This window comes from Panicum virgatum, chromosome 3K (assembly GCF_016808335.1).
Source record: "Panicum virgatum strain AP13 chromosome 3K, P.virgatum_v5, whole genome shotgun sequence".
NCBI classification, from domain to species: Eukaryota; Viridiplantae; Streptophyta; class Magnoliopsida; order Poales; family Poaceae; genus Panicum; species Panicum virgatum.
The window spans coordinates 45,125,463-45,196,779 of record NC_053138.1 but is presented as its reverse complement, the minus strand read 5'-3'; the positions used below and the strand labels follow the sequence as shown (position 1 = coordinate 45,196,779).

At 50.5% G+C, this 71,317-nt stretch overlaps 3 protein-coding genes and 2 long non-coding RNA genes across 7 annotated transcripts; 2 read left to right on the top strand and 3 right to left on the bottom strand.

Moving 5' to 3' along the window:
- Positions 1–16,576: 16,576 nt before the first annotated feature.
- On the bottom strand, positions 16,577–18,454 carry LOC120699326. The gene is made up of 2 exons (XR_005685371.1): positions 16,995–18,454; positions 16,577–16,745 (listed from the first exon to the last, which is right to left on the bottom strand). It is a non-coding gene; the product is annotated as an uncharacterized LOC120699326 (long non-coding RNA).
- A 7,274-nt stretch (positions 18,455–25,728) lies between these two features.
- On the top strand, positions 25,729–28,145 carry LOC120699325. 3 transcript variants are annotated; one of them, XR_005685369.1, is made up of 6 exons: positions 25,729–26,102; positions 26,142–26,387; positions 26,603–26,697; positions 26,816–26,922; positions 27,105–27,178; positions 27,864–28,145. It is a non-coding gene; the product is annotated as an uncharacterized LOC120699325 (long non-coding RNA). The 3 variants fall into 3 exon arrangements; XR_005685368.1 differs by having other exon boundaries at positions 25,730–26,387; XR_005685370.1 differs by having other exon boundaries at positions 25,730–26,410.
- Positions 28,146–34,440: 6,295 nt separating this feature from the next.
- LOC120700947 (putative cyclin-dependent kinase F-2) lies at positions 34,441–34,998 on the bottom strand. The gene has a single exon (XM_039985139.1). The coding sequence runs from the start codon at positions 34,996–34,998 to the stop codon at positions 34,441–34,443; it is 558 nt and encodes a 185-aa protein (XP_039841073.1).
- A 21,521-nt stretch (positions 34,999–56,519) lies between these two features.
- Positions 56,520–57,188, top strand: LOC120700946 (F-box/kelch-repeat protein At1g57790-like). Its single transcript, XM_039985138.1, has one exon. It carries the CDS (start codon positions 56,520–56,522, stop codon positions 57,186–57,188), a length of 669 nt encoding a protein of 222 aa, XP_039841072.1.
- Positions 57,189–59,231: 2,043 nt separating this feature from the next.
- Positions 59,232–60,507, bottom strand: LOC120699324 (putative cyclin-dependent kinase F-2). The gene has a single exon (XM_039983287.1). It carries the CDS (start codon positions 60,418–60,420, stop codon positions 59,419–59,421), a length of 1,002 nt encoding a protein of 333 aa, XP_039839221.1. The 5' UTR covers positions 60,421–60,507; the 3' UTR covers positions 59,232–59,418.
- Positions 60,508–71,317: the final 10,810 nt, after the last annotated feature.

Genomic DNA, 71,317 nt, shown 5'->3' with positions numbered 1-71,317 from the left:
GTAAAACTGAATGCATAAATAAAATTGCACGATCCAACAAAAAACAAAGACTCTTTTTATTTTGTATTCATGACTCAACACTAATTTAAGACTCACTCTCACACATGCGAAAAATAAAGGACACAACGCTAGACAATGACTCTCACACAAACGAAATTAAAGACATGCACACGACGAACTTTCGACTAAACAAAGACTAACAAAATTCAATCTACGAGCCGTCACACCTCTCCCCCCATGCTTAGATTATGCGGCGTCCTCGTCACAATGATATAAAAGACGGGTGTGACGCTCGTCGGTGTTCTCAACGGCACTTAGGGCAATTGAATCTAGGGTGCCCTCCTCCTTGCTTTTGTAGATCTCCGACCATCCCGAATAACTTCCTTATGTTGCGGAGAAGGAAGTTGTAATCTCCTTCGACCAAGCGCTCGATGTCGTCCATCCTTCGATCCATTGCCACGATTCGATCGTGACACCTATCGATGGTGGCGTGGAGATCTGCGATTTCATTGCGGCACTTGAAACAGCACCCGAAGTGATGGCCGCCATGGTTGGGGTCGTCGTCCTCGGGCTCGTCGTCGTCCTTCTTGTTCTCCTTGCCTCTGTCACCTCCGGAGGGGTCGTCTTCCTCCCTTCTCTCCTCTTCGGCCCACCCCGGCCAATCATCATCGTAGTCACGACCGGTGGCGCCCCATGAACCGGGGCTCATGTAGCTCTCCCAATTGCTGTCCCCCGCATAGTCCTTCGGCTCTGGGGTGTGCTCGATGTAGTTTTTCCTTTTAACTCTGAGAAGGCGCAAGGAACGCCTAGGTGTGGGTGGCTCTTTGTCTTGTCGCTTCTCACCCTCGTCTTCATCGCTGATGATGACGACCTCCCTTTGGGCTTGAGCTAGCTTCTTCTTGCACCACAGAAGGCCCTTCCCTCCGACGTTGATCTGTGCTTGGGTGTTAAATTTCTTCGGAGGGGCCTTCGCTTCACATTGCTTTGCTTCGACAAGGAGGGGCGGTGCACCGATTGCCGAGATGGGGCTAGGCATCTGCTGGTTTGGCGTGGGGGTGTCGGGTGCCATGCCCCTCTCCTTGATCTCCACTGCTGCAATAATGGCTCTTGCGCTCGCTGGAACGACCATTGTTGATGTCTCTCACGAGGTGGTGGTGTAGATTGAAAAGTATGAGAGATTAGATCCAAACCGCGCCTCTATTTAAGTCCTGAAAAGACTTGGACGAGAAGTCCAATATCTCTGCGTCTTTGGCATGTGAAATCTATAAGACAAGGGTTTAAAATTTCCTTATCTCGTACCTACCAAAAATCGAGATCGAAATGCGCATGAGGAGGCTCAGGCCGGCCGGCATAGGGGTGTTGGGCCGGCCGGCCCAAGGGGTTTTTCGGCCCCCTGGACTCCAACTTTTTCCGAGGTGCCCACCAACAAATTATGAGCCTATGTTTTACTCAAAGTTCATCCAGAATAAAAATAAAACAATGAAAATAAAATCTAAAAGAGAATATTTACAAACTTACCTTGCTTAACGTCGTTAGGCTTGACGTTCTGGTTCCTCATCCATGGTATATATGTCGATGTAATGAACGGCCACGACGTCGGGCTCCAAGAATACCTTTAGTCGCTGTCCGTTCACCACATATTGGTCGCCTTTCACATCCATGATTGTCACCGCCCCCATGGGGGAAACCGAGTGTACGACGTATGGTCCATCCCATTTGCTTTGCAATTTTCCTTTTCCAAAGAGTTTGAATCTTGAATTGTAGAGTAGGACCTTGTCTCCTTCTTTGAATTCCTTATTATATAATCGCTTGTCGTACCATCTCTTCATCCTTTCTTTGTAAATTGTTGCACTATTGTATGCTTTCAATCTTAACTCCTCCAATTCGCTTATTTGGATTCTCTTTATAATTCCAGCGGCTTCCGCATCAAAGTTCATCTCCTTCATTGCCCAATACGCCTTATGTTCTAGCTCAACCGGCAAGTGGCATGTTTTTCCATAAACAAATTGATAAAGAGTCATACCAATCGAGGTTTTGTGTGACGTACGATATGCACATAGTGCATCATCTAGTCTCTTCGACCAATCTTTTCCTCCTTTTATCACGGTCTTCTTTAAAATATCCTTCAATTGCTTGTTCGAAGTTTCCGCTTGTCCGTTTGTTTGGGGGCGATAAGCCGTGGACACTCTATGTTCAATTCCCAATTTCTTCAACCATTTACCAAAGTCTTTGCCCGTGAAGTGTGTTCCTCCATCGCTTATCAAGATTCTTGGGACGCCATATCGAGGGAAGATAACCGATTTAATCATGTGTGTGGACTCCTCCGTTGATGCCTTCCGACATGGCATAGCTTCAACCCACTTTGAAACATAGTCCACCATCACCAATATATGCTCAAACCCATGTGAGTTCACGAATGGTCCCATGAAACCGATTCCCCAGACATCAAATAGATCTATTTGCAAGTTGTAGTTCAACGGCATGCCATTCCTTTGCGAGATATTCTCCGTCCTTTGGCATTCCGGACAAGTCGAAACAAATCTTTTCGCGTCTTCATGCATCTCGGGCCAATAGAATCCACTAGCCCATACCTTAGCTTGAGTTCTAAAGTGCCCATAATGTCCTCCATATCCCGACGAGTGACACTTTCTTAGAACTTCTTCACATTCCTCCCTCGGTATGCATCTTCTTAGGACTCCATCTTCTCCATATCTATATGTTGACGCTTCTTAAAGCCAATTTACGTACCGCAAGCGCACGGATCGTGTAGCTTTTCCCTTAGAGTATTCCCCCAAGGTTTATCAATCCACGGAACAAGTGTATTACTATGCTTAACTAAGTACTAATGATGTTGGTAAAAGATCTATATGGAATGATTGAGTGTGAAATAGATCTAATCTAACCAATCTAATCTAATCTAGACTTGTGAGCAATGATAGATGTGTGCACAAGATATGAAGAGCATTTGTCCATAGGGTCTAGGATCACTAGAGATGTAATCGCCAAGCAATGAAGAACGGATCTAATCTACCAAAGGTGTGTTCCAAGATCAAAACCTTTCCCTCCCACATACTGTCACTACACGAGGATAATTGGTAACGAATCAACAAGAACATGATAGTTAATGTAATCTAAGTAAACCATGCAAGAGCAAAGCAAACCCAAAGCCAAGTCGCGAACTATTAGGCATCAAAGCATCATCAACAAGAATCATGATAGATCAATCTCATAAAGGATTCGGCAATTACAACTCAAGATCTCCTTACAACCCCATGAACAAACGAGGACTTTACCCATGAAGCTAAGCGAAGCGTAGTCGATCATGGTGATGAAATCTCCGGCAAGGGATGGATCCCTTGTTGTCCTCCAACTTGCAGCGGCGCCGAAGGACGATGAGGCCTCCGGTGTCGCCTTTCTTTTGTGTCTAACTCGAATGGATCTCTGAAACTTGTCTCTGGAATCTCTGTGATCTCCCTGGATGCTCCCCCTTTGACGGCGGCTTCGGGGTATTTATAGGCAGATATGGTCGGTGGTTTTGGTAAAACATAGATTAGGGTTGACGCATACTTCGTGCTGAAGAAAACTGAGACCGATTGGGCTCCGAAAAGGGCTAGGCCGGCCGGCCCAAGGACTCCAGGCCGGCCGGCCTGGGCCTTTTCTGCCCCTTTCGTTCCCATCTTTCGCGTGTTGAATCTTACTCTTATTCCTCATCTTAGCCCAGTTGTAACCATGCGTCAAAACATCTCCGAAAATGTCCAATTTCCTGTCAAAATGCAACATGCTCCAAAATCCAGGACAAAATCGAAAACGGTCAAGTTCGAGTGCCAAGTGGCGGGTTAGTACATGAATCATCCCGAAGAATTTACCAAAACAACTCCTAATCATATAGTAAAATGGGTACTTAAGGAGCGCCAACATTCCCCCCATGCTTAGCTTTTGCTCATCCTCGAGCAAATCAAATCATCAAATCCTTCCATGGGTTGCTCAAGAGTTCTCGAACTGCAAAATTTACTTATGCAAACAAGTCTAACAATATTTCTTCAAACAAAGGTCAGAGGAGCAGCGAGGATAATCATATCATGGGCGTTTAAAAACTCATCCAATATTACTCCACAACTCTTACCTTTAGCCGGCAACTCGAATATCGACAACACTTGCTTTTCTTGCCATCCTTGGAGGTTTTTCTCTTTTTTTATTTAAGAAACAAAATACCCTGCAACAAAGGTTAGACCAAAAGTTCTTGCACAAGTCCTTTCATGTCTCTCAATATAAGTGGCTATCCTATTTTTATTTTGCAAGCTCTCATCTCCCAAAAGTCTCTCAAGTATAAAGTGGGGCTATAAGTGAGGCTTAGCAAAGTATATACATATATTGTCAAATTAAGAAAACCTTCTAATGATTGCTTACCTTCCGATCCAATGATCATGAGAGTTTCTCCATAATGTAAAGGGTTCAAGGATAAGAAGATTTAGAATGGTGGACATGTGCAAAGGCATACAAAAAGATTGACTTCAAGGCACAAGCATCGTCCTCGTTGTCGGATTGCACATGGTTGGAATTGAGGATATTGTTCTCAAACAACAAGGTGATATCTCTTTGCACTTCTCTAACCATAGAATCCCTTCTTTTATTTTTTTTCTTTTTCTTCTCTTCTCATTCATTTTTTTCTTTTTCTCTATTTTTTCTCTCCCGAATTTCTCTCTCTGTTCCGAACCTTTTCATAGGACACTTTCTATAAAACATGGATAGGCAAATCTCCTAAGGCGAGCTCCAACGGCTCACCGTAAACCGCCCCCCACCCTACGTAGGGGGGCTTTGGGGGAGCGAGCGCTCCAACGGCTCCCCCCACAGCGCCCCCTACGCAGGGGGAGAGATGAATCTCCCCCCACGTATGGGGGGAGTTTCAACTCCCCCTATATCTCTAATCACACCGTTTCTTCGCGATATTAATCCCGTTTGAGCCCCGTAACACGATGATAATGTGTATTATGGCAGTACAAATACTGTATGATTTTTTTAAATTCAAAAACGTTAATTAAATAGTTAGTTAATGAGTGATAGTATATAGGGGGAATAGATATGGAAGGAATGGTTGGAGAGAAGGAGTTATAGGGGGAGGAATCTTTTAGAGGGATGTAGTAAAATATAGTAAATAGTACGTTTGGGGGGAGTTGGATGGGGGGAATGGTTGGAGAAAGCCTAAGTGTCTCCCTGAATTTTTGGAGCCCGAACCGAGACCAGAGAGGCCTAGGCCGGCCCGCTCAGGAGGTGTAGGCCGGCCGGCCTGGGGCTTTCCCAGGTCGGATTCGGTCCATCTTTTGAATACTCCTTCCTTTCTTCATCCCAAAGTTATGTTTTATACAAATCATGCGCAGAAACAGAACGTATCCTCACAATTGGGTTGTGGTCAAGGAAGACGATAATAAATAAGATAATCTCAGGTTCGGGTTTTGGAATCCGGTAGATTTCATGAGTTGTTCCAATGAGGAATTCTCATTACCGAATATTGACGTGGCTAGCAATTCAGAGATGAAAAATACGGACATGATCATTGCTCGAAATTAAAACTCCCAAGAGAAAGAAATCCTAACTCAACTCAATGTACATCCAATATTTATGGTGGAACAAATAAAGCTTTTGGATGATAGGATTTTTACTCTCGACTTGTCAAGAACTTGATCAACCTTATGTTTGTAGGGGTTTTATTATTTTTATGAAATTAAAGTCCTCCAAATCATGCCTTACTCGCAAGCGTAATCAAAACCAAGCGCTAGATCAAAGCTCAAGTGTGGGTATTAACATGGACGAATAATCTACTAAGCTCCACAAATACGAAATAATTTTCATGACAACGCTCATGAACAATTGCTTTTAAAGAAAATAAAGTAAAACTAAATGCATAAATAAAATTGCACGATCCAACAAAAACAAAGACTCTTTTTATTTTGTTTTCATGACTCAACGCTAATTTAAGACTCATTCTCACACATGCGAAAAATAAAGCACACAACGCTAGACTATGACTCTCACACATGCGAAAAATAAAGCACACTCACACGACGAACTTTCCAGTAAACAAAGACCAAAATTCAATCTACGAGTCGTCACACCTTCTCCCCCCCATGCATAGATTATGCGGTGTCCTCGTCGCAATGATATAAAAGACGGGTGTGACGCTCGTCGGTGTTCTCAATGGCACCTCTGGCAATTGCATCTTGGACGCCCTCCTCCTTGCTTTTGTAGATCTCCGACCATCCCGAATAACTTCCTTATGTTGCGGAGAAGGAAGTTGTAATCTCTTTCGGCCAAGCTCTCGATGTCGTCCAACCTTCTATCCATTGCCATGATTCGATCGTGGCACCTATCAATGGTGGCATGGAGGTCCGCGATGTCATTGCGGCACTTGTCACAGCACCCAAAGTGATGCCCGCTGCAGTTAGGGCTGTCGTCTTCGGGCTCGTCGTCGTCCTTCTCCTTCTTGCCACTATCGCCTCCGGAGGGTTCATCTTCTTCTTTTCTCTCCTCTTCGGCCCACACCGGCCAATCATCATCGTAGTCATGACCAGTGGCACCCCATAAACCAGGGCTCATGATGCTCTCCCAATCGCTGTCCCCCGCATAATCCTTCGGTTCCGGGGTGTGCTCGATGTAGTTCTTTCTTTTGACTCCGAGGAGGCGCAAGGAACGCCTAGGCGCGGGTGGCTTTTTGTCTTGTCGCTTCTCGCCTTCGTCTTCGTTGCTGCTGATGACGACGACCACCCTTCGGGCTTTAGCTAGCTTCTTGTTGTACCATTGAAGGCCCTTCCCTCCGACGCTCATCCTTGCTTGAGTATTGAATTTCTTCGGAGGGGCTTTCGCTTCACATCGCTTTGCTTTGACAAGGAGGGGCTGCGCACCGGTTGCCGAGATGGGGCTAGGCGTCTTTGGCGTGGAGGTGTCGAGCGTCCAACCTCTCTCCTCGATCTCCATTGCTGCAATCATGGCTCTTGCGCTCGCTGGACCGGCCATTGTCGACGTCTCTCACGAGGTGGTGGTGTAGATTGAAAAGTATGAGAGAATAGATCTAACCCGCGCCTCTATTTATATCCCGAAAAGACTTGGACGAGAAGTCCAAAATCTCTTTGGTTTTGGCATGCGAAATCTATAAGGCACGGGTTTGAAATTTCCTTATCTCGCACCTACCAAAAATCGAGACCGAAACACACATGAAGTGGCTTAGGCCGGCCGGCCTAAGGGTGTTGGGCCGGCCGGCCCAGGGGGTTTTTCAGCCCACTGGACTCCAACTTTTTCCGAGGTGCACACTAATAAATTAGAAGCCTATGTTTTACTCAAAGTTCGTCCAGAATAGAAATAAAACTATGAAAATAAAATCTAAAAGAGAATATTTACAAACTTACCTTGCTTAACATCGTTAGGCTTGACGTTCCGGTTCCTCATCCATGGTGTATATGTAGATGTAATGAAGGGGCACGACATCGGGCTCCAAGAATACCTTTAATCGCTGTCCATTCACCACATATTGGTTGCCTTTCGCATCCATGATTGTCACCGCTCCCGTGGGTGAAACCGAGTGTACGACGTATGGTCCATCCCATTTGCTTTGTAATTTTCCTTTGCCAAAGAGTTTGAATCTTGAATTGTAGAGTAGGACCTTGTCTCCTTCTTTGAATTCCTTGTTTTGTAATCGTTTGTCGTACCACCTCTTCATCCTTTCTTTGTAAATTGATGCACTATTGTACGCTTTCAATCTTAACTCCTCCAATTCGCTTATTTGGATTCTCCTTTTAATCCCAGTGGCTTCCGCATCAAAGTTCATTTCCTTCATTGCCCAATACGCCTTATGTTCTAGCTCAACCGGCAAGTGGCATGTTTTTCCATAAACAAATTGATAAGGAGTCATACCAATCGGGGTTTTGTGTGCCGTACGATATGCCCATAGTGCATCATCTAGTCTCTTCGACCAATCTTTTCCTCCTTTTATCACGGTCTTCTTTAAAATATCCTTCAATTGCTTGTTCGAAGTTTCCGCTTGTCCGTTTGTTTGGGGGCGATAAGCCGTGGACACTCTATGTTCAATTCCCAATTTCTTCAACCATTTACCAAAGTCTTTGCCCGTGAAGTGTGTTCCTCCATTGCTTATCAAGATTCTCGGGACGCCATATCGAGGGAAGATTACCGATTTAATCATGTGTGTGGACTCCTCCGTTGATGCCTTCCGACACGGCATAGCTTCAACCCACTTAGAAACATAGTCCACCATCACCAATATATGCTCAAACCCATGTGAGTTCACAAATGGTCCCATGAAATCGATTCCCCAGACATCAAATAGATCTATTTGCAAGTTGTAGTTTAACGGTATGGCATTCCTTTGCGAGATATTCCCCGTACTTTGGCATTCCGGACAAGTCGAAACAAATTTTTTCGCATCTTCATGCATCTCGGGCCAATAGAATCCACTAGCCCATACCTTAGCTTGAGTTCTAAAGTGCCCATAATGTCCTCCATATCCCGACGAGTGACACTTCCTTAGAACTTCTTCACGTTCCTCCCTTGGTATGCATCTTCTTAGGACTCCATCTTCTCCATATCTATATAAGTATGGTGGATCCCAATAGTATTTTCTTCTTTCCGTGATCACTCTTCTCTTTGCATTCTTGTCCAAGTGATCCAAGGGCAACCCTTTTATTGCCCTTATTATTTCATTCATCCAACTATATTTGTCGAGAATTCTATATAGGTGATCATCTCTCATTTGATCCTCGATCGGTTCTTTTCCATCATCTCCATGGTTCATCCTTGATACGTGGTCGTCCACAACATTTTCTGCCCCTTTCTTGTCCCTTATCTCCACATCGAATTCTTGTAGCAATAGGATCCATCGAATCAAGCATGGTTTAGCATCTTTCTTGGACAAGAGATACTTGATTGCTACATGGTCGGTATAAACTATCACCTTTGAATTTACTATGTATGATCTGAATTTTTCAAAGGCGAATACCACGGCAAGCAATTCTTTCTTCGTTGTTGCATAATTAAATTGGGCTTCATTGAGAGTCTTGCTTGCGTAGTAGATAGCATTTACCTTCCCCTCTTTCCTTTGTCCAAGAACGGCTCCTACGGCGTAGTCGCTTGCATCACACATGATTTCAAAAGGTAGATTCCAATCCAGAGGTTGCATGATAGGAGAACTTATGAGGGATTGCTTGAGTGTTCGAAATGCGTGAAGACAATCACTATCGAAGATGTATTCCACATCTTTTTGGAGAAGTTGTGTCAATGGCTTGGTGATTTTTGAAAAATCCTTTATGAACCTTCTATAGAATCCGGCATGACCGAGGAAGCTCCTCAAAGACTTGATGTCCGTAGGTGGTGGCAACTTCTCCTCGGTTTCTATTTTTGCTCTATCCACCTCTATCCCTCTATCGGAGATAACATGACCGAGAACAATTCCTTCTTTCACCATGAAATGACACTTCTCCCAATTAAGCACAAGATCAACCTCTCCACATCTTTTAAGAACTTTCTCCAAATTTGCCAAGCAATTATCAAAGCTAGTACCATGCACCGAGAAATCATCCATGAATACCTCCAAAATCTCTTCTATGAAATCTGAAAATATAGCCATCATGCACCTTTGAAAAGAAGCGGGTGCATTGCACAATCCAAAAGGCATCCTCCGATATGCAAAAGTTCCATACGGGCAAGTAAATGTGGTCTTATGTTGATCATCTGGATGAATAGGTATTTGGAAGAATCCCGAGTATCCATCAAGGTAACAAAAGTGTGAATGCTTTGCCAACCTTTCTAGCATCTCGTCAATGAATGGTAGTGAAAAATGATCCTTCCTCATTGCCTTATTCAATTTTCTAGCATCTCGTCGGCATCTTCATTGTACTTGTGCGGGACATGATTGAGTTCTAGGCCGTCAAACTTGTCTTCGAGGCAGTGTACTGCATTGCAGTATGCCTCCATCTTCGGGTCGTGACAGCTAGACTCCTTCATCACTTGGTCGATGACGAGCTGAGAGTCACCGCGTACGTCGAGGCGCTTGACACCAAGCTCGATGACGATGCGAAGGCCACTGAGGAGGGCCTCGTACTCCGCCATGTTGTTAGACGCAGGGAAGTGCAGGCATATTACGTAGCGCATGTGATCTCCGAGGGGTGAGATGAAGAGGAGGTCAGCGCCGGCACCGGTTTTCGTCACCGACCTGTCGAAGTACATGGTCCAGCATTCAGCTTGGATTTGTGGTGTGGGTAGCTGAGTGTCCGTCCACTCAGCGACAAAGTCGGCCAAGACTTGGGACTTGATCACCTTGCGAGGGGCGTAGGTGAGAGTTTCTCCCATCAGCTCCACGGACCACTTGGCAATTCTACCCTCGGCTTCCCTGTTGCAGACTATCTCTCCCAGAGGGAAAGACGAGACCACGGTGACGGGATGGGCCTCAAAGTAGTGGCGCAGCTTGCGCCGAGCCAAAACCACTGCGTATAGCAGCTTCTGAATTTGCGGATAGCGTGTCTTGGTCTCAGACAACACCTCGCTGATGTAGTACACCGGCCATTGGATAGGCAGAGCATGGCCCTCCTCTTGTCTTTCGACAACGACCACCGCGCTGACCACTTGGGTTGCCGCAGCTATGTACAGATAGAGGGGCTCGCCATCTATGGGTGGTGTGAGAATGGGGGGATGAGTGAGCAATGCCTTCATCCTGTCGAGGGCTTCTTGAGCCTCGGGGGTCCACGTGAAGCGCTCGGTTTTCCTCAGGAGTCGATACAGGGGCAAGCCTTTCTCCCCGAGACGCGAGATGAATCGGCTGAGGGACGCTAGGCATCCCATGACCCTCTATACCCCCTTTAGGTCTCGGATCGGTCCCATCCGAGTGATGGCCGAGACTTTCTCAGGGTTGGGTTCGATGCCCCGCTGGGAGACAATGAAGCCCAAGAGCATGTCTCGAGGAACTCCGAGCACGCACTTCTTGAGGTTGAGTTTTACCCCTTTGGCCCTTAGGCAATCGAATGCGATCCTGAGATCGGCTACCAGGTTGTCTGCCTTCCTAGATTTTACGACGATGTCGTCGACATATGCTTCTACGTTCCGCCGAGACGGTCCCCGAATACATGGAGCATACACCACTGATATGTAGCTCCAGCGTTTCTGAGGCCAAAGGGCATCGTGACGTAGCAGTACATGCCGAAAGGTGTGATAAAAGAGGTCGCGAGCTGGTCGGACTCTTTCATCTTGATTTGGTGGAAACCGGAATAAGCATCAAGAAAGGACAAAAGTTCACATCCCGCAGTTGAATCTACGATTTGATCAATGCACGGCAAAGGAAAGGGAACCTTGAAGGTTTTAAAAACGCTAGACGCTAGTGAACGCTAGCCTATGGTTTAGAGTTTTTTGTGATTAAACGTAGATTAAACGTCATTTGTGATTAAACGACACTGTGATTAAACGCAACGCTAGGCCAAAGTTTAGAGTTTAATCAAGATTAAATGTAGTTTTAAAATGTTTTTTAAAACAGGGGAACCTTCGGACATGCTTTATTTAAACTAGTGTAGTCGACGCACATCCTCCAACTCCCATTCTTTTTCTTCACTAATACAGGATTAGCTAGCCACTCGGGATGGAATACTTCCTTGATGAATCCGGCCGCCAGAAGTTTCTGCAGCTCCTCGCCGATCGCCCGGCGCTTGAGCTCGTCGAAGCATCGCAGGTGCTGCTTCACCGGCTTGGAGTTGGGTCGGATATCAAGGGAGTGCTCGGCGACCTCCCTCGGTATGCCAGGCATGTCCGAGGGGCTCCACGCAAAGATGTCTGCGTGCCTGTGCATGGAGTCCAAGGCCTCGCTTGCCATCCTGTCGAGAGTGGCTGCGAGGGCCTCGTCCTCCGCTTGAGCCTCTGCGTGCTCAATGCACTCGACGTCGCACTCGTAGGCGTGCTCGAACGAGGAGCCGACAGTGATGACACCCTTTGGACCCGGCATCTTCAGCTTGAGGTAGGTGTATTTGGGGATGGACATGAACTTGGCGTAGCAGGGACGGCCAAGGATGGCATGGTAGGCTCCCCGCAACCCCACCACCTCGAAGGTGAGCACTTCCTTGCGGAAGTTAGCTGCCGTGCCAAAACAAATGAGTAGGTCGATCTGGCCGAGGGGTTCGACTCGCTTCCCCGGTGCAACGCCATGGAATGGTGACTTGCTGGGGCGGAGCTTGTTCAATCTGATCCCCATGAGCTCCAAGGTGTGGGCGTACATGATGTTGAGGCTGCTGCCTCCGTCCATGAGCACCTTGGAGAAGCGGGTGTTGCCGATGATGGGGTCGACAACGAGCGGGTACCGTCCCGGGTGTGGGATGTAGTCGGGGTGGTCCTCGCAGCCGAAGGAGATGGTATCCTCCGACCAGTTGAGGTAGGATGGTGTGGCATTGTATACGGAGAAGACTTCCCGGCGCTCACGCTTGCGCTGCCGAGAGGTCATGTTCGTCGTCGTTCCTCCAAAGATGGAGAAGGCGTTCTCCACCGGGGGGGAACTCGTCATCTCCACCTTTGTCGCCAGCCTCCTTCTTCTTGTCCTCGTCGCGATGCGTGACGCGGTTGTAGTACTTCCTGAGCATCTCGCACTGCTCGAGGGTGTGGTTGATCGAGCCCTTATGGTAAGGGCACGGCTTCTTGAGCATGCCGTCGAATAGGCCGCCACCGCCTCGAGGGGGGCCTCGAGGTCCTTTGCGGTCCGGGGCGGAGACGAAGGCCTCGTCGGAGTCTTTCGCCTGCCCCGATCCATGCTGGTTTGGTGGGGCCGGCTTCTTCCCTTTCTTCCCCCGCTTTTGTTTCTTGGCGGGGGCATTGGTCTTGGTGTTGCTGCCCTCTGCGGGCGCATCTTCCTTGCGCTTGTTCGGCTTGACGTCGAAAATGGCACCAACGGCCTCCTCGCCGGTGGCGTAGTTGGTGGCAGCGTCGAACAACTCGTTGGTGTTGGCGGGACGGCTTCGCGCAAGCTCGTGCACCAGGTTCCTGCACGTTGTGCCCTCGAGGAAGGCGTTGACCTCGACGTGGGTGATGCTGGGGAGCTCGGTGCATTGCTTGGAGAAGCGCCGCACGTAGTCGCGCAGGGACACATTGGGCTTCTGCCGACACCCTTTGAGGTCCCAGGAGTTCCCAGGGCGCACGTACGTTCCCTGGACGTTGCCCACGAAGATCTGGACTAAGTCGGCCCAGTTGTGGATCTGGTCCGCGGGCAAGTGCTCGAGCCACGTTCATGTGGCGTCAGCAAGGTGAAGGGGAAGGTTGCGGATGATGACCGCATCGTCCGTCGCGCCGCCCAGCTGGCATGCTAGGCGGTAGTCATTGAGCCAGACTGCGGGATCAGTCTCGCCCGAGTACTTGACGAGGGTTGTAGGCTGTCGAAAGCGTGGGGGAAAGGGAGCGGTACGAATCTCCCAGCTGAACACACGGGTGCCCGGAGGCTCCGGTGACTCGCCCCTGTTGTGCTCGGGGTCGAAGCGTCCACCCCATCGAGGGGTGTACTTCCTACCGTTGATGATGTTGCGGGCGTCGCCGTCGTCGGCATGTCCGCGCGTGTCGTGGAGTCGCTCCCTTGCGGGAGTCTTTCCGATGCGGTCGTGCACCGAGGGTGCCTTCGCATCGTGCGCTGCGGCTGCCTTTCCTTCCCTCCTGGTGGAGTGTGCACCGAAACCTCGTGGTCCTGCCGTGTAGTCCCACCGGGCTGCTTCGGGACTATCGAGCGCATGCGAGGCGCATAGCCCTCGGCTTGCTGCACAGCGGCTTGCTCGATGAGCGCCTGTGCCTCGCGGCGCAGGTTGCGACCCGAAGTCGTCGACGGCTCGGGCATCGGTTGGAGTAGGTAGGCCGCAGCGACGAGTTTTTCGCCGGCCGTTTTCAGTTCCGGAGGTTTGTCGATGTTGTCGTCGACTAGGATCCGCTCCCGGGCAATGCGTGCCGCCACCTGGGCATGTGCGCCACGCGCGGTACGCTGCTGCTCAAGTGTGGTTCGCAGCTCCCGAGTCTGCCGACGCTGCTCATCGAGCTTGGCATGAAGCTCCTTGAGCTGCGACAACTGTGCCTGCTGCGCCGCCGAGCTTGACGAAGAAGAAGGGGCCTCAGCCGGCACCACCGATTGGTTTGCCTGCGCGTCTGCCCCGCCGTTCCCGTCATCGCCCAGAGCATTGTCCTCTTGCCCGTCTGCGAGCTGGACTATGAAGCACTCCCGGGTGGGATCGTAATCCCCCTTGCTGGAGTCCTTGGAGCAGGTGAGGCAGTAAGCCGCCGTGAGCTGGAACGAGCGGAAAGCGTCGGGGTCGCGGACCCCGGAGTAGTCCTCAGCCTCCTCGGCCGTGAAGTTGTCCATGAAGAAGCTGATGTCGTCGGCGATCGAGCTCGCCGTCTCGGGGTAGGAGTCGTTAGGAGACGATGCAATGAGGTTGCGGATCGATAGGAGGTGATGACCCGGCAGATCCTCGTACTCGGCGAAGTTGGTGCTGGACGAAGAGGCATAGGTAGCAGCGTTGCGCATCCCGAAGGGGAAGGGCGATGGCGCAATCGCGCCCCCCCCCCTGGGAGGCACTGGGGCTGCAGTCGATGATGGTGCCGGCGTAGGTGACGCCGAGGCACGTGATGACAAAGCTGTGGCCCCGTCGGCCGCGACGCTGAGCTGTGACATAAAAACCTCAACCCACGTGGGGGAGCTGAGGCGTGCCGCCAGGCGCCGCTCCACGCGCGCTGGTCGCGAGTGCTGGCCCGAGCGCCTGTTGCGCCGGGCCGGTGAAGTCGGAGTGTCAGGGTTGCGTCTGGGCAAGAGGAGCTCCATGAGGTAACCGTTGCCGGTTGCTCTGAACTCAAGACTCCTGAACCAGATCACGTATCCCGCTGGGAGAGGATCCGAGGCGCCCATGGGGAATGGGTTGGATCTGCCCGCCATCCCTGGAGATCAAATGGGAACAAAAAAGAAAATATCACACAGCGCCCCCTACCTGGTGCGCCAACTGTTGGTGCCCTGACCCGGCGGTCCGGACCCAACCAGTGATGATGCTGCATGTTTCTCGTCCCAGATGTTGATGCAAGAGGCAATACAGTAACACACGGGTTTATCCTGGTTCCGGCCGTGGGGCCGTACGTCCAGCAAAGAGGTGTGCGAGAGCACTGTACTATCTTGCACCGGGGGTGCTTGTAGTACGGGGTACAAGCGAGGCGAGAGAGGGAGGGAAGCTCCCAAGTCTCCGCTAGAGGAGTTGATTGAGGCGGGTGCCAATATCGGAGTTTAGAGGAGCGTATGTGCTCTGCTAGTAGTGCTAAGCGTCGTTTTTTACCGAGTGGACCGACCCCCCGTTTATAGACACAAAGAGGGACGGTGTACATGCACAGGGGATCGTGGAAGTCGTCGTCTTCTCCCCGAATCGCGGGGGTGCAGTGATCGAGTACTGTGGGAAGTACACTGTGGAGTATGGCACCGGTCGTGGCAGTCGTCCTGGGCATCGTCCTTGTCTCCATCTCACCAGACCAACGGTCCCGGACCCGCTTCCCTCTCGGGGACGGGTCCGGTGTCACCACGTGTCCCAGAGGTGGAAAATGCTCAGCATCTGTGGCCGCGGACCCGGACCCCGCGATTGGGTCCGGGACCTCCACGTGCCATCCGGACTCCCGCGAGCTCTCGGCTCAGCTAGCTGCTCGGGAGGGGTCCGGAGCCGCCACGTGTCACGCAGACGCGGGCGCGGGCGGGGATCGCACCGGCGTCCTGGCTCCAGCGGGCGGCATGGTCGTTGCTATGAGGGGTATCATCCTCCAGGCGTGGCGTGGCGGCGTTCCGAGGGTCCTACAGGCCAGGGTCTTGTCCCGGTCAAGGCCGGAGCCGCTTCCGAGGGTCGTGCCCATGCCATTCGAGGGCTCTGCGGAAGAGAAAGTACGAAGGAGGTATGGAGAGTTGGCAGTATAGTAGCTGGAGCAGTGCCGAGCATGTCTTGTACTACGTCGCAGGTTCCCACAGTGTCGCCACAGTGTCTAGAATAGTGGAGCAGTGACCGGAGTTGGCGGACGAGACTCCGGTCACAGCCACTGTGGGGCATGGCGGCCTGACGTCGTCTGACCCGGGCGCTGTGGAGGAGTGGTTGACATTAATGCCTCCGTACGGCGGGCGGGTGAGTGGAAGGACCGTTTGTCCTTTCCGTCGAGGGGTGGCCTCGAGCGAGGCGGAGAGGATCCACTCTCTCGAGGGCAAGCTCGCTACCCTCGAGCTGGGCAGAGACGATCCGCTATCTCGAGGGCAGGCTCGCTACCCTCGAGCGAGGCGGAGACAATCCGCTCTCTCGAGGGCAGGCTCGCTACCCTCGAGCGAGACGGAGACGCGGGGTGCGGTCGAGGGCTTCGACGGGGAGCCCTCGAGCGAGGTGGAGCTCACCCCGTGGGTCCGAGAGGGGGTGCGGATATGCCGCACTGCGTACGTGGGTCGCGTGATGGGCTTCTTTGAGTCTTTTCCTTTCTTCCAGGTTGGAAAGAGGCTATAGGCCTTCGTGGTCCCGGTTGCTCAGCATGTGTTTGCGTTTTTAGGGCAGTTTTAGTCTCCTGATTAGGATGCCCCTAATCATGGTACCCGACAAGCATATATATAAATTCATATGAAATGTTCTCAGAAATACATGATATGATACAATAAAGTCTTCTGGATCGATTTCTTCAAGATCAGCTTCAAAATTTTCATGCGCGGCCTCCATGTCTTCAGGCGCGGTGCTCATTGCCTAAAATCACCAAAAATAAGAACATCCTTGAATAATATGATCCTTTAACATGCCTAACATGAATAGAACAGGAAAAAGATCAGGTAGTATACTCTTGTATCATTTAAAAAAATAATTCAGCACAAAACTATGTAAATGTTCACCCTATACTAGTAATTCGTAGTTCAGTTATATAACCAGATTTTTTATACAACGGCAAGAATAATGGTCATCCAAGTGCTGGCTATATAACCAGAATAATGGTCGTACCTCCATGTTTTCAGGCTCCAAAGGTAGCTCATCAGCGCCCAGGGATGATCTTCACTAGCCAGTGCTAGTTCATCTGCGCCCAGCACATGATGCGTACTCAAATGCTATTAAAGAACTATGTAAATATTCACCCTATACTAGCACATCATGCGTACCCAAAGATGTTCAGGCTCTAAGTCTTCAGGCTTCATTGGTGTAGTTAGTCACCAAATGCTGTTTGCTGCTAGCCTGCTACCAAGTTCTGATACACATGGACATGATGGGTGAAGCGATTAAACTTATCCCCCTTTTAATTTTCTTTAAAAATGGTCTGTGCACTGCACAATGAGGGATTACCATGTGATCTTACAATCTGCATATAATTGGTGTGAATTTAGTTTGTAACAGTATATAAAATTACATAGAAAAAAAAAATTACATAGAAGCACAGACAACATTGGAGACATGGGAAAAGCTAGACCAGCAGCCAAGCTGCGAGGCATGCAAGTTACGAAGCTATGTTGAATCTTTTTTTCCTTCACCGCTCAAAACGTTCAGACTATTAGCATGTGCTAGTTTGGCTAATACCACAGATACAGCGTTTACTTCAGGATGTTGCTACTCCCTAAATTAACACTAAAGATATACCGAAGTCCAGTAGATTGAGCAATAGTGGCAAAAATTGAGAGCAACATTGAGGAAAATTGAGGATGAATACCATGTTGCAGGATCTGAATTCAACATCCATGTTGAGACATCGAGTTGCTGTCGAAGAAACCGCCAGCACAGTTGAAGAAGCAGCTTCGGTCGGAGAAGGAAATTGGAGGAGTAGCTGCACCATATCCACTCGCTCCGTTCTGCTCCGGCACCTAGGCAGCGCGGCCGGATGTCACCTGCTCCGGTGTCGCCGCAGCTCCCCCCTTGGCCTTCCCTTTCTGCGCTGCCGCAGCAGCTCATCGGCACCATAGGGGGAAGCTCGAGGGTGGCAAATCTGGAGGTTGCAGGCGGCGGCGAGATCCCGGGCGGAGGAGCTTGAGACCTCACCGGATCTCGGGGCAGCAGGACGGCAGGACCCCGGGCGTAGGAGCTCGAGGGCGGCGGGATTCCAGCATAGGAGATCGAGGGAACAAGAGTGGCGGGATTTCGGCGGAGGAGCTTCAGGCCGCGGAGATCCTGGGCAAGGGCGGGCACTGCCGATCTCAATGGCGACGCCGAGTTCTTGACCGGGCAGGAAGTTTGCTGCCAAACGAAATCCCCCGCGCGCGAGAGCCTCCGCGTGCAGCGGATCCACGCCACCGGCGCCGGTACGCATCGGCTTGTACAACGCCAGGAGTAGTCGTCTTCTCGCGTTGGAGCACGAGCTTGTGCCGTAGACGGGTGAGATGCCGGCTATTCCCTCTATCCTCATTGAATGCTCTCTCCATCGACGTATTTTTCTTCTCCGGACGCAAATCAACGAGCCTGGCTCGCCGTTGTACATGCACTCTTAGATGACAACTCGCTGTTTTTCAGAGCTAATTGTGAAAGTGTAGAGGAAATCAAGGAGGTACTCAACATTTACTGTCAAGATTTTGGATAAAGGATTAAAATGGACAAGTCCTCAATTCATTTTGCGAAGGGGTGCAGGCAGCCTCTTCCAGAGGTGATCAAGAGCGAGCTTGAACAATTCATTTGACCAAGCCCGTGGTGCTTCTTCTACATGGCATTTTACACAGGTGGTGCTGCCCATTTTTCTTAAGTTTTGAGGGGATTTTACTCATCCAAGTGCGCCAAAGATTAGCAACTTCATCACCCACTCTTCTTTTATGGTCTTTATGCTTCTTTTCATGCTCCAAAGTTAGATAAATTTGTGCTTCGTTTCATGCTCCACAGTGGCATTTGGCTCCACGAGAGCAAAGGATTCTCCACTTCCTTACGGACAACAAGCGCGGTAGTTCTGTTAATTAGTTTCAGAAGGACGCAGATGCTCCAGAGTGAACACAGCAAAATGCATCAGGTCCGGGAAATTTTTTATATTTTTAAAATTTTTTAATAATATTTTAATTTTAACCCGGCTGCCGTTTTATTTGCACGGCATAGCCCGTTTGGTCACGCCAGTACGGATGGCGCGACAATTAGCCTCTGTCACGCCAATACGGGTGGCGCGACAGGCGTGCCACGTTGGCAGGGGGGTTGCGGCGAGCCACGCAGGCAGGTGACGTCGGCACGCCTGTCGCGCCACATGCAATGGCGCGACAAGATTGTCGCGCCGCCCCGTCTGGTGCGACAGGCGCTATGTCCTGGGCCCGCGCACACCCCCACCTCCCCCACCCTTCCTTTCTTCCACCACTGCCCGAGCCGAGAGGCTTGCTCAAGCCGCCGCCGGCCATTCGCCCCCCCCCCCCCCCCCCGATCCCTCTAAAATCCGGCGTTTTGTGGAGAGAAAAGTTGGGGAAATCAATCCTCATCCTTCCCCGAAGGTATTGCCCCTATTTTTTCTTCGTTTGACCATGTACATTAGTGGTTCAAGGTGATTAGGGTTTAGATATTGATTTGAGAAATGATGTGGTAGTTGATAGTGTAGTCATGATTAAAGTTTTGAATGACACGTAGATGGTACTCTGCTCGCTATTTGGACGTGAGGTAGTACGTGCATGCGCCGATTAATATCTATTCTAGGATTGAGTAGAGTTATTAGAATTAAGGACCTATTAATATGATTTTCATTCATGGATAATAGGCAACATGGAATTGTTTTTTGTAGTTGCTTTCTTTGTAGATAGATAATTTCGCTTAGTTGTTGCACGGAGTATGTATAAAGAAAATGGAGAGTTGGAGAAAATGAATGTGGATGTCTAACATTTTGATACTTCTCCATCGTGGTACTATGTATTGTCTTTAGGTTGATGGCGGAACGCAAGCGTAAGGTTGAGATACAGTATCCTACAGTAAGATACGAGGATGCCCCAGTTCCTCCAGCACTACCTGCCCCAAATTGTGAATGTGGTATTCCGGCAGAGGTGAAGCAATCTAGGTGGCCGACCACAGCTGCTAGAGCGTACTACATGTGTTCTGTTAAGTCGGAAATGCACACTGTGAGTGCCGAAAGAGATACATATTACTGGACAGAGCCGTGTATGTTTTTTCAATGGATTGATGGATCAGACAAGTTTGACCCTAGGATCCGGCTTTTCCCATATGATAAGGATGAGACAAAGCCACTCAATGAGTTCAAGGGGTGGGTGCCTCCTCCACCTAATCCTCCTCCAATGACCAATGAAGAAAAGCAAGCGGCAGTGTGCATCCGCGTGGAGAACCCTCCCCTTTGCTACTGTGGACATCCTTCCAAGCTGCAGCATCCCAACCTTGAGCTCCCTAAAAAATTCACTCCATTCTTCCGTTGCAAGCTAACCACTCATGTAAGATTTTTTTGCAATTGTTTTGAATTGGTTTCGCATGACCTAATATTTAACCGAGTATCTTTGTATTGCATATCCTTTTTTCATGTAGGATGGATGGCCTTTATGTGACTTCCAGGAGTACATCTACGGCCCCAAGATTAACTGGTACTATACTGAAGAGCAAATTAAAGAATTTGAGAGTGGTAAGGAGAAATGGCCGTGTGAGCGGGCTCCAAGATCTCATTGCAAATGTGGCATTTTGGCTCGAAGGGGTGTCGTTCCAACGGAGCCGGTTAGTATTGTGGCAACTCTTTTGGGTAATTGACATTTTTCCCTTCTATGCTTGTTTAAATTTTTTGTTTGTCATCCAGTTGGCCAATACATTTCATGTTGTGTAGGAGGGAAGAACCTGTGACTGGAAGACCTTTCCTGGAAGGGAGGATCTTATGATTAAGTTGGGTCGTAGTGCTGAACCGTATAAGACGAGAAAGACCCTTGAAACAAAGGACAAGATAAGGCGTGAGTACAAAGTTCCTCTTCCTGATGAAAGGATACTTTTTGGTCCAGTTGCCGTTGACTTAGTTGTCAAACATGGAAATTCGGGCAAGCTTGGTCTTGAGTGTCTAGAGGAACTCATCACTTTTTGGAGGAAGAACAGAAGCAGGTACTCGGAAGAAAAGATAAGTGCGGCTAAATGTCGTGCATGTGATTTTATGAAGGTTTTTTCTAAAGGAACGTGGGAACACCACTTTCAGTGGAAAGAGGCTTCAAGAAGGGGTGTTGACATTGATGCGGTAAGGTTGAACGCAAAGGAAGCCAAAATTGCAAAAGAGTCACAATTGGAGGCAATGAAAGCACTCGTTGCTAACTTGGCCGGAGCGGAAGTACGCGTGAGGCCTTCTCAGATTGAGGCAATGAAGACAGTGGTCCAAGACTTATCCATCGACACACATGTAGTCAATAACCAAGGGAATAGTGCAGTGCAGGACAAAGGGAAGAGTGCTTCTGACCATGACCACGTTCCTAATGATGGAGATGATGACGAGTGGTGGGCAATGAATGCAGTGGAAGTAGAAGTCATAGTGTCCCAAATTGAGGCAAGAAAAGGGAAAGCTATAGTCCAAGATGATGATGATGATGATGATGATGATGATGATGATGGTTGGGGAGAGCTTTATATTGAAGGTGACTCTGATTAGGTAGTTTTATTTGTGGATGTATGGACTCTATGTATGGCTCGACTATGTGTGTGATGGACTATTTTTATTGCTGGACTATTTAGGTGCTTTATCTATTCTTGTGGTTATCGTATGTGTATGAGACTTTATATCTACTTTCCAACATTGTATGTTTATGAAATTTAGAATTTACTTAGTTTGTATCTTGTGCAATGTAATGATGGGTCATCTCTATTATTTAACAACTATTTTAGGGTGCAACATGACATATTAGATGGATCACTACATATCAAGTGACAGAACAAACACATGTTACATTCCCAACTAGAGATGCATAAGTTTATAGGGCCACATAAATCCATGTCCACTAACATTCTAGCATTATCATCTAGCATTATCATCTACCAGTTCTGATTCATTCTAGCATTATCATCTACCAGTTCATATTGGCTCATGCAAGGTGGGAGCATGGAAGGTGTAACAGCTGTGGTGTCATGCAAGTGCACTCGCCAGATCTGAGGTCCACTTTGTAATGGCGTCCTCTATGACTCTCTCCTCCTATATTTGTACCACCTGCACCTCTAACACCATAAATCATTCTTTCAGGGCTGTAAGGTGCTGCAAGTTGGTTCACCGATCTATCCTCAGCATCTTTCAGGTGCTCCTCCGCTATTAGTCCCCATTGTTCACCCTTATCCAACAAACTCCGGCCTTTACCCCATCTATTGACGAAGTACTCATTCAACTTCTCGAAGGAGTACTCTACAATGCCTGCACCAGGTCTTGACCGAATACCCCTAAATATATTGTTTAATGACTCAGCGTTGTTCATGGTCATGATACCGTATCGCTTCCCACCTTCATCATAAGCAAGAGCCCATTTATCCTTGTCAACCATCTCGCCTTTCAGCCACTCCTTGGCTGTGTCATTCATTTCCTTCTCCAAATATGCAAGTTTTTCTTCAAAAGCTTTCTCCGTGCGCACTGAACAAAGCAACTTTAGTTTCCCAATTAGTTCCTTCTTTTTCTGACGCCTCCACATGTTTGCTACAAAGTGTCGCATGCACCACCTATGCACAAGAGGGGGAAATCCATCCATGTGCTCTTTAGCGCAGATTAGGAGGCCATGGTGCCGGTCAGAAATCATACAAACTTGCGTGGAGGGACCCAAGACATACCGCCACACCAGCTTCATGTACCAAGACCAGCTGTCGTTGTTTTCTCCTTCGGTCAAAGCAAATGCTAATGGAACTAGTTGTCTCTCTGGATCCACTGCAACTGCCATCATTAGTGTCCCCTTGTATTTACCCATCAAGAATGTGGCATCCATGAGGATCACAGGTCGGCAATGCTGGAATGATTCAGCACACTGGGGAAAGCACCAGAACACCCTTTGTAAAACGTGCTTGTATACTCCATTGTGAGGAAGCATCATATTTCCCATGTGTATGAACCATCTAATCCCTGTATTATATAGGGACATGCCCGTCAAGACTCTGGGCACCCTTGCATATGACTATAGCCAATCTCCCCAGCAAAGAGCTATAGCATGTTGTTTTGCACGCCATGCTTTCGAGTACTTCACCCGGTAAGAACACATGCCGAAAATTGACTCCATAAGCGAAGAAACTGATGTGTCGCTGTCCTTCTGAACAATACCAAGAATGCGATGTGCTAGGTAACGTGCCGTGCACTGCGCGTGAACTTGCTTCGGTCTCGAGGATGCACATGTGTGAGGCTGTATTAGTCTAGTGATTTTCCACTGACCTGTGCCCCTAACAATCCGTGACCATACACCCCATAGGCACCCCTGCTTGCATAGCACATCGTACCGTAAGCTCTTGTCCGAATGAACCACATTAAATGGACGATGATGACGCACTGCATAATCAGCCAAGAAAAACTGCAACTCTGGAAGTGAACTGAACTTCATGCCCTTATGAATCTCTGGACTCTCACTATCAATTACAGACTCGCTTTCAAAGATATATGAGTCACAAATGGCTCTATGGATCCTACTAAGATCCTTAGCATTGGAAACCGCCGGGACTTCAACGTGGGATAGCTTCATCATGCGCAACTCTTTAGCGGTATAACTAAATCGTGCCTCAGCATTATTAACAGCCTGACCCATTGCCCCATCCCTACACTCCTCATCACCCCTAATTTCCTCATCACTAGGGCTGGATCCGTCGCCATCATCATTTTCCTACTCTGCTTGGGGCACCCTAGCATTACCCTCCGGTTCTTCTTCCCCAGTGGCTTCATCATCGTTCTCATCATCACTACTATCATATTCATTGTCCTCTGAACCTAAAGAAACATCATCATCCTCTCCAGCACCCCTGTCATCCTCCTCCTCGAAGGTACCATTGTCGAAATGATCGCAAGGGATGGCCATATCATAATCCGCAACAAATTCACTAGCACAAGTGAGATTTGGGACATCTTCTACAACAATAGACTCTTGAGTTATATTCTCAATACGAAATGGAACTTCATCTACTATCCCAACTGGTTCTTGTGATCTAGATGTACGGGTTATTTCAACAACAATCTCCCAACAAACCACATTTGCACGCGCAACTATATCCTTGTACTTCCTCCAATGTATCTCCGATTCCAATGTCAGCATAACATAATGTGCTCCAGCTTTACCGCAGTCAAATCTGCCCCTCGGAGTTATTTCATCAATGCCACAAGAATGCTTTGAAATAACTCGGTCTACAAAATCCTTGAACGATGGAGAACTATCGAAAAATTCTACATCCTCTATCATATTCTCAAACTCTCCATTTTCCTTAACCATACCCCCGTGAAAGAACCGAACTAATTCGTCCATGTCTAGATATATTCAGAGATCTAAAAATATGAGACAAAGCCACTATTAATTATAGCAGCAACAAGTACTCTATAATACTATGTGCCCAAATATATCGACAGAAATGTGCTCATTAATCTTATATATGAAAAATCTAAGCTCAACAAATATTTACAGCTTATATATGAAAAATCTAAGCTCAACAAATATTTACAGCCTACATCTGCTAATGCTTAAGTTGCTAAAGAAAAATCTTAGCTCAACTCATTTCATTTGTGCCCAAATCTATGCAAGCACCATAAAATTTCCAAGCTACTTAGTGCTTACTACAAGTTTTACGAGCATTCACATGATTAAAGAGGTTGCAGTGTGCAAACAAAATGAAGAACTACTACAATGTGCACATATAAAAAATCATGAACAAGTAGTTAATATTGGCATCACAAAGATATTATTTTTCCCTCTACTCAATCCTACAATACCTATTAATCGGTGCATGCACGTGCTACCTCACGTCCAAATCGCGAGCAGATAAACATCTACATGTCATCCAAACATCTAATCATGACTAACCTATCAACTACAACACTTTTTCTTAAATCAAAAACCTAACCCTAATCACCATGAACCACAAATATCTACTAATGTGCATGGTTAAACGACGAAATAATTAGGGGAATACCTTCAGGGGAGGTAGAGGAACGATTCCCCCACACTAAAAAATTCTGTTAATACATGACGGATTCTATGTGACGTTTTTGAGAAGGGTCAGTTGGATCCATGCCACTCCAATTTCTTGAAATTGGATCTCATGTTGAAAATCATGCCATCGAGTGGCATGATTTTCAACATGACACCCAATTTCACGGAGTTGTGGTGGCATGAATCGAATTTTCCCTTTTGAGAAACGTCATAGTTTATATAGAATCTATGACGTCATCTACTTCAAGATCTATTTTATGACGCGTTCTATAGATAACGTCATTGTATGATCAATTTGAACGTGAGAGACTGTATTCAATAGGTCTCTGGCAAAGCCATATATCATCCAAGGATAAGGCCCCGTTTGGCAGGGTTTTGGCTCTTCCAAAAACAGCTCCGGCTCTGGCTTCTCAGATGGAGCTGCTTTTCTGGTGGAGTTGGAGCCGTTTTAGAAAATATTTGGTAAAACAGCTTCACTTGTTAGATTGATGTGTAAGCCGCATGAAGCCACGATTTCATGGTTTCACCTTGCCTGTGTAAACCACCGACGACTTCAGAACCGGCTTCACACGTGAAGCCGGTCCTGAAACAAATGTTTGGGAGGACTTCACCTGAAGCCGCTTGTAAAGCTGCCGGTGAAGCCCTCCCAAACAAACGGGGCCTAAATCGGCACACGCCGTCACGCCCAACCTAAGTCCCCAGCCGCCCCCCGCTTCCCGTGCCCTGTTTCCCCGCCGTCCCTCGCTTGGCGCCCCTCGGCCGCTGGCCGCCGTCGCCCAAGCGCCGACCTTCCCGGCCCCGGCGCCCCATTCCCCCGGCGGAGCCCGCGCTCCGCCGACCTCTCCTCCCCCCGTTCAACCACACGTCGAGTCCTAACCCTAGCGCCGCCACCTCTCCTCCCCCTGTTCAACCACGGTGCCATCTTTAGGCAGATCTGCGAGGAGGAGGCGCAGGCTCGGCCCCGCACAGCCATCGACGTGTAGGAGGTGGAGACGCCCGCATGGCCGTCGGAGGCGGAGGCCCAGCCCCACGCCCATCGGAGGCGGAGGTCCGGCCCCGTGCGGCCGTCGGCGCGTCAGAGGCGGAGGTCCGGCCCCGTGCGGCCGTCGGCGCGTCGGAGGCGGAGGTCCGGTCCCGCGCTGGCGTCGGCGCGTCGGAGGCGGAGGTCCGACACCGCGCGAGCGTTGGCACGTCGACGGTGGAGGCCCGGCTGGCCCTGCGGCCTGCGCTGCAGCCGTGCTCCTTTTCTTCACAGATGTGTTGATTTTTCTTATCAAGTGGTCGTTCCCTGCAGACCCATAGCAAGTATGGCACTGGTGGCAGCACAAGGCAGGTAAGGCCTCGAAACATTCTGAGGTTAGCTTACCTTATGGTACGACCATAGCATCATTGATCATTCAGATGTAGTCGTTGATAGAAATTACCAGTGTGTTTGGTGATATGTTTGGGTTTGGTTACGTCTCCATACCAAGATTTGTCCTTTGTGGTGCTTCATAAGTTGTCATGCCTAGACTAATTGCTAACCAAATAGCATTTTCTCCTCGTCAGACGTTTAAAAGATCAATCTTTGCGAGGACCCTCGAACGTGTGTCTGGATTGCTTGGGATCCCTGTCAATCCTTCCACAAAAGGAGCAACCCAAAGGTGACCCTGTACATTTGCTCCTGAATACTGTCCAGCTCTTCGTTGAACTGCAGTGTTTGGCTTGGTGCTCTAGTAGTCTACTTGATGTTTTTGGACTAAATCTGTAGCACGGTATCAGTGTTTGGCAGTTCATGTAGACTCCCAAATGCCATTCTCCTTGGACAAGATGAAATCGTCGGCGCGTAGTAACGCAACTGCTACGGGTGCTGGAAACGACTTCTACAGGTGTAGTAACGCAACTGCTGGTTTTGCTGGTGAACAATTTTCGAAACTTTGAGTTTTGGTCTCTTCTCCTTTTGGTTCTATCAAGCTTGCAACTGCTAGTGATTTAGATAATAGATGCCATGATTAAAGACATTGCATTTTGTTGATTTGATAAGAACTTAAGCTGTCACTGAATCCAATAGGTACCTGATGATAGAATAATAGGTGATACCAGGAATCGTGATAACAGCTTTGGAATGGAACAAGAAGCAAGAAGGTAACTGACATATCATTTCTTATTTATAATGCTTGCAGTATATGCTGTGTTACCATACTACATTGTAATATTTTTGGTCATGTTGCAACCACCAGTACATTTTCTTTGTTATCTAAATTGCCATGTAGCCATCCTGTGATGGCTGTATTAAGATGAAGGCCATGATTTATCTTTGGGACATAGCAGTCTATAACATTTAAACCTTTCCAACTTCTATAGATGTCGATCATTAATCTGTCAGGTTTTATAACATGTCAATCAGATCCATTGGAGAAAACAAAGGCTGAACTAACAAGAATTGCTACTCTGATTCATTTCTGTACCAAAAGACCGAATGATTATGTTCCTAATTAAATGGCCTAGTCTATTGTGCCAAATGCTAAATATGAGTTTCTTGATAAGTAAGATCTGATCAACCTAAGCAAGAGTGTTTTCCTTTTTGCACAGTTCTGTAAAATAGACATATTTTTCTCTTCAGAACTGATACACATTTTTCTATCTTTGTTGAATGATATGCAATCATTTTTTCAAAAATATATATTCATAATTTGATCGAGTACACAACGATTGTTTGTTAAATAGTCTCATTGATAATTGGCACAACACTTAGCTATGCATCGTACACTCATCCTCTATTTTAATTTCATTGTTCCTGCCTCTTTCATAATGCTTTCTTTCGTAACAGGGATCGAGTGGATGCCTGGACGGTATCACGTGCTAGCTGTGCCATGATGGCATCAAGGATGATAACATCAGTGTAGTTATCATCTATAGTTAGGACCCTTGATTTGAATTTCTTATAGTTACAATTGTGAACCGATTGAAGTTTTGGGTTTGCTCATACTTAGGACGATTTGTAATATGATTTATGTGTAAATGGTTGATTTCAATACATGAATACACAAATATATGTTTGTGTTATTGTTGTATCTTGTGGTGAATGTTAATGCATTGGTGCTAAACAGTATGTGGGAACAATTTCTAATTATTATTATTTTTTTGCTATTATGCCAATCGGTGACGTCCATTTGTTGTCACTAGCTATATTTAACGGCGGTGCAGTAACGGCCGTGCAATTGATCTATGACGGATTGATTTTGTTGATCTATGACGGTTCCGGTGAGCCAAACAATCTATGACGCGGAATACATGATAGAATTTTGGTATGTCACAGATGCTTAGCTATGACGTATTTTTCACATTCTGTGATGAAAGAGAACCGTCATGTATCAACAATATCCTTGTAGTGCCACTTTACCCCCTCCAAAATGCCGGATTTGGAGGGGATCTGGGGGGCGACGCCGGCGGCGGCCTCTCTGGAGGCGGAGCTGTCAGGAGGAAGAGAGGGAAGAAAGGGGTGGCGCGGGTCCATGATATTACCCTTGTCGCGCCAGCCCGCACAGCACGACAAGACTTGTCACGCCACCGCATGTGGCGCGACAGAGCCGAACACGTCAGCGCCCACGTGGCGCAGGTCCAGGTCGCAGCGCCAGCGTGGCACGCCTGTCGCGCCACCCGTACTGGCGCGACAGAGGCTAATTGTCGCACCAGTACGGATGGCGCGACTAAACGGGCTATGCCGTACAAATAAAACGGCAGCCGGGTTAAAATTAAAATATTATTAAAAAAGGTTAAAAATAAAAAAATTCCAGGTCAGCTCGAAAGCCAACTTGGCCGTCACCCATGGCCCGCCATGGCCATACCTTGGGGCAACACAATGGAGCCAAGACGAGGCGCGGCAGGGCAGGGCATCCAGACTGCGCGGTTGCCGTAGCGACCGAGGTGGGGAAGGAAACCGGCAGCGGCATGCAAGCCATATCGCCAGTGCCAGTCGAGGTGGGGCGCTGTCAGGTCACACACCCACAATTGCGATAGCAAAGGCAGGACAACGGTCGAGCACGCACAAGTCAGCAATGTGGTGGTGAGCCATGCCCAAGCAAGTCCCTCTATATATCGCTACTCCTAGACAATGCCATCGCTCTAACATCGTGCAGCACTGCACCATGCATCCAATGGCTGGAATCAGGTGCACCGCCGAAAAATTCAGTGGCTCCACCCGGTTTCCAGGTATTTAGAAACCATCTTATGGCTCAATGGTTAGCTGCCTTGAAGCTCATGAGAGGTGCCTCTGGTTTGAGGGTCAAGTTGGGAATGGGCCGGCCCGGACTTGACCTTGGACCTGACTCCATGACCTCAGGGCTAATTTCAGAGGCCACGGACCGGCCCGGCCCAAACCATCATTTGCATGTAGCCTCGATGGCCAACGGGCGTGTCGGGTTGATCAATTCTGACATACCAAATGTTTAATGTTACAGCAACAATAAGTGAATGTTAAAGTTTGGTTTCCCCTGCAGATTGACTAAAGCAGCTATTCTTAACATTAGTCAAAGTAGATACACAAGAGTGATCAAGTGTTAGATTATGCAGGTCTGCAACTCTACAATCAGATAAGAAAGGACCGCAACAATTAGAACTCCTATGTCCTAATGCCGAGGATATCCTAAGGTCACCTTTGGGTCTAGCGCGCGCTCTGTTGGACATTGACCTTCACATATCCTCCAAATCATGATTCATGAATAGAAGCGCCTATACTAGTCAATTTGTTTGGCTTGACCGAGCGAGGAAGCAGGCAACAGATCCTCCGCACCTGACGGAGAAAAACAAATCCTAGGACAACCATTGGAAGGAAAAGAATAGAGACGGGAGGAGCTTACCCGACTGGATAGCCGTTGGAGGGGAGCGTGGCCTGCAGAGTTGTCATCGTCGGAGGGCAGGGAGACTTGCCGAGACGCCGCTACCATCGCCGCGGCCAGCTCTTTCACCTCCACACCTATCTCTCTGTTATGCGTCAAGTGCATGTGTTTTGGGCCCATTATAATTTTAGACCCATTGTTTTTCTACTTTTTTCTTTTTGAGACTTCAAGCTGCAAGTGTTGTAGCATTATATTTTTCCCTAATTTGTGTTTATTTCACCAATTCTAGTTTTTTTTTCAATTTTTGTTTTCATTTCTTTTTCCTTGATCTGCTTTGTATTTATTATTTATTTATTTTCCTATTTCCCTCTTTTTCATTCTAAATCTCATTTATACAATCAAATGTTCCTTTGACCTATTTTTTCGCCTTTGTAAATTAAAGAGTTAAATACACTAGCAGCCCACAAACTTGTCCTGATGTGCCACTTAGGTCTACGAACACGCAAAATCAAAATCTGGCACCCTAAACATGTTAAGTTGTGCCACTTAGGTCCATACCCCTCGACGTGGCGCCATGTGGCATGACTATATGCAAAAAAAGCCCTCCAAACTTACCATCTTCTATCTTCACATTCTCCATGTGCATTCTGTCGCGGCGGCAGAGCAGGGCCCAGGCCTCGGCCTTGCGCGGCGGCTGCCCGGCGGTGACACGGCAGCAAGACAGGCGATGGGGCGGCGGCCTCCCGCGGCGGAGCTCCTGGCGGCCTCTGGCGGCGGCGGCGGCGCTTGTGGGTGAGGAGAGCGCTGCATCCTCGCGCTGCTACTCCCTGCAGCGAAGTGGCCTCGCCGCGGGAGGCGACCCAAGGTAGGAAGCGGGCCTGGTGCGGGGGTGGGGGCCTTGGAGGCATGCCTCACCGCGAGCCGGCGCTCGGAGGTGGCCTCGCCGCGGGAGCCGGCGCTCAGAAGGAGGCAATCGGCTACGGGCGCTCGCCGGTCAACAGGCTGGGCGCAGGCAGGGCCCTGGCCCCGGCCTCGTGCGGTGGCCACGTGAGGCTGCATCGGGCAGGCGTCGCGCGATGCAGGGGATCTGTAGCATCTGTGGAGCCGTCCCCGGCGGCGTCGCAGGCGGAGTCCCGCGTCGGCGGCCCCGCTGGCCTCCCGTGGCAACAGCCCTGGTGGAATCCCACGCCAAAGGCACCCCTGGCCTCCCATGGCAACGGCTCCCCTCCCAGCGGCGGCGGCGGCGGTTGTGGAGGGACGAGGAGCAATGCGCTCGGGATATATTTGGCAAGGAGGGGCATTCTTGGGCGGTGCCGAGCCGAGCCACACACTGCCTGCCACCTATGGCTGCTCGCCCAGCGTACGCGCGCAGGCTGCAACCTGGCCAGCCAGGCCAGGAACGCCGGCGGCATGGCGGCGCTGCAGGCATGCGCCAATGACATTTCGGCGGCGGCTTTCGCGGACGAGCTGCGGGGCTTCGAACCCTTCGCCGCGGTGCTCGACAAGGTGTGCCGGGATGGCGCCGCCGTGCCCAGGTGCGCGAGATCGCTCTCGCCGCTCCGTGCGGTGGCCGTCGACGCGTCCTCCTTCGGGAGCACGAAGAGTGGCAGCTGCTCATGCGCGCCGCGCCCGGCACCCGCCACGGCCACGCAGAGGAAGGCGAGCGCGGCCGTTGCGGCGAGGCATCAGGCTCCTGGAACACGGGTAGAGCCGCCCTTGTGCGAGTGCGGCATATTTGCTGCCACCATGCTTGCCAGCAGCGTGGATGTGCCGGAATTGGAATCTCGGAGGGGAAGAACGAGGGAATCGGGGTCACATACGGAGGAGTTGAAGGTAGAAGATGATAAATTTGGAGGACCTTTTTGCATATATTCATGCCATGTGGCTCCACGTCAAGATGTATGGACCTAAGTGGTACAACTTAATAAGTTCATGGTACCATATTTCGATTTTGCAAGTTCGTGGACCTAAGTGGCACCTCGGGACAAGTTCGAGGACCGCTAGGGTATTTAACTCTAAATTAAATTGTTCCATGACGTTGACCCATTTGTTCGCAATATTCATTTTCCATTACTTATCCTATACAATCAAATGTTCATGATGTTTAATATTTCATTCGTTGTAAATTATTATTTGTTCATTATGTTTAACTTCTTATTCGTCAAAATAATTATTTGTTCCTATTGTTAAATTATTTGATCCTAGGATCCGAAATTAATTATTTAGTGTAAAAGAAAATATTTTAAAAAAAATATCATGCAAACATAGCCAAGTTTGATCTTGTTTTGAAGATCTTATCATAATAAGAAAGATAATGGTGTCATCCAAATTTAATTTGGATCCTTGTTTAATAATAATTATTATTTTTAGTTTTGAAATTATATGCATGTGGGTGATGTCATCATCCCAGTTCTTTTGCATGAACATAATCTTTCTCTTTCAATGGGCGTAATTGGAGCCCAAAATACCGGTTCGCTCGAGACGGTGGGGGTTGTTTTTTTTAAGAATACGGTGGGGTTGTTTTGGTAGACGCATCTTGCCCATTGAATTAGTAGGCTCCAGCCTCCAGCTTCTATGGACCTTTCTCATATTTGAGGCCGGCTCACGTGGCATTTTTGCTATTCTCTCGTGCGTCAGGCCAACTTCCCAATAGATCGACTTGGGACACACCCATCTTAAGTTTGAGCCCAAAGAGTGTCAGTTTCACGTTTTAATATTTCAGTACCCGCATGGAACTTATGTCCAACGGAGGTTACAACACCTTTCTAGCAAATAATATCACAAACCACTGCATTACAAGTTATTAATAAAAAATCAAATATAATGAAATTCATTGATAAGATTTTTATTTTTTGTCAACTAACAAAAAATACAAAATTCATGAAATTTTGTTGATTTTTTTTAAGGTCACCGGGAGGGGAGAGAATCCCCCACCTGAATTTTCATTCCATTGGCCCTGAAGTGGCCCAGCAGATTGGTAAAGAGTTTTACAACATTTTAATGCGATTACATTGCTGATTCAAAGAGAGTACATTGCCAATAGCAAGATCACGCTGCGGCAGACGGTAGCTCCAAGTTCTGGCCTCCTCCTTCGCCGCCCGTAGGACAGTACCAAGGGAGTCGTTTTGTTGGCAGAAGATGACGTTGTTCCTGCACTTCCACAATTGCCAGCAGCATAACAGGAGGAAGGCGTCAAAGTGCTTGTGGGAGAGCAGTAGTGCAGGTGGCTGCAGCTATGGGAGCAGCATCGGCGTCATGTTGGCAGGCAGCTCAATTTGGATTGCTTCCCAGAAGGTGGAAGCAAAGGCGCAGTGGAACATGATGTGTGCAGCCGTCTCTTCTCCACAATTGCAGACTTCGCAAACAGCACCAGTCAGGACGTGCCGCCGCTTCAGGTGTTCCCGGCTCTGAATTCGCCCCTGGACGAGGAGCCATGCGAAGAACTGCACCCTAGGAGGGGCCGATTGCGCCAGATGAAGGTAGCGAGGGGACTGTTGGTGCTTTGGGTAGAACGCATCATCTTGTAGAGCGCCGAGGTGTGTAGTTTGCCTCCGGAGTCCGCAAACGGGCTCAAACGTTGGTCGGGTGTGTCTGCTGGCGCCCAGGCGGCCATGATGCCCGTGAGCTGCTCCAGCTCTCCCTGTGCAACGGTGGAGAGTCTTGTTGTGAGCACATGATGTAATCCAGACCTGACAACCTCAGCAACAGTCTGATTATCCTTCTTGCAACGCCGGGAAGCGATCAGCAAGGGGATCATCACCGTGCCATACATCAAACCAGAAGGAAGCGGTGCGCCCGTCCCCAAGTTGCACCGTTGTCATGGCTCGATACACAGGCAAGAGCTCCCGAAGCGCCGCCCAGTGCTGCCCGGTGATCTCACTCTGCATGTCGGCGATAGAGGAGTGGCGGCGCACCCAGGAGGCCCAAGATGAACTTGTGTTCTGGTGCAGGCGGTGCAACAACTTGAGCAGCAGACAAGTGGTCTGCAGGGGCAGATCACGCACACCAAGCCCCCCACTGCTCCTATCCGCGCAGACCTGACCCCATGCAACGAGGCAGCTCACTCCCTTTGCTGTCTCCTCCCCTGTCCAGAGAAATGCACGTCGCCGTTGATCCACTTGCGCCAGTGTCCCTGCTGGAACCGGTAGCGCGCTCATCAGGTCGACCAGCTGAGAATCCTAGGCTCGCCGTTTTGGAAATCCTCCGCCAGAACCCGGTGAAAAGCTATTGAATAAGCCTAACCAAAGGGGAACGGCTCTAAATCCGACACGTTCAGATAACACAAAAATACGTGTGAAAGCATCCAAACGTGAAGAAAAATCAGTTGCCTGCAGTATTGCATTGCTGTTAAAACAAACATCCACGCAACATGCATGAATGTTAGAAGCTAGTAGATGCTCAAAGAGATCATGCATGTTTGGGATATGAAAACACCAAATAAAATTACTATTGCTGCAGATCTTTCTTATGTACAACTAACATGAACAGACAACAGTTTGGCTGCATCCTGCATGAATATGATATGCCGCTCTGGGCGTTCACTTAGCTAGCTCTGCACTTTGGCCGACCCTACACTTCCTGGAACGCGACGGCGACGGCACGCGACTTGCCGAGGTCGCCGATCTTGAGGCCGCCGCCGCGGGCGTCGACGAGGACGTTGTCGGGCTTCAGGTCCCGGTGCATGAGGCCGGCGGCGTGCATGCCCGCGGCGCCAGCGAGGAGCTGCCGCGCGCCGCCGCCGCCGCCCCTCGCGGCGTCGCTGAGCGCCGGCCCGATGAACTCCATGACGATGAAGGCCTCGCCGGTGGCCGGATCGCGGCGGCAGGCGTCGCGCAGCTGCACGACGCACGGGACGCCGCGGCAAGCCTCGAGCGCGCCGACCTCGTCGGCGAACATGGAGCCGAGGCGGCCGTCGTCGAAGTCGTCCGCGTTCAGGCACTTCATGGCCACGATCTCGCCGGTGCGGCGGTCCCGGGCCCGGTACACGACGCCGAAGGCGCCCGCGCCGACCGCCTCGATCTTCTCGTAGCGGCAGCTGCTCTTGACGACGGGCTGGGCGCGAGGAGACGCTGCTGCTGCCGCCGCATCGAACTCGAAAAGATCAACAACGAACAGAAACGATGGCATTTATGATGCCACGTTGCATTTTCGGTTCGGATTCGGATTGACCATGCAGTCCGCGAGATGGACGCAAAACTAGGGTGAGTATACAGATTTTTCGTTCAACTTCCTGAAGGAGGGGCCGGGACGACGTACCAGCCGAAACTCCAGCCGTTAGATGCTTTGATTAGATGGGTGGCGCTGTGGCCTCTCGGGCTGGACAAATTTAACTGAGGATCAAACCGAATTTCGTCGGTTCCAACATCTGAAAAGAATCGATCGGTTCCAATTTTTTGGGAACCGAATTTTCAAAAGAATCTTCCGAATGCCCAGCCCGAATGGCCTCAAAGTCCTCTCTTCCCGGAAAGTCCATAAAGAAACAAGGAACAATGAAGAAAGAATTAATAGGAAGGAAAAAAAGGCCAAATAAAGGCTTTGATTCATAATAACGAAACACGAAGCACGCGGAGCCAAAGAGATAGAGAGTACAGTGATGCAGTGGTCACAAAACCACCCGGGTGAAGATTTAGCATTAGAATTTGTGATTAGTAATATCTCACATCGAAATTTTGTGGTTCCTTGTTATACCTCATCACTCTACATCCTCACAAACGTGTACGTAGAACATCCTACAATTCGTCATCAGCACCTCGCCGGAAAAATTGAAATCAGCCTACATCTTGCTTTTGTTTTTCTTTTTTTTTTTGGTAAAAGCTACTCGAAGAGTGCCTAAATTATTAGTCGTCTTGGATTTTCTAGGTGCATAATTTTTATAATAAATAATAAGATATAGATATATGTTATGTCTAGGAGCATAGCAAAAATTATGTATCTAGACTAATAATTTAGGATGGAGGTAGTTCTTAAAAATAATAGATTTACTCCATGTCAAATGATTGAAATTATGTTTATCTATCAATCGATGTTCTAGAGCATCAGATCGGCGATGGATAACAGATAAGTGATTCGCCGGTGTGGGAGTGCGGCTGCATGACGTGCTCTGAATCCTGACGTGCTCGTCGCGGCCAGCAGGCACGAGAATGGCGCCCCCGCGCGCCTGCCAGTACGACAGCACTCCATTTCCTTGTTTTCACTGTATGTGCAAGTGCAGCCATGTGGAGCGATGAGCAGAGCTCCCATTTCACCCCAGTCCAATTATTAAGAGGAATGCAGTGTAGTGTGATTTGAAATGTAAAGTAATCCTACTGAGTATAATTTCTTTGTTTTTATACAGGTTAGTTAGTGCACCATGGGCATGCTCTTGTTTGTTATCAAGATAAGATAAGAGGAATTGTAGTTGTAACTTTATTGTCAGCCCAAAAATTTGTCTGTAACTTTCTTATTTGTTGTTTCTTTTGGATTATTTTGCACTCTAGTTGGAGAAATACACAAACAAAACCTGTACTTGGCTCAGTGTGATGTATCTTTTTTTTTGTAGATTTGTTAGTGTAGCATGGACCGGCTCCGGTGGTTAATATGGGCTAAGAGAATTGTAATTGTAAGTTTGTAACTTTATTATCAGTCCAATAAATTTAGCTGTAACTTTTTTATTTGTTGTTTGTTTGAATTTTTGTTTGTACTTTGGTAAAAACAAAAATAAAACATGTAGCCTATTGGGTTCAAGGTCATGTAATTTTTACAAATTTGTTGGTGCATCATGGTGCAGTTCTTGTTTGTTATCAAGATTGGCCCGGAGAAATTGAAATTGAAACTTGGTAGTCAGCCAAAAGAATTTAGCTGTAACTTTTTTAATTTTTGTTTCTACTCTAATTAGAAAAAAACACAAATAAAATATGTGTTTACTAGGCTTAATGTGATGTACTGGGTTGGGCTGGTAACAAGGAACCCATAACGGGCAAGCTACATTAGAAAGTGGACCCGATAACATCTAGATAACACAACATATATGGGCAGATGACGAGTGTTGGAGAAAAATGTAGTGGTTAAACAGGTGATTGACAGATAGCTACTTTTCAATCATTGCTCTGTAGACAGATATATCCACACACTAAAAATAACTACTATAAAGGGTCAGTAATTGTTTTTTGAGATTACACAGTACAATTTAGACACTCACAACGTACACACACTCACCCCTAAGAACATGCGTATGTAAACCTCGACAAATCCTAAGACACCTCTATGAGCATCTTCGAAGACTCAACCGGCAAATCCTCGAGATTGACGAAGTCACCACAGGCATCTTGTTATCGACGGGAATATCACCTACCACTGAGAGCACAACGCCATTAAATTCTAAAAAAATCATTCCAACAGAGAGTCAAGCTGAGGACCTGGGGTGCTATTGAGATTCTTATAAACACTAGGCTACATGCCGTTTCGCAAAGGGTCAACAATTTAATACAACCAACTTTTAAAAAATTATACTAAAATTATTTATGGACAAAGTGATGTTGGCACACACACACACCCTTACCACGTAAGGCTTTAAGGACTGCGATAACCACTCAACTAACAACTTGATCTAAAAGCCACGCTTTATCTATTACTCTACTAGTCCACTTGTTTCAAATTGTAGATTATTTTGACAAGTCTAATACATTGCCTTTGCTATGGATTTAGGTATACATTATGTTTAAACTACCAGTGATAGCTGGGGCGATTTCCCCTTGTCTAAAAATATTTATGTATATAGTAAAAATTATGTATCTAAATTTATTAAAATGTTCTACAATTAAGGACGGATGGAGTTTTTAAAAAAGGAGCCAAAGTCACAATGTTGTTTGGATTGCCTAGAAGGCATCACAAATAAAGAAGAAAACATTAGGCCAGTCTCAATGGGAGTTTCATTGAGGGTTTCATGATATTAAATATCATCAATTTAGCTAACATGGCAAAGAGAGAAGGATTAAAGTTTCATGGGATGTGAGAAGAGTTTCATCACCATAAAACTCATCTAGCATAGTTACCTAGTTCTCAGTCTAGATAACTGTACTCATAAAACCCTCACTAAGACCGGCCTTAGCGAGAAGGTTGTGAATGAGCTCCACGGCTCCATCAAACGCTCAAAGCCTCCGAGAGACCAGGCCCCACCTCCCTCCAGCAGGTCCAGTCAGCAGGCTAAAACATGTGCCACATTATTAAAATCCTAGGTGGAGGAGTGAGAAGAGAGGAGAGAGAAGCAAATGGACGACTCGCAATTCGCCGAGCTGATGCACGGCTAGCGAGGGCGAGCGATAAACAGCAAGCGTTTCTTCCTCCTCCAGATCTCATGCGTCTTTCCTCCTCTTAACTTTGCAGTTCACACCACCCGCCAAATCGATCTGTAGCTCAATTTCAACCTGTTATCTAGATGTTGAAATAATCCTGTTGCTTAAATTTGATCAATTTCATTATCTTGTAATGTTTCGATTGTGTAGCTGTATGGTTTCTATATTTTGTTGTTGCATGAACGGCCACAAAGATGTAGACCATAGTGGATGGTATGCACATGCTAGCATTGAGTACTTTTATATTTTGTATATCTTGTCTCTTAGGCCTTGTTTGTTTCTATGGATATTTTTAAGTCCTTGTCACATTAAAAAAAATCTTACTATTTTGATGTATCAAATAAAATCTGTTTATAATTTTTTTGACAGTTGAGTGCTAATCCGCGGGACGAATCTAATGAGCCTAATTAATTCATAATTTGCTGCAGTGATGCTACAGTAATCATCCGCTAATCATGGATTAATATATCTCATTAGATTCGTCTCGCAGTTTAGCCTCAGTATTATGCAGTTAGTTTTATAATTAATCTTTATTTACTACTTCTAAATATTAAGATTCTCTTTGATGCGATATGGACTAAAGTTTAACCTAACCAAACAACCTCTTAGCCAATCTAACAACCAACCCACTGTATGAGCTAGCTGTATAGTTGTATCTTCATGACATGGATCTCTATATAGCCATCACCAGGCTAAACCATTAGCCATGCTCTGAGCGGCAGCCGGCAAGGCAACGCCGCTGGTTGGCATGACGGCGGCTCGAGACCTCGAGTCCGCGCGAGTACGGCAGTGGAGGCGGACGCGGGGTACCGACCGAGACTCCGGACTTTGTGAGATGAGATACGGCGCCAGAGGCGGCAGCTTCTGCAGGTTGGCGCAGTTGCCATACTCGTGCAGTTGCGTACGTTAGGCGCTCGATGAAATGCCTGTCTGGGGCACAATCTTTCTATTTTCTTTTTGTCCCCGCTTTCTACTGTGAAAGGAGGCAAACCGATCCGTCATTTGTGTGCCCGTGAACCGCACCTGATGCAGAATCTGAATAGAATTAGAGCAGTTGGAATCGGATCTTAATGTCGGAAACTTGTTGGAGTCCAAGTGTTTTTTGGGTCTAGATCAACTCGGGATTGGTTCACGACTTATCCATGAGAATTTCAGAGCTGTTCAGCTAACCACAAAATTGCTGCACCAATCAAAAAGGCCGAGTGTGCTACTTAAATTGGATATTGCCAAGGCCTTTGACACTGTCAACTGGCGATTTCTTTTGTCCGTTCTTCAGCATTGTGGCTTCACCAGGAGATGGCGGGATTGGATCTCTCTACTGCTTTCTTCGGCAAGCACCAAAATCATTCTGAATGGGTCGCCGGGTAGAAGAATTTGTCACGCTAGGGGTCTACGTCAGGGCGACCCGCTCTCGCCCCTCCTCTTTGTGATCGTCATGGAAGTCCTCAATGCTCTTCTACGATTGGCAGACGAGCGAGGCCTTCTACGTGCACTCCATCCTAAGATCAAGGAGAGAACTTTCCTGTATGCCGATGATGTGGTCGTCTTCCTGTCGCCTGTGGAACAGGATTTAGTGCTCACTAGAGTAATTCTGGAGATCTTCGCGGGGGCGTCGGGTCTCAAGACAAATCTGTCCAAGTGCAAGATTTCACCCATCCAGTGTGATTTGGAAGCTTCGGTGTCACTTCTCACTCACTTTCCTGGGAAATTTGACCCGTTCACGATATGCTACTTGGGTATTCCACTTGGCCTGAGCAAACTATGTAAGAACGCTCTGCAACCTTTGGTCGACAAGGTGGCGTCCAGGCTTCCAACTTGGAAGGCTGGTCTCATAAACCGCGCTGGGCGGACTGTCCTAATCAAAAGCACTTTATCAGCCATTCCTATACACACGGCGATGGCCGTGAAAATTTCTCCTTGGGTGATCAAATGCATTGATGGCTACCGCAGGGGCTTCTTATGGAGTGGCGCCGAGTCAGCTAAAGCCGGCCACTGTCGGCTAGCTTGGTTACGTGTATGCAGACCGACTGAACTCGGCGGGCTCGGCATTGTGGACTTACATCGCTTTGGGTACGCCTTACGCTTGCGATGGCTTTGGTTAAAACGTACTGATGACTCTTGATCGTGGAGTGGCCTCCCCGCGGAGACAGAGACCGTGGTCGAAGCAATGTTCCAGGCGTCAATCTATGTCGAGGTGGGAAATGGGCAAAAGGCACTATTCTGGACAGATCGTTGGCTGCAAGGTCACTCTGTGTCTGATCTTGCTCCATGCCTAAGCAATGCAGTTGGTCCTCAGATTAAGAAACAAAGAACTGTCGCGCAAGCGCTAAATGGTGACGCCTGGGTCCGAGACATAACTGGAGCTTTAACTGTCCAGGTAATCTTGGATTTCTTCCTCATCTGGGATCGGACTAGAGATCTACAGCTTGATCAAAACTTGATGGATAAAATATGTTGGAAATGGACATCGGACAGAGTATTCTCTACTGCTTCTGCGTATCGGTCCTTCTTCTTTGGTCAACACCCGGTGGAGGGAGCTAAGCTCCTCCGCAAGTCTCGTGCGCCAGGAAAATGCAAATTTTTCATCTGGTTGGTGATCCATGACCGCTGTTGGACAGCAGCTCGAAGGAAAAAGCATGGGTTACAGGATGACGATTCCTGTGCGTTGTGTGCACAAATGTCGGAGACAGTGGATCACCTGCTAATTGCTTGTCCATTTATGAGAGAAGTTTGGTTTCGCTTGCTGCGTAGATCGGATTGGCTGTCTTTGGCGCCGAACGCCCAGTCCACTTTCTTTGTTTCCTGGTGGTTCACAGCATGGAAACAATTGTCTAAGGCCAACCGCCGTTGTTTCGACAGCCTGGTAATTCTCACTTCTTGGATGCTTTGGAAAGAGAGGAATGACAGGACCTTCGATCGACGAGTGCGTACAGTCGATGATGTACTTACGAGGGTGTACGATGAGATTACTGATTGGTTTCAAGCAGGGTTCAGGTGCCTCGAGTCGGTGCTTTGTAAATTAGGTAGGCTTCCGGGTCGCTCAATAGGGGTCGTGTAATCGTCTTTGTGGGTTTTTCTGCAGTCGGTTGTGGTTCTATAACCGACTCTTTTGTAACACTTCTCTTCTCTTCTTAATGAAAAACGTGCCCAGGCATGGTCGCGAAAAAAAAACTCAGGATTGGTTGCGTGAAGTTGGAGGCATATATAGGGCCGGACTGTTCTCCAACATTACCAAGTTTACTAGCATAGTGCCCGTGCGTTGCTACGGCTAAGGTCGCTAATTTTTTGACTATCACTCTGCTGTGTACAAATTGCGTCATCACCGCACGAGTTATTTATTGATTGTTTAGATTTCGATTGGAATTCGGATTGATTTGTTGGAGTTCCAATTTGGATTCTGTCAGTGTTATTCCGATTGACGGATCAAGGATCATTGCTTGCTTTAAAAATATTAGAGATAGAGATAGAGACGGATCAATTCTGTATTCTCATATGCTGTAGTCAGAGTATCGGAGTGAGCAAACACGACTCATGCTGTGATAAACTATCTATGCAAGAATGTATATGCATTCTCCTTTTCAATTTCACTCATAGCTTGTTGTGTTGCGTGGTATCATTGCTTTTCCCAAGCGAGCTCAAGAATGCCACTCGGTCCATCTCGTATCCATACATGGCAAAACACTGCCTACTGCTGGCACCGTTTTCCCACTTCCGACATCTGATACGTGCAGCCTAGCCTCACCGAGGTTGCAGTTAATAATTCTGGAATGAGCTCCAACAGTCAGGCTACACCTTGGAAGCACCACTTCCCATTCATGGCGCTGCATTTGGCAGAAGAACATGGCATCTCCATAGATCTTCGTAACACACATATATGCTGCCTGCGCCGCCCATAGAGGCTCAGCAGAGGCTGTCATTCGGGGTCGATCGTCCTAGCTGTGCCGCTGCTGCAGGGGTCGTCGATAGACTAATCCAGTGACGACCATAGTGTTTACCCTAGGGGCCAGGGCTGTCGCCACTGCACCGAGAAGGCATGGGAGCACATCGACCTCACCATGTGCGGGGTTGCACACACGTAGCACCATGATAGGACCTCTCGTCGTTGGACGGGTCTCGACGATGAGGCGCCCGCCACCACGCACCTTATTGTCGAGGAGCAGGTCAAGCAAGGGTGGTTCCAAAGAGAGGCATCTAAGGCTCTAAAATTACGAAAGTTCATATTTAAAATTGGGTAGGTAGACAACAAATAAGCATTCATCATTTGGAGCGGAGGCTGGCGGACTAAAAAACGTACAATATTGACTATAATAAACTTCAGCTTCATCTAACATCCTTAGGCCGAAAATAGTACTGATGTTTTAGCTTCAAATTAGCACGGTTACCTTGGCAAGCACAATAGCTCAATCTCTTCTTCACCCGTCTTGATAACAGCAAGAATCCTTACTTCTGCATAAATCTGAACAAGGTTATTTGATTATCTCATCTGGCATGGCAGAGACAAACAATCCAACACATGTGCGTCCTGTGCACGAGCAGCTTAAGAGAAAAGGCAAGGAAGAAACTGGTAATTAAGGAACCCAACAGGCAGAGAATATGGAAATGAACAATACAATTAGATGGATGCGAACTTGTCGCAACGGCCTTCTAAAGTCTAGACCTTATATAAAATCTTATAACCGCGAAGATGACCGCAAGCAGCGAGCGCTCTACGAGACTGCGACGAGCCGCCGATGCGATCGCGATGCGGATGCTGACCGCGAGTGGCGAGCGCTCCGCGAGACCGTGACAATTCGGCTTCCGCAGTTCCGCTGCCCTCCAACGACGGTTCGAGGCCTCTTAGTCTTTGGGTTGCGATATACTCTGTAGCTACATATACATAATATACTCCCTCCATGTTGGCAAAGGTAGTCATTTCACATAATATACTCCCTCCATGTTGGCAAAGGTAGTCATTTCGAACATCGACACGGTCTCTAAAAATAACTTTGACTACTATCTTTTTGCCACAAAAAATTGAAAAATATGGTAAATATATATTTTTACGAAACTGCATTTCAAGATGAATCTACTTATATGACTTTCATATTTTCAAACTCGATCTAAAAGAATTTATTTATAGTCAAGTTTAAATGTTTAACTTAAAGATAAACTTAAGACAACATTTTTTTACCAATACAGAGGGAGTACATAACATACATGGGCTTGGGCCCCCTCGGGCCGCCACTGATCATCATCACGGCAGAAACATAAGCTGCACCCCTATTTAAGAGGCGAAGCGCGAAAGGGCATGTAGCCTAGTTGTTACAAGAGTCTCAGTAGCACCTGAGGTTCTGGGTTCGACTCCCCATGTGAGCGAATTTTCTAGGATTTAACGGCGTTTGTGTTTTCAGTTGTAGGAGACATTCCCGTCGATAGTGGAGCGCCTGTGATGACTTCGTCAATTTCGAAAATTTACCGGCTCAGTCTCTCGGAGGTGCTCATAGGGGTAGGGTTGCGTGCGTGTATTCATAGGGATGAGTGTGCGTGTGTGTTTGTGAGCATCTGCGTCTGTACTATGTTTCTCAAAAAAAATTTAAGAGGCGAAGCTGTTCCTATGTAGCGTCCGGTTGCAGCACGACTCACAAAGGCCCTGTTTAGTTCTCAAAAAAAAAATTTAAGTACTCGTCACATCGAATCGTTTAACACATGTATGAAGCATTAAATGTAGTTGGAAAAATAACTAATTACACAGTCTAGTTTATTAGCACGAGATGAATTTTTAAGCCTAATTAGTTTATAATTGATCATTGTATGTTTAGTAACAACGAAATATGTTGCAGTACCAAAATTCAACTTTTTCTCGAACTAAACACAGCCAAATTCCCCGCGCTCTCTGAGACGGCATCACGGGAGGTGTAGCGAGGCGGCTGCGTGGAGCAGCAGGCCGCCACCCCTGTCCGCCGGTTCACAGGCTGCCGCGCTACTGTCCTCCAGGCCCTCTGCATGACGTGCAACTGTGCAAGCGAGATCACGGTGAGGCGTCCGTGGAGACGCTTGCATCACCGTGATCTCGTGCCGCGCGCGAGCCGCCGCGCAGGGCATTTTCCGAACTTTACTTTGCAGCCCCGCCAACAGATAGTCGATGGAGGTTGAGGTGGTGTAGATCTGCACGGAACCAGGAGGGATAAACAGGGATGAAGCTTGAGCTCGTGTTCGTAGCGGACTCCGTTCTTTTTTCTGAATCATCATCGCGGAACGGATTCTTGTTCCGGCCGCAATCAAGCAGTGCGAGGAGGATTGGGAGGGAGGGCACCCCGGAATGGAGCCGGACACGGTTTCAAGATCCATATTGTCGGTACCCCAGGATTGTGGTACCCCTCTTGCTGTGCCTAGGCAAGAGTCTCGTAGTTATCCTTAACTACGCCTCGACGCCTGGGCGGCCGGACCCCTGTAGTCCGGAGCCATACTCTCCCGGCAAACGGACCCGGACCCGCTCCCCGCTTGAGTAAGGTTCGGTGATGCCACGTGTCCCGGAGAAGGGAGCGCTCGGCTAGGGGGGCCGGACCTCCCACCAGGTCCCGGACCCCCAAATACTATCCGGACGCCTTAGCGGGGAGAGAAAATACACCCCGCCTGTCGGGGTCCGAAACCGCCTGGGGGTCCGAAGCCGCCACGCGTCCGCAGGTGCGGCACACGCGTAGGGGCGCAGCGCTTTCCCGGGAAGACACGCCCACCTACCGCATTAATACGGTAGACGTAAGTGCGCTCTGCCACAGCAGAGCCCGAGGCGGCTTTTGACAGGCTGTACTATTGACCGCGCGTTACCAAGGCGCGCGGTGCAGCCTCTGGCACCGCCCACGCCACGCACGCCAGTTAGACACGACAACTCGACGACGGAGTATCATAACGCATACGCGGTAGACCCAACAGTCTACGCCGCAACCTACACTACCTCAACGGGCGCCTCGCCGATGGGACAGGAGAAGTCCCCCCTCGGTCAGAGAGTCTACAAGACGATGAAGTATATCCGGCAAGAGATTCTCCATCGCTATAGCTCCATTAGTGTCTATAGTATACATCCATGTTGGCCCACCTGTCGGGGTCCAACACCTGTGTACGTGCCCTTCTTGCTCTATAAAAGGGAGACGCCCGTTAGAGAAAGGGAAGGAAGCTTGACTCATCCTGAACACAAGAGCTATACAGCACACAGTGGACGTAGGGTATTACGCTCTGGCGGCCCGAAACACTCTAAATCCTCGTGTGTTCTTGCGTTCTTGCCCCCAAGCTAGATAGGCCTAATCGCTTAGCGCAATCCCGAGTACACCCTCTCTGGGATTAGCGGGTGCGTTCCGCCACCCGGCTGTGGGTACCCTAAAAACCCCACAACATTTGGCGTCGACCGTGGCTGTCGCGCAAGCGTTGGCTAGATCTCCGCTCACCTCCTAGTTCTCAGGTTGAGCTCATTCTCTGCAACGACGACGAGAAGATGATGAGGGGCACGGCGCCACCCGCGACGCATGCCCCAACACCGAAGCGGCAGAATCCTCGGTGCGGTGGCGCACAGCAACGGCGCCTGCTGTACGTCGCCATTACGACACCTCAGAGCCGGCACGGTGGTGCGCAAGAGCGACGCTTGCTATGCGTCGCCCTGCGCCATCCCAGTGTCGGCTCAAGGTTTTCTCTCAAGCAACAACCGGGAGCCCCCTCCGTCGACACGACGTCGGCTCAAGGTTTCCTCTCAAGATGGAGCTGGAGCCGATGGCTGTGGCTCGGGAAGGATGCATGTCGCCTTCTTCCTCACCTGGCTCAGGCCTCTCTCGGTGCTGCTTCAGACAGGCCTCGGCCTCACCAAGAGGCAAGGGGGCCCTGCGCCAGCACCAAGGTGGAGCCGGCGAACGACCACCTTCTCCACGCTCCGTGCTTGTCCAAACGAGCACCCGTCCTTCGCTGTGCCTAGGGGCCAAGCTGGATTCAGCTCACTATGAGCAGTCATCGGGCTGGCTTCCAACGGCAGCCGGCAACTGCAGGGCCACTCCCATTCAAAGCCAAAGAAATTGTTCTCATGCAAACTATAGCATGAAACAGTTCTTATGCTGGGAAGGGCCCCGTAAGCTCCCGAGGTGATGCTGGATGATGCTGTGAAGGCACGTCCAGGGCGCCTTCGCCCCCAACAGCTGAGACGAACCTCAAAGGTGGCAGCTCCACTACGGCCAGCAACGTGCATGCCTTACGGGGTAGCGGATGTAGGTTATCACTAGATAGGATTGAGTGTGTTTCTCTTTTGTAATGATATGGTGCCTACGTGTGGTCCAGAGCGATAAAGGTCCGCCCTTGTAAACCCGACCTCTGGCTTCATCGCACAAACAGGCGACACCAGCAAGTGGTCCAGAGCGGTAGAGGTCCGCCCTCGTAATCCCGACCTCTGATGTACACCACGAGTCAAGCAATAAAGGAGATTTGCTTCCTCAGTCCTATCTTTACATTAACCTGATAGCACTTGTCCATCCAGCTTGCATGTTTTCTTTCTTCCGTACGGAGTCTTTTCTTTTGTTGCTAACAATCTAAAATTGAGTTACTGGCTTGTGGTCAGGTGGGGACACCCCTTCTAGCTGGAAGGCAGTTCGGACCTCTAGGGACCTGCTTCGGAGAAGTGGTGCCCGTATCCTGGGGTAGAGAAGCTCCGCGTAGCTTAGCCTGGTAATGTACCCTAAGCCTACGTACTTCACTACCTTGTTATGAGTCCCCTAATATCCGAGACTGCTGTCCCTAGAGGTCCCGGGCTCCTTTCTAGTATAAGGCCTGGTTCCCTACACCTCACTACAAGGTCTGGTGGCGTAATTCATGGGATCGGCAGCAATGACTCAAGTCCACTTCGGTGGCCCGCTCCGGCGGAGACCGCTCGCCACGGTCGCTCCAAGTCCACTCCGGTGGCCCGCTCCGGCGGAGACCGCTCGCCACGGTCGCTCCAAGTCCACTCCGGTGGCACGCTCCGGCGGAGACCGCTCGCCATGGTCGCTCCAAGTCCACCCCGGTGGCCCGCTCCGGCGGAGACCGCTCGCCACGGTCACTCAAGTCCACTACGGTGGCCCGCTCCGGCGGAGACCGCTCGCCACGGTCGCTCCAAGTCCACTCCAGTGGCCTGCTCCGGCGGAGACCGCTCGCCACAGTCGCCTGAAGCCGGGTCCGGGGAAGTGGTGCTCGCTCCCTGAGCGGATCGAGGTCCGTGCAGCCGCTAGCTTGGTTCCATACCCTATGCCTGTACCTTAACCGCCCTACGGAGAACACACTAGTACCAGAGCACATCGACACAGCCAAGTTGCGTGGAAACACGTCACGATGGTGGCCCCACCCGCGGGTTCGTACATCTCCCGAGGTGGGCCCGGGGGCCACTGTCGGTACCCCAGGATTGGGGTACCCCCTCTTGCTGTACCTAGGCAAGAGTCTCAGTTATCCTTAACTATGCCTCGACGGCTGGGTGGCCGGACCCCTGTAGTCCGGAGCTCTACTCTCCCGGCAAAAAGACTCGGACCCGCTCCCCGTTTGAGGAGGGTCCGGTGATGCCACGTGTCCCGGAGAAGGGAGCGCTCGGCTAGGGGGCCTGGACCTCCCACCAGGTCCCGGACCCCCAAATACTATCCAGACCCCTTAGCGGGGAGAGAACAGACACCCCGCCTGTCGGGGTCCGAAGCCGCCTGGGGGGTCCGAAGCCGCCACGCGTCCGTAGGTGCGGCGCACGCGTAGGGGCGTGGCGCTTTCCCGGGAAGACACGCCCACCTACCGCATTCAATACGGTAGACGTAAGTGCGCTCTGCCACAGCAGAGCCCGAGGCGGCTTTTGCCAGGCTGTACTACTGACCGCGCGTTACCAAGGCACGCGGTGCAGCCTCTGGCACCGCCCATGCCACGCACGCCAGTTAGACACGACAACTCGACGACGGAGTATCATAACGCCTACGCGGTAGACCCAACAGTCTACGCCACAACCTACACTACCTCAACGGGCACCTCGCCGATGGGACAGGAGAAGACCCCCCTCGGTCAGAGAGTCTACAAGACGATGAAGTATATCCGGCAAGAGATTCTCCATCACTATAACTCCATTTGTGTCTATAGTATACATCCATGTTGGGCCCACCTGTCGGGGTCCAACACCTGTGTACGCGCCCTCCTTGCTCTATAAAAGGGAGACGCCCGTTAGAGAAAGGGAAGGAAGCTTGACTCATCCTGAACACAAGAGCTATACAGCACACAGTGGACGTAGGGTATTATGCTCCGGCGGCCCGAACCACTCTAAATCCTCGTGTGTTCTTGCGTTCTTGCCCCCAAGCTAGATAGGCCTAATCGCTTAGCGCAATCCCGAGTACACCCCCTCTGGGATTAGGCGGGTGCGTTCCGCCACCCGGCTGTGGGTACCCTAAAAACCCCACAACATTTGTAATGATACATCGTCATCAGGAAGGATATTGTCTTTCAGGTAGCCCCGGATCTCGGAGATCCATGCATTGGGAGCTCCCTGAACAGGTGGGAGTGACTCCACGTGGTCTCTAGGATCCTCGACAGAGCTCTCAACCCAGGGCGGGCACCATAGGTGGAATGCCGCCGGGACCGCTAGCTTCGAGGTGCTAGCTTGATCCCCTTCACCCAGTTCGGCAGGCTGGGCGGTAGGTCTCAACAACCGTCTTTCGAAGACGCCCTCGGGCACGGATGCCCAGGTAGATGCTCTCGCGGATAGATCATCTGCTGCTGAGTTGAGTTCGCGGGGAACATGTTGCAGCTCCAAGGCATCGAAGTCCTTCTCGAGCTTCCTCACGTGGATGAGGTATGCCGCGAGCTAGGGATTGTTGCAGTTGCAATCCCCTCGGACCTGCTTGATGATTAGCTGAGAGTCCCCCTTCACCAGAAGCTGTCGGACCCCCAGAGTCAGGGCTTGTGTCAGGCCAAAGATCAGGGCTTCATACTCCGCCATGTTGTTGGTGGCCTTGAACTCAAGGTGCACCATGTACTTCAGCTGATCTCCGTTTGGGTCGATGAGGACCACACCAGCTCCAGCCCACTTTTCGCGAGCGAACCCGTCAAAGAAGAGTGTCCAGTGGGGCTCGGTGAAGACTGGTGTCCTGATTTCGGCTCCGGGGGTCCGGAGTCGGAGTCCGGACCCCCAGAATTGCTTGGGGAAGGAGTCCATTCTGCTATGAAGTCAGCCATGATCTGGCTCTTGACTGGATAGCGAGGCTGGAAGTCCAGTTGGAACTCAGCTAATTCTGCTGCCCACTTGACGATATTGCCCGTGGTGTTGGAGTTGTGCATGATCGCTCTTAGCGGGTAAGAGGTTACTACGACAACTCGGTGTGCCTGGAAGTAGTGGCGCAGTTTCCTAGACGCAATAAGTATGGTATAGATAAGCTTATGCGTCTCAAGATACCTAGCCTTCGCCTCGTGGAGGACTTCGCTGATGTAGTAGACTGGCTTTTGGATGGTCCGGACCCTGGTGACCGAGTCCGGCTCGCCCTCATCCACCACGTCAGGTCCTTGGGCCCCCAACAGTTCTGGGTTCCCGTTGGAACGAGGCTCCTCCGGACCCCCTAGTCCAGGGTCCGGACCTTCAGGCAGGGGTGAGGCTGACGGGCCCCCGTGACCGGGGTCCGGCTCACCATCCTTGGCCGGGGAGACCCTGGTGTTCCCCTGGCGAGCTTGCTCCGTCCTTTCAGCGACCAGCACCATGCTGACCGCCTCTACGGACGCAGCAAGATATAGAAACAACGTCTTACCGGGCTCTGGAGCCACCAATACTGGCAGTGAGGTGAGATGCTGCTTCAGTTCCTGGAAGGCTTGCTCAGCCTCTTCGGTCCAAGAGAATGGACCGGACCTCCTCAATAGCTTGAAGAAGGGAAGGGCACTCTCAGCCAGCCTCGATATGAAGCGGCTAAGAGCGGCGAGAGATCCAGTAAGCTTCTGGACGTCCTTGATGCGGCCGGGAGGCCTCATCGCTTCAATCGCCTTGATCTTGGCTGGGTTTGCCTCGATGCCTCGATGTGAGACCAGGAAACCCAGTAGCTTCCCTGCCGAGACGCCGAAGATGCACTTCTCGGGATTCAGCTTTGTGCGCGTGGCGCGCAGCCGGTTGAAGACGAGGGACAGGTCCTCAACTAGTGTTGACCCTACCTTAGTCTTGACCACAATGTCATCAACATACACCTCAACAATATCTCTAATTAGATTACAGAAGGTTTTGTTCATAGCTCGTACAAACGTGGATAAGGCATTCCTCAGACCATATGGCATGACAATATAGCAATAGAGCACATCTACTGTTACAAAAGCAGTGTGCTTCCTATCCTCTCTAGACATCTGAATCTGGTGGAAACCAGAGTATGCTTCTAGAAAAGACAAAAGGTCACACCCAGAGGTGGAGTCCACGATCTGATCGATGTGTGGAAGAGGATAGGGGTCTCTAGGACATGCCTTGTTGAGGCTGGTGTAGTCGATGCACATCCGAAGCTTCCCGTTGGCCTTTGGGACGACGACCGGATTGGCCAACCACTCGGGGTGGTGGGCCTCCTCGATGAAGCCAGCGTGTAGGAGCTTGCGGACTTCTTCACGGATGAAGTTCTGCCACTCCACGGACTACTTCCGAGGCTTCTGGCGCACCGGTGTGGTGTCGGGGTAGATCCTCAGATTGTGCTCGATCACTTCCCTGGGGATCCCGGACATCTGTGACGGTTCCTAGGCGAACACGTCCACATTTGCCCGGAGGAAAGTGATGAGCGCGTCTTCCTATTTCACCTCCAGGTTCCCCGCGATGCGGGTGGTCCTGGTGGAGTCCGCTCCGATCTACACCGTCTTCACGGGAACATCATCCGGATCAGACGGCTGAACCCTAGGTGCCTTTGCAGGCGCCTTGGGTTGTGAGGGGGATGGGTCCTCCTCGGAACGTGCAGCCTCTGCCGCCAGAGCATGCAGTCTCTCAACTGCAGCAACGGCAGCGGTGCGGTCGACCTGCACGGTGAGGACACTGGCAGGGGAAGGCAACTTCAAGACCAAATACCCGTAATGAGCAATGGCCATGAAGCGATAAAGTGCCGGCCGGCCAATGATGGCATTGAACGGGAGGTTCTCCTCCGCAACATCGAACAGAACGCTCTCCGTGCGGAAGTTCTCCTCGGTCCCGAACGTGACCGGTAGTGTGATGCTCCCCAGAGGGAACACCGGATGTGGGCCCACTCCGGAGAATGGGCGAGAGGGAGTCAGCTTGGACTCCGGGATCTGCAGCTGCTTGAACGCTGCATAGCTGATGACATTGAGGCGAGCCCCACCGTCAATCAGCACATGACAGAGTCTGACATTGGATATGACAGGAGCGGTGACTAGAGGTAGTACACCAGCTCTGGCCATATTCTCCGGGCAGTCGGATGGCCCGAAAGAGATGGTGGTGTTCATCCACCTCTAGTGCGGCGCCGCCTTCGGGATCACCGGCTTCACCGAAAGGACTTCTCGGCGAAGGGTCTTCACGTCCTGCCGGGAGACAAGCTCCCAGCTTCCACCGTACATCACGTACAGCTTCTTGCGGTGGTCGTCGTTGTCGGAGTCGGAGTCGTTGTCGTGGTACACGCCCTTCAGCTCCCGAGCGGGGGATTGGTACCCTAGCTCCTTCTCCCCAACAGCGGCCCCGCTATCGGAGGCTTTCTCCTTGCCAGACCGCTGGCGAGGAGGGGTGAACCGTCCTTGGAGGACTGCTCACGCCGCCCACTGACCCGCTTCGCGAGCTTCTGGATCTCGCGGCAGTCAGCGACGCTGTGGCGAGCGGTGGGATGCACTGGGCACGAACCTCCGCTTCCACCTTGCGGGCGAGGGCGTTTGCCATGCGCATTCTGGCCCCCAGCCGCTGCTGCAGCAGCTGGCGCCGCTGCTGCAACGACTGGCCCGCCAGAATGTGGCTCCCCGCGACTCTGGTTCTTGTTCTTCTTCTTCTTGCCACCGCCTTGAGCGGTAGCACCGGAGCCACTAGCCTTGGCGTCTCCGTCTTGGGGGGCTGAGTGCCATGCACGGCCCTCAGCGGCCCTGGCACACTTGTCTGCCAGGGAGAAAAGCATAGTAACGCTTTCCACCTCGTGCGTCGCCAGCTTCTGGAGCATCTTCTCGTCACGTACCCCCTGGCGGAAAGCAGTGATAATAGATGCATCGGAGATACGAGGAATGGTACCCCGTAACTTGGTGAAGCGCGAGATGAAGGCCCGGAGCGTCTCTCCGGGTTTTTGCCTCACGGCGAGGTGCGTCTCCACACCATGCTGCTGGTATGCGCTGGCGAAGTTCGCTGTGAACCTCGCACAGAGCTCCTCCCAGGACTGAATCGTCCCCGGAGTGAGGTTCATGAGTCAAGTCCAGGCTGGCCCGGTCAAGGCTACATGGAAGTATCTCGCCATGATGGCGTTGTTACCACCAGCCGCTGTGATGGCGGTAACGTACACCTACAGGAATTCTGACGGGTTAGTGGTACCGTCGTACTTCTTCGGCAGGTGCGGACGAAACTTGGACGGCCATGCCACTGCGCGGAGGTGATCTGCCAGCGCAGCGCAGCCCACCCCGGCCACCGGGGTGCCCGCCTGTATCCAGGCATTCACCGGGGGCTTGGGCGCCGCCACCACATCCAAGTCGGCGTTGAGGTTGCGGCCCTCAATGTTGAGACGGCGCTCGCGCACCCTCTCTACGGAGATGTGGGCGTCCTCACCCGCGCGCCTGCGGTTGAGCTCCGCCCGCAGGTCTTCTGTTCGTGCACCCCTCACTGTGGGGGAACGCACAGATGCCGACACACCGCCCTGGCGCTGGTGGTATGGCACCACCGCATTGCCAGGAGGAGGTCGTTGTCCAGTCCTTGCAGAACTGGGGGGAGGCTTGAGCCAGATGGAGGAGACGGTCAACGTAGTCCCACCACTGCCTCAAGGCGTTTGGCGAGGCTGCAGCAGCCGGGGGTTGCGAAGCAACTCCCTAGCCGCCGCCAGCGCTCCGCCGCTCGCAGCTTGTGAGGGGGCCCTTGATGGGCGTCCTGACTCTTGCCGGCGTGCAGCGCGCGCTGCCGCAGACGGTGGCTGCCCTACAGGCACGGTTGCCCCTAGAGCTGGAACGCGAGAGGCGTGTGGCGTGGAGGACGCCACACCCTCCGTCATCTCCACGTCGTCCACCCGAACCATGGAGACGAGGGAGAGATGAACTGCGACCAGCTAAACTCCCCCTACCTGGCGCGCCAAATGTCGTGGTGTGGCAAACCACAGCCGTGTGGCAGAATGCACCCGCCTAATTCCAGAGGGTGAGTACTCGGGGGTTAGCTAGGATTAGTTCGATCTCGCCCAAGAACACGATGAACACAGCAGGTTTAGAGTGGTTCGGGCCATCGGAGCGTAATACCCTACGTCCACTGTGTGCTGTATTGCTCAAGACTGAGGAGTTTGGAGCTGAGTGCAGCGTGTGTCTGAGTGCGCTCAGGAGAGCCTGTTGTGTACAGCGAGCGCCTCCCTTTTATATCTCAAGGGAGGCGCGTACATGGCTGCTGGGTCCCCGACAGGTGGGCCCAACGATGTAGTATAAAATAACGTACTGTTCATACATTATGGCGATGCAGGCGAAGGGGATCTCACTCCTGGATATCCTTGCCTGCTCCTTGAATCCCCCGTTCAGCATAACCAGGCGTTGTCTTGTCAAAACGGTGCCAGGCGTAGCTAGCGGCGTCGCCTGCCACGTAGCTGAACGGGCCGTGTAGCTTGCGGCGTAGGCGGCATGATGGAAAAGTGCCGTGCCGTCGTATCCAATTAATGCGACAGACGGGCTCTGCGAGGGTGCGGCGCAGACGACTACACTGTGTCCTCGGTAAAACGCGGTCTACAGTGAGGCCTAACAAAGGCTGCCCCGCGTGCCGTGCTGGCAGAGCACGCCTCATCCTCCCGCATTGAATGCGGTGGGTGAGCGAGTCTTCCAGTGGAAGACCCGCGCCCGCACCTGCGGGACACGTGGAGCCTCCGGACCTCCCCTGGCGGTACGCTGGCTCTACACGCATGGGAGGTCCGGACAGGCGCGGGGAGGTCCCGGACCCCTATGGGGGTCCGGGCCCCCGGCCGTCGGTTCGGAGCTCGCCCTCCTCTGGGGACACGTGGCGTCACCGGACCCGTCCCAGCGCGGGGAGCAGGTCCGGGGCCATTGGCCCGGTGAGGCAGGAGCCTGACCCGTGGGCCCGGCAGCTCGACTATGCGAGTACTACCCCGTTGCAGTAGAAATGGGTATCCCTGATACAGGGTACCGACACATATGTCAACAACACAAAAGGGGACACGGGTTCAAGGCCTGCATAACGACACCAAACCAAAATTTAAGGTAGAAATAGGTATAGAGATTCACGTCGTTTTTGGTGCAGTATTCTGGTAAACCAAATTAGACTCCAAAAAGTTCAGGACCGCGTGGAATCATGCCCTGGGATTCTTAACTCCTTGGCTGAGCCTGGTGATCCTCTCGTCGAGATCCGTGCATACGACTGGACAGGTTCTGCGGATTGATTCCAACTGGTAAGATTGTTGTTGATTGCGAAGTGGTAGCATCTGTGTACTGTTCTTCTTGTTCTCTAGAAGGAATAGATATCTATATATATCTATTATTAAAGCGAGTAAGGTTTCCATTTAATTTTTTAGTTTGGTACGTTGGTTGTTATTGACAGGTGGGCCTCAGTCCATTTCGTATGGAGTCGGACCAGCTCCCTCCGTCCACGACTCGATCACGTAGATCCGGGCACCAATATATGTATTCGATACTTATATCAACTTTATCCGTAGTAATGCACGGCCATAATTGCCTAGTATAGATCAAATACCTGGTTGATATTGCCGCTTCGAATCTGCATCGCTCCACTTGAGTCGTGAGATTCTTATATAGTTCTTCTGTTCAATATAAATTGATGCTGGCAATTTGAGTTTCTGCAATTTATTTGCATATGACAACTTTACTTATTTTCAATCAATGCTGGCAATTGTGATTTTTCTTACAGATTAGGGCAATGCTGCTACTCCTATAAGAACATATCACAATTTCTTGTTCTCTGCTTCCATTGTTAAATGCAATAGTGTTAATGTGTTATAATGGCCCTCTACTCCTGCCTGCGTTGGCTATTCTGAAAATTAGCCTGTGGCATGCAATCTCATCTATGTCAGGATGAATTCCCCTGATCAGTCATGACTCACTCTGTCTCCAACCATACATGCAGGATTGATAATTCAGTGTGAAACGGACAGGAAGGATATGGTGAGCACTGATGAAGAGGAAAATAACCAGAAACCTCCTTGGTCGCAATTGTTACCAGAACTGGTCTCCATGATATGTCATCGACTCTGCCCCACGGATGTTCCTCACTTCAGAGCAGTTTGCAAGCACTGGAATTCTTGTGCATTCCCTGTCTATCCAGCGGATTCCACCCCCGTTCTCATCAGCAACACCATCTCGGACTCTGGTCTGATTCGTTGCTATAGTCCCTACCTTAACAAGATGTTCATTGTCCGTACACCTCTAAGAGCTCTGAAAGCAGAATATTCTCAGCAGCTGCGAATGGATGGATTATTCTGAGGAGGCCAGACAAGACTGTCATGTTTGATAGTCTCTTGGATGGCTCTGCATTCGAGACTACTGAGTCAAGAGACAGTGATGGATACTTCTGGGCATCCAATGAAGATGGGACTGGCCGTGTTTAGTTCTTTTTGAAAAAAAAATTGTAAAAGAATCTTACCAATTTGGAGTACTAAATGAAGTCTATTTACAAATCTTTTTGTACAGATGGGTTGTAAATCGCGAGACGAATCTAATGATGCTAATTAATCTATGATTAATTATTAATTAGCGGATGGTTACTGTAGTATCATTGTTGCAAATCATGGGTTAAGTAGTCTTCATTCAAAATTAATTACACATCTATGCAAAAAGTTTTGTAAATAGACTTCATTTAGTACTTCAAATTAGCAAGATTCTTTCGCAAAATTTTGCATTTTTGCGTTTACGGGTGGGAACTAAACAGGGTCATATTTGACATTTATGCTTATAGTATGTACACTGCAAAAGTTCAGAGCTGGAATGGAGAAGGATGGAAGTATTTTGGTCACAGACGATGATGACAGCTCTGATGACTCCGACTCCGACTATGACTCGGGCTCGGACTCGGGATCAGACTTGGACTCGGGATTGGAGTTGGACTCAGATTTGGACTCCAACTCCGACTCCAACTCCAACTCTGACTCCAACTCCAACTCCAACGCACAATCTGACACTGACAATGACGAAGAAGATGATGACGAAGAAGTTGAGGAGGAGGAGGAGGAGATGGAGGATGAAGAAGACAATGTAGTAAACGAATCAACGGAGTTCACAATGTCTTACTGCAGCCCAGTAATGCACAGGGGGCTGTGGTACTGCCTTGGGAAAGAAAGAAGTTTAGGAGTATATGATCCCAAGAGAATCAGTTGGCGTGTTCTTCGCAAACCCTCCAGCTTTGGTCCTGAGTTCCGACACCAGAACTGCTACCTGGTTGATTCCAATCAGGAGCTGCTTGCAGTCTTGACGGGCAGGAATGGCACACCCATCCATGTGCTGAAGCTCAATGAGAAGGAGATGACCTGGGAAAGGATGGACTCACTGGGTAGCAGAGCAATCTTCACGGGAACACTGGCATCACTATCAATGGTAAAGCCTCCAAAAGCCATGGCAAACAAGGTCTACCTTCCCAAGTTTTATGGGCGCCCTCAGATAATCCCAGCAAAGCTCACCGCCTCTGGGGGTCGCCTCTTCTTCGTGCCAGAGCAAAAGGAGATGCAACATCCCAGCTCTAACAAGTCAGTTCATTCCTTCATGAGGGAATACGATACCTGTGTAGGTAAGGATGGCGCCTGGTGCTACGACCTGGAGTTGGACTCTGGGGTTGACAAGGAAATTAGTGGCTGCAAGAATATGCTGCAGTACATCTGGGTTCATCTTGGCCTTGCTTCACCGTGAATAGGATAGTTGGGAACAAGCATCAACCATACATCAGATCATTGCTCCAGTTTGAGCTTGAAAATTGATGTTACTTGGGCCTTCCGCAGTTGTTATCATCAAAGTACTTGATGGAGTATTTTTAAATACTCATCCGCAGTTTTTTCATTCGATGATGGCGTGAATTTTCTTCCATTTTTTATTTATTCATTCACAATTATTGATTGTATTTGGCAAGTTTACTGGGAGGGAATCCAGAAATCTCCTTTTCTCGTGCTTGTTCCAGGCTGGACATGTCGAGGGCCTTTCTCATGTTCCATCCTCTGTCTGCGTCTCTCTGCAAGTTACAGATCGTACCATCCTCTGTCTGCGTCTCTCTGCAAGTTAGAGATTATACCTGATGTAGCAGCAGCATTAATAATTAATACTAGCAACTTCATTTAGTATCACCAAACCTCACATTTCTGACCTGCATGAAAATTCTAATGTATGTGATATAGTTGATCGTACTCCGTAACAGCAGAGAGCTAATAACAGTTGCTAACGATAATGGCAAATCGAATGCTCTACAAAAAAAATACTGGACTAATCAGGAGTTACTGCCAATGTGTTCTATGCTCTACTTGGTTGTTTTAGTTGCAGACACAGATGTGTGTTCTTATACTCTTATTACACGGAAAGTGAGTAAATAATGTAAATTAGTCTTCAGATCGGGTCAAAAATCTTCTAGTGCGTAATCTGGGATGAACAAAAATGCCGCCTTGTTGTGCCGCTTTTGCACCAACAAATCTGCATTGTTTGTAAGGCGACTGATCCTTGGATGCAGTCTCTGAGATTTACTAAAGGATGTACCAGCCAGGAAACCATTGCTGCAAATCTGAAAAGAGTGAAAACCAGCAGCGGCAAAGGTGAAGGTCCCTGCTGACAGTAGTCTGAGGTTCATCCCTCTGGTGAGGCCTCTGGTATTCTGGTTGCGGCACCCGGTGTAGGCCTCTGAGACAGAGTCCCTTTCGAGAACTTGCCTGGGCAAGCATTTCATGGAGAAGACAAGAGTCCCACTGGGATTATCCTGGACGAGGAGAATCTTTGTTGGCTGTTGATGCCCAGATTTGGTTGACATGTTGCTGTCAGTTGTTACATGCACTTCCTTTTCTACTGCTTATCTTTACATTCAAGGGACTCAGTTGTAATCGCACGTGGTCCCTCGATAATCGCATTCAGGGAATAAGATGCTTTTGTTTGCAAATGGGCGAGGCTGGTTTGCCGAGGGACACCTCGTGTCTGCCATCCGGCCATCCCTGACTATCTGGAGGCCGTTTGCCACACATCTGTTATCCACAGCACAGGGATCGGAGCCAGCGACAGAAGAAAAGGTCTGATCAAACCGTGTCCGTTTTGTTTTGGCAGAGGCAGTGATCATAGGACTCGACATCAAATACGAGTACATGGATTGAAGTAGGCGACTATACAACCATCGCGTTTACTCTGAAGCTCTACCTTCACCTACTACCTTCCTTGTTTGCTGAATCGCTCTGCACAACCACATCGACTGTCATTGGCTCATCGCTCCTTTGTTTCCCCTGGAAGCATGCCGTTGTTGCTTCAAAGCACTAGTATTCACCAACCAACCAGTTGCATCTTTACTTTTTTTAGAGAGAGCCAACCAGTTGCATCTTCTACGGCATCTCTAGAAGAATCTTGCTGCCCCTTTTCACCAACCACGAAAGACGACGACAATCCAACGATTCATTATTTGGAAAGACAAAAGTCTGTATTTAGATCCGTAAAATAGTGGTAAAAAAGGTCACATCAGACACTGTGGCATACTGTAACACTTTTCGTTTGTTTATGGTAATTGTTGTCCTACCATGATCTAAATAGGCTCAAAAGATTTGTCTCGTCGTGTACATCAAAACTATGCAATTAATTTTTTTTATTTATCTATATTTAATACTCTATGCATGAGGTAAAAGATTTGATGTGATAGGTGAATAGTGAAATTTGGAGAAAAAAAATTTAGAAGTGAACACAGCCAAAGAAAAAGAAAAGAAAAAGAAAACTCCATTGTCTTCAAGATTCGTTCACGTTTACCCCAATTCTTTAGTGAGTCAAGGACGAGGTTACAGGATCGCCATCAAACAGATGCTATGCTACCAGTGTCTGACCTAAACTATACTTTCACAAATGAAAGAATTATTATTCTTTTTTGATTTACAAGCAATCAAAGAATCGAATGTGTTGTACTCGCGCTCTACGCTATGATCGCCTCGGCGACGCCGGCGACACTGGAAGCCATGGCGGCGGCGCAGGAAGCGGAGCGCAGCTGATCAGCCGGCGCGGCCTCGGGCGGCGCGGCGTCCGCCAACCACGGGCGCCGGAGCGCGTCCGCGGCGGCGAGCCGGCGGTCCGGCCGGCACGCCAGGAGCCCGCTGAGGACGTCGAAGCCTGCGGCCGAGAGCGCCGGGAACATCTCCCGGAGGCGGCTGGGGGGGCGGGCGCGGCGGCAGAGCCCCGAGCCCGCGCGCGGCAGCCGCGCGAAGCCCGGCCAGGACGCCATGTCCTGCATCCCCAGCGTGTCGAAGACGCGGTTGAGCTGGTCCATCTCCGACCTCCCCGGGAAGAGCGGCGCGCCGGCGAGGAGCTCGGCCATGATGCAGCCGAGCGCCCAGGTGTCGACGCCCGCGTCGTACTCCCGCGAGCCGAGGATGAGCTCCGGCGCGCGGTACCACAGCGTGGCGACGCCCGGCGTGAGCTCGCCGGCGTCCGCGGCGGCGGCGCGGGAGAGGCCGAAGTCGCAGATCTTGACCCCGCCGCGGGCGTCGAGGAGGACGTTGTCGGGCTTGAGGTCCCGGTGCAGGACGCCGCGGGCGTGCATCGCGGCGGCGCCCTCCAGGAGGCGCCGCACGACGCGGCGCGCCTCGGCCTCCGGGAACGCCCGCCCGGCGCCGCGGGCCTCCCGCTCGCGCACGACCTCCGCCAGGCTCCGCCCGGCGTACTCCATGACGAGGAACGCGCCCGCGCCGGCCTCGAGGTGCGCGGCGCGGAGCTCGACGAGGCACGGGTGGCCGCGGCAGGCCTCGAGGCAGCGCGCCTCGCGGAGGAACGCCGCCGCGAAGGCCTCCCCGTCGCCGCTGCCGGGCCCCGCGCGGAGGCGCTTGACGGCGACGGTCTCGCCGGTGCGGCGGTCGCGGGCCATGTAGACGGCCCCCGAGGCGCCCTCGGCGATCTTGCCGAGCCGCTCGTAGTGCTCCATGGCGGGTGATGGTTCTTGGCTCTGCTGCGGTTATCGGGCGGGCGCGAGAGCGGCGGCGGCGGAGGGGACGCGTGCCTGGTCACGTTTTTTATGGGGGCGCCCGCTCGGCCTTCGCGGGGTTCGGTTCGGCACGCGGTCAGCCCGCCCGGCCGTCGGTGCGGGCCCACGTGTCAGGCTCGCCAGTAAACGCGTTGACGGCTCCTCGACATTTCTTTTTCTTTCTTTTTTTTGAAAAAGAAAAGATAACCTTAACCTGGGAGGTTCTGGGGTTGGCTTGGGCGCATGATTACTCCTCTCCTAACTAGGCTTTTCTGAATGTGCCAAATTCGGCCGAATCCACGGGTAAAATTCCGGTAGACGTCGCTGCAGCATTAAGCAGGCCAGAGCTCAGACTCTGAACAAGCTGGCCACGCACGAATGGCTGAGGCGGCGCGCGCGCCCTGGGGGAAGGGAAACCAAGCCGTGACGGCCGTGGCCGCGCGACCACTCGGACTCGGTCCACGGCGAGGAGGAACTGAGGAAGGCATGCGGTTGGTGGCGCGCGGGCTTTCGGGCGGGCGGACACGAAACTTCTCGCGGTCCTCGTGTCAATGATTTTGATGCGGTCGCTCTCCGCCTCCGCGCGCGTCGGCCGCCGTGGTGACGCGCACATGGAAATTGCATCAGGGAACGGGGCGAGAGGCGGCGGCGTACTGATGTACAGTTGTAGTGTCTGTTTGTACATGAACAGATGCCGAGTTCCTACACCCACACACATCCTATCCGTTTCATAGATAGATGGCTCTGCTAGGGTCCGGATGTCCGAGCGCTAGCGTCGGGTGTGGTCCGTCAGCGGGTCTTGCACTCAGAAAATTTCCCACAGCGACATGTGTGAAGCGTAACTAGTGTTGCTCAGCAACATCCATCATGCAATGGTACGAGCTTCGAAACAAATGGAGAAAATACTATGCAAAGGATGCTTCATGCAGCAACTAGAGAGAAAAGAATCTGGCAAGAGGCTTGCAACATGTTGGAAGTGCATTATATTTGCAACAGGAAAATCTGCTACCGAAACATTCCAAATTAATTATTACAATTCGATGGATGATTTCTCATTACACACTTAGTGGCCTGCCGCAACATTAAAAAGCGGTGTACGCAACATTGGAATAAAACGTTTGAAATATAGAAAATGTAAAGCAAAAATAGTTCACAGCTCCATCCGATTTCGTGAAATTATGTCCACTCGATCTTTGACCAATCTCAAAGGAAAACGGCATGAAAATGGTTCCAGCAGATCATACAATTGTCAGCTGAATCACAGCTGCATCTACAAGCATGGAAAATTTGCGCTCCAACAAATTAAAACTCTCATTGCAACCTTCCAAAAAAGTCGAAGAAACATGAAATGAAAATTAAGCAAACAAAATATATCACCTTAAATTCTCAATTTCTTTGTTTCGACATCTTTGATCAACTTTTCCAACATCCGGAAAATCACCAATTGAAACATCCCAATTTAACATTGTAACATCCAGATTTAGTCACTACAAATCATAAATATAATGAACTACTGTGACACGAAAAATCAAGCTTACCAAAAACACCAATGCAGCTTCATCAACCAGCTCCTCACCATCCAAATCACTACCTGCCTATAGTATCCATCTCCTAGTTGAGTGAACCAATGTTAAGCAATAGGCATGGTGCTAGCTCTTGGTTTCCATGTTGAGGGAATCAGGCTCTTCATAGCCGCCTGGATCGATGCCTCCTTGCTAGAATCAGTTCACTTGGGTCACGATGGTCCGCGGGAGCCATTCATGTGCTCTCGAGGGCCGTGCACATTAGGTATGGTTGCAAGGCCACTCCCTGCATTGTGGTGCTCCTGGCCGAGTCGCCAACGGTGACCTCCACCACCCTTCTCGACGGCATGGACTCGTATCGAGGAGCTGAGAAGTGAAGAGGAGGAGAAGAGGAGGCTGCAGTACATGAAATGGCTTTGAGCTCGCTAGGGAAGAGGGACGCGGAGGCCGGGGCGGAGCCGATGTAGCGTCTGGTGGAATTTGAAGCATCGGACACCCTACTAGAAGCACTACACATTTTTCATTAAGATGAGAGAGAGTTAAGTTACAAGGATAGGTAGGTTCTGGAAAAAAAAAAACATACCCACAAAACCCACATGACACGATTACAAGGCTATAGTTGTGCGACCTGGAAGTGTACCCATGGCCACTACTACCGGCTCAAGTTGCTTGAACCCTGCTTGGAACTAAGCCGCCATCCTATATTGTTCTTTCCCGGTGGTTCTATCGTTCCTTTCTTTCCAAAGGAGGCACCACACCAGTACAATAAGGGAGTCCAAGCAGCGTCTGCCAGCCTTCTATATATTTGTTTTCTCCCGTCAGCCCACCATACCACAAGTTTGTCAGACTAGATGTTGGCACAACCGAGTCCCAACCCACCTTGCGCGGCACCTTGATCTAGATCTCCTGTGAAAATGGGCAAGCAATCAGTAAATAGTCAATCGTCTTCGGCAGCTGGGTGCAAAGTACACAGGAGTCATCGACGAGCTGTTGTCCAACATCTTTCATGGATCACAAACCAGATGAAGAATTTGCTTTTGGCTGGGGCACGTGTTTTGCGAAGTAACTTAGCTCCCTCAACATGGTGTTGTCCCATGAAGGACATATATGCGGATGAGGTGGAGAAGATCTTATCAGTAGTCCACTTCCAACAGATTTTATAAACTTGACCCTCCACCAAAGCGACGTCCCTCGTCTGATCCCAAACTTGGAAATATTCCAGAAGAACCTAACCAGTCAGTGCCCTGGTGATGTCCCTGATCCACTGGTCTCCCTGTCTTCGGCGATAATTCGCTACTTTCTTACTCTGGAGCCAACAACATTGCAGAGACATGGGGCAATATCCATCAAAGATTCACTCTGTTCACTATGTTGGTGCTAGAAGCTGCTGCTAGAGTGGTGTGAAAGAAAAACATTGTTGGCTGGCTGGTGCCTGGAGGTTGCTGCTGGAGTGGTGTTAGAGGAAAACACTGTTGGCTGGCTGGAGGAGCAGCGCAGCGAACGGGGTGATTGACCTTGCAGCCAATGATCGGTCCAAAACAAAGCCTTAAATCCATCTCCTAGCTCAATATAGATGGAGGCATGAAACATGGCTTGAAGAAATTTGCTCCTCTTAAGCAGGCAACACCTGCCACGACCGGGAGTCGTCAGTCCGCTGTAGCCAAAGCCATCTCATGCGAAATGCATAACCAAAAAGCTACAGATCAACAATTCCAAGACCCACCAGCTCCATGGATCTGCACACACATGGCCACGCCAGCAAGCAGTGCCCCCCCCCCCCCCCCCCCCCCCCCCCCCCCCCCCCCTCATTGAGCGCCCTGCCAAAGGAAGCCCCTTCTGCAACTGTCAATACGTTTTATTACCACGAGGAGAGATTGACCGCCAAAGCTGTATGGGTAGGTATAGCCGAAAGTGTGCTCTTTATTAGGACTGTTCTTCCAGCCTGCGGAACAACATATGCCAGCATTCCAGGTCGGCAACCTGAAACTCCCATCGCAACATGCCAAAATATTCGATGAACACGGAACAAAAACTAAGCAAACAAAATATATCATCTTAAATTCTCAATTTTCTTGTTTCGACATCTCCAATCACCTTTTGCAACATCCGAAAAATCACCAATTGAACACATCCCAATTTAACATTGTAACTACCAATTGGTCTGCAAAATATAGCAAGCATAGTGAGTAAAATTGTTGAAATTTTATAATGTATTCATATTATACATATATAGCTCATAGTCACCAACTACAAAATACTGAAGATATTAACAGACAAATTGTAGCCTTACAGCTGCACCACCAACTGGTCAATAATGTACACTTTACCCTTTTTAAAAAAAAAGTGCTTCTGCTTAAAAGGGATTGTTATATTTGTTGGCTTCTATGTGGCAGTGTGGCACCTAATTTGATTTGTACTTTTTCTAGAATATTGTGGCACGTACCTTGGTGGCTAACCGACTTGTTAGGTGGCCGACGTTTTCCTAATTCTGGTACAATAATATATTGTTGAACCATTGCTACAGATTTTTTATTTTTGAAAGGGACTGGCTTTACTATTTTATTAAGACGAACAAAAAAGACATCCCCTGGTAAACACAAAGAAGGTCTGGTTTAAACTTTATTATTTACAACAAACACATCCTTCGCTTTTCTCTTCAATCTGGTGGCAAAATAAAAAAAAGGAGTAAAATCATCCAAACGTTTGCCCAAGAAGGGAACGCTGCCCGCGAGGTCCCACGCTTCGCAAACATCTGAAAGTCATACTCAGTGGCTGCTAAGTTCTCTGGCAGATGCAAAGGTCAATTGTTAGGACATTGATTGTCATGCCCCATCAAGATGCAGTGGTACTAGAGAACTTGGGGGCCTGTACAAAATTCAAAGTTAGGCCCTACACAGCATGATCAGGTGGAGAGTAGAATTATTCAGAGGACAACAGATCTTTGGTCCATGTTGTCAGATCATGCATGAAAGAACAAAAGAATATATAGATGATACTGAGGTCCAGAGGGACCCACCAATAATTATTGTTTTGGAGAAACTGTGACATGGTAGGATTAGTATTCCTCCTACCATGTCACAAATGATCACAAGAGGCAAGCATTCTGCATCTCACATCCTCCCGTTCACAAGGCGCTGTTGCTTTCTCTGCAGCCAGTAGTTCAGGCACCCCGGGTGCGGGTAGCTTCCCATTACCTACAGGATCTTGTCCCAACAAATTTTTCTGCTGTGACCGAATGTTCCCCAGTTCTTTGGTTATAGTTCTAAAATCCAAGTCTTCAGTGCTTCCATAACTGAAGTTAGCACTTTTGTCACATCCCCTAAGGCTCTATTTGGATGGACTAAAGTTTTTTTTTAGATTGGATGGACTAAAGTTAGGTGCTAAACTTTAGCACATATTAGTACTCATAATTTCCTAAAGTTTTTAAGTCTTGTTTAAAATTTAGCACACTCCATTAGCACTCCTGTTTGGATGAAGTAATGCTAAATTTTAGCATTTTTGGACTGATACGACGTCGGGAACGGCAAGGAGAGCGCAGAGGAGATTTCAGGAGCAGGGATGACTGGGGAAGGGAACGGAGTGGATATCGGGGACGGGGCGAAGTCAGCTCGTCGCCGGCGAGGTCAGCTTCCTCGGCGGTGACCGAAGCCAGCTCGCACCCTGAACGGGAGAGCTTTATTCTTCGATGCAAAACTGATTACAATCTAGCGGTGACCTTTATAGCTGCAGATTCCGAGCACACTAACCGACTTAGATTCTCTTAACAGATAAACCAAATCTCCTAACAAACCAACCAACTAGCTAAACTTGGTCCCGTCGGCCAACTGAAAATCCCCCACGTCAAGCACCATTCTGGTGCTGCTTGTTGCGCCGCCTGTAATGCTTGCCAACGAACGGGTCGACAACACTTCCTCCCTCCCCGAGGAACAGCTCGTCCTCGAGCTGCCACTGGGGATACAACTCGACGAACTCCAGCAGGGGCTCCCAAGTCGCATCGGTCGCAGGCCGGCCAACCCACTGCACAAGCAACTGCCAGACGCCCAGGTTCCAATGCGCACGAACGACCTTGGCAGGCGTCGGTATGACCCGCCCATGCACCAAGGGTGGCAAGGCCGGAATCTGCGCCAGTGGCTCACCATGGAACTTCTTCAACATGGCCACATGGAACACGTCATGGATCTTCGCGCTGACGGGAAGGCGGAGACGGTAGGCCACAGTGTCCAGATGCGCCACGACCTGGAACGGCCCGTAGAAGCGAGGCGCGAGCTTGGAGGCGCGGACGTCGGTGATGCCGGTAGCTGTGCGGTGGTGCAAGCGAAGCCACGCCCACTCGCCAACCTCGAACGTCACCTCCCAGCGATGCTTGTCATGCTGCACCTTCATGGCGTCCTGGGCCAGCAGAAGGCGTTCACGTATTTCCTGGAGGAACTCATCACGGTCACGCAGCTGCTTGTCGACTGCAGCCGCCTTTGCCGTGCCGGGCGTGTAGTGGAGTAGTGTGGGCGGCGGGCGGCCGTAGACAACTTGAAACGGCGATGTACGAAGGGCCGACTGGTACGACGTGTTGAAGCAGAACTCAGCCCACGGCAGCCACTGCAGCCAGGACCGTGGATGATCACCTGCCAAACAACGAAGATACATGGCGATGGTGCGGTTAGTGACGTCCGATTGCCCATCCGTCTGCAGGTGGAACGCCAAACTCAGGAGCAACTTGACGCCGGCAAGGCGGAACAGCTCGGCCCAAAAAGTGCTGGTGAAGACGGGATCACGATCGCTGACGATGGATGTGGGAAACCCGTGGAGCCGCACAATGTCAGTGAAGAAGGCGCAAGCAATGGAGCTGGCGGAGTAGGGGTGGCTGAGAGGAATGAAGTGGGTGAACTTCGAGAAGCGGTCCACCACCGTGAGGATCACGGACTTGCCCCCGACCTTCAGAAATCCCTCGATGAAGTCCTTGGAGATGTCGCTCCACACCGTCTGCAGCACCGGTAATGGCTGCAGCAGGCCAGCCGGGTGCAAGTGCTCCGACTTGTTGCGCTGACACACCCCACAGCCGCGCACATAGTCCCGGACATGGCGGAGCAGATGTGGGCTGAAGAACGCGGCGCGCAGGCGTTGCACCGTCTTCTAGATCCCCTCATGGCCCATGTCGTGAGCCTTGGCCAGGAGACGCGGCCACAGGGTGGAATCATCCGGGACGAAGACCCGACCGTCGAACAGGAGGAGGCCATCAGCCAGCATCCGACCGGCCGGCGCTGTCCCGGGCGCCAGCTGGTCGCGAAGCTCCTAGGCACGCGGATGTGCCGCGATCTCGGCCTTCAACTCGTCGTAGAGGGCGAACGTTGGCAGGTCCAACGCGTGGACTGCCAAAGGATCTTCGTCGCGGCAAGAGAGAGAATCGGCCGCCGTGTTCTGCTTCCCGGACCTGTATTCCACCGAGATGTCATAGCCGAAAAGCTTGCTGACTCACGTATGCTGAGGGATCATCGTGAGCCGCTGGTCGAGGAGGTATTTGAGGCTCCAGTTGTCCGTGCGAACCGTGAATGCCCGCCCCCACAAGTACGGGCGCCAGTTCCGGACAGCTTTGACGAGACCGATCAGCTCGCGCTCGTACGCCGGCAGTTTGGCGTGCTATGGGGCCACCGGTCGGCTGAAGAAAGCCAGCGGCCCATCGCCCTGGTGAAGGACGGCGCCGAAGCCGGCGCCGGAGGCGTCGCAGTCGACGAAGAAACACTTGGTGAAGTCCGGGAGCTGGAGCATCGAGGCCGACATGAGCGCGGCCTTGAGGTCGAGAAAGGCCCTGTCGGCGTCGGCGTTCCACCGGAAGGCCTCGCGCTTGAGCAGCGCGGTGAGGGGGGCTGCCACGATGCCGTAGCTGGCGATGAACTTCCGGTAGTAACCGGTGAGCCCGAGGAAGTCGCGGAGCGCATGAACGGAACGCGGCCGTGCCCATGCCTCCACCGCGGCGACCTTGTCAGGATCCATCGCCACGCCACCCGCCGAGATGATGTGGCCTAGGTAGGCGACGGATGGCGCGCCGAAGAAGCATTTGGACTGTTTGGCGAAGAGCTTGTGTGCCCGGAGCTGCTGCAAAACTGCTTTGACATGCTGTAAGTGTTCCGCCCAGGAGCTACTATAAATCAAGATGTCATCGAAAAATACAAGAACAAAACGGCGCAGGAAGGGGCGAACGACATCATTCATGAGCGCTTGAAATGTGGCTGGCGCGTTCGTGACCTCGAACGGCATGACCAAGAATTCGAAGTGCCCATGATGCGTGCGGAAGGCCGTCTTCTCCACATCGGCTAGGTTCATGCGCACTTGATGGTAGCCGCTGCGGAGGTCGATCTTGCTGAAGAACTTCGTGCCCTTGAGCTCGTCGAGGAGCTCGTCGACCACCGGGATGGGGTATTTGTCATTGACGGTGCGCTCGTTGAGAGCACGGTAGTCGACGCAGAACCGCCACGTTCCATCATGCTTCTTGACAAGTAGCACAGGGGAGGAGAATGTTGATGTAGACTCCTTAATGATTCCCTGCGCCAACATGTCTCTGCACTGCCGTTCCAACTCATCTTTGAGAAGCTGCGGGTGCCGATACGGACGGACGGCGACTGGGGCAGTGTCCGGCAGGAGGTGGATGTGGTGGTCATGCCGGCATTGAGGAGGCAGGCCGCGTGGCATGGCGAAGACGTCCTCAAACACCACAAGCAGGGTGGGGAGCAGGTCCTGTGTGACCACCTGTGCTACCGTCGAGGCGTTCGCACTGCCGGCTCCACGCCACAGGATGTCGCGGCCGTCACGCCAGATGCCCATGGTGAGGGCGGTGAAGTCCCATGTGATGGGACCTAGTGTACGCAGCCACTGGACGCCGAGGATGACATCGAAGCCGTCGAGGGCGAGGGAGTAGCAGTCGATGCGGAACGGCACGTCACCGATGTCGACGCGCGTGGCGAGGTAGACCCCTTGGCTGGGCACCCGGTCGCCGTTAGCCACCTTGACAGAGAGCCCGGGACGCACGGTGATGTCGAGTCCCAGGCGCTACACGATGGCGTTGTCGACGAACGTGTGGGTGGAGCCAGTGTCGACGAGGGCGATGAGGTCGGTCCCATGAATGCGAACGTGAAGCCACATGGTGTACTGCCCTACCGACGTAGATGCAATCCCAGTAAGGGCCGCAAGCGAGATGCCCAAGTCGCTCTCGTTACCGATGGTGCCGTCGTCATCGGAGAGCTCCAGAAGGTAAACACCCTTGGCGGCACACTTATGGTCCTTGGAAAACTTCTCAGGGCAGAAGTAGCACTGCCCGCTTGCACGCTTCTCGGCGATCTCCTCCGGCGAGAGGCTGCAGAACCGCTGGCGCGGTTGGTCATCGGTCTTGGCCGTGCCCCCAGGTGCCGGAAGTGCCAACTGCTGGTGGCCAGGGCCAGGCGGCGCCCGTGACCGGCTCGGCGCATGAACGACCCCGACCGCAGCCGCCTCGTGAGCACGGCACTCGTACGTGCACGCCAGGCTCATGGCCATCTGAAGATTGGTTGGCCGCTGCAGTTCGACGTCGGAGGAGAGAGGCTGCCCTACGCCTGAAGTAAACAGATCGATCTGGTGTTGCATGGTGAGATCAGTGCAGTGGCATAGGAGGGCAAGGAAACGACGTTGGTATTCCTCGACCGAGCCCGACCGACGGAGGTTCGTCAGCTCGCCGAGTGAGTTGGAGCGGATGGGCGGCCCAAACCGGAGGTTGACGTACTCCACGAAACGCGCCCAGGATGGCACGCCGACATCGCGCTCCAGCTGGAAGTACCACTCGGCCGCCACGCCATCGAGGTGCAGCGTCGCGGTCCGGACCTTCTCCTCCTCCATGGTCTGGTACCCTTGGAAGAAGTGCTTGCACTTGTTGATCCACGGCAACGGGTCCGACTCGCGGTTGAAGTGTGGGAAATTGAGCTTGGGGTATCGCGGTCATCGCCAATCATCATCACGGCGACCGTGACGACCCCGACGAAAGCCGCCGCCGACGTCGGAGTCGTAGCCGCTGCTGCCGCCGCCGCCACCGCCGCGGCCAGGGCGTCGACCGCTGGGACGCTTGGGTGAAGGGAGGCCGTCGTCTGGCTCCTTCTCGTCATCCTGGTCGCCACGCTGGAACTTCTCGGTGCGGGCGATGCGCCAGTCATGCGAGTCGAGGCGTGTGTTGATGGTGGTGAGCTGCACCAAGATTTGGTCCAGCTTCTCGCTGTCACTCGCCGGGATCGTACCAAAGCCGGTCATGGCTGACGATGCTATGTGGCTGGTCTCTGATACCAGATTGATACAACGTCAGGAACGGCGAGGAGAGCGCAGAGGAGATTTCAGGAGCAGGGATGACTGGGGAAGGGAACGGAGTGGATATCGGGGACGGGGCGAGGTCAGCTCGTCGCCGGCGAGGTCAGCTTCCTCGGCGGCGACCGAAGCCAGCTCGCACCCTGAACGGGAGAGCTTTATTCTTCGATGCAAAACTGATTACAATCTAGCGGTGACCTTTATAGCTGCAGGTCCCGAGCACACTAACCGACTTAGATTCTCTTAACAGATAAACCAAATCTCCTAACAAACCAACCAACTAGCTAAACTTGGTCCCGTTGGCCAACTGAAAATCCCCCACGTCAAGCGCCATTGTGTTGCTGCTTGTTGCACCGCCTGTAATGCTTGCCAACAAACGCGTCGACAACATGGACATTAGCACTTGGATCCAAACACCCACTAAATAATTTGCCTTTTCCTCTCTTACCCAAGCATTTTTAATACCTTCTAGAAATGATTGAACCCTCTCCCACATAATTTTTTAAAAAATACACCAGGAGCACTGCCAAATTATTTAAGAAGAGAAAGCGGAGTTTTACAATTCACTAACAAGAGATTAAAAAAAATATGGAACACTCAAACTCAACAAGAAACAAAGCTAACATGAAAACTACGTGGCGCTCAGCGCACTCAAAGCCGCTTGCCGCAGGCCCAACTCCTCCAGTATACAACTGAAGACCACCTAAGCCGTCATTGTTTTGCCTTCGAAAACTCTTCTATTCCTTTTCTTCCAAATGTTCCATGCCGTATACATGAGTAAGGCTGCCCCATGTCGCCTTCCGTCTTTGGGTAACGGCTCCTTCCCGAAGACACAATCAAGACAGAGATGCATATCTCTTTTTGCGCCCTTGCTTTTGTTCCTTGTACTTCTGTTCCAATCGAATAAGCAAGGACAATGATCTGATCTTGATGACATAAAACGCGCTAATAAAGGAGTGTTACCACTACTCTGTCAAGCCGAACTCTGACATTGTCTGTTAGACTGTTACCATGGCAATCAG

Bases quoted from the DNA above. Each gene is read 5' to 3' on its own strand.
- LOC120699324 (XM_039983287.1), bottom strand. From the start codon at position 60,420: ATGGAGCACTACGAGCGGCTCGGCAAGATCGCCGAGGGCGCCTCGGGG.
- LOC120700947 (XM_039985139.1), bottom strand. From the start codon at position 34,998: ATGCCATCGTTTCTGTTCGTTGTTGATCTTTTCGAGTTCGATGCGGCG.
- LOC120700946 (XM_039985138.1), top strand. From the start codon at position 56,520: ATGGAGGATGAAGAAGACAATGTAGTAAACGAATCAACGGAGTTCACA.